The 60,948-nt window shown below is 45.7% G+C and overlaps 1 protein-coding gene, 2 long non-coding RNA genes and 9 other non-coding genes across 13 annotated transcripts; 10 read left to right on the top strand and 2 right to left on the bottom strand.

The window, feature by feature from the left end:
* The first annotated feature begins 738 nt into the window (after positions 1-738).
* On the top strand, positions 739-810 carry trnap-agg. Its single transcript has one exon. It is a non-coding gene; the product is annotated as a tRNA-Pro (tRNA).
* A 263-nt stretch (positions 811-1,073) lies between these two features.
* Positions 1,074-1,145, top strand: trnar-ucg. Its single transcript has one exon. It is a non-coding gene; the product is annotated as a tRNA-Arg (tRNA).
* A 373-nt stretch (positions 1,146-1,518) lies between these two features.
* trnap-ugg lies at positions 1,519-1,590 on the top strand. Its single transcript has one exon. It is a non-coding gene; the product is annotated as a tRNA-Pro (tRNA).
* Positions 1,591-1,971: 381 nt separating this feature from the next.
* Positions 1,972-2,043, top strand: trnap-agg. The gene has a single exon. It is a non-coding gene; the product is annotated as a tRNA-Pro (tRNA).
* A 965-nt stretch (positions 2,044-3,008) lies between these two features.
* Positions 3,009-3,080, top strand: trnap-agg. The gene has a single exon. It is a non-coding gene; the product is annotated as a tRNA-Pro (tRNA).
* Positions 3,081-3,888: 808 nt separating this feature from the next.
* trnap-cgg lies at positions 3,889-3,960 on the top strand. Its single transcript has one exon. It is a non-coding gene; the product is annotated as a tRNA-Pro (tRNA).
* Positions 3,961-4,435: 475 nt separating this feature from the next.
* trnap-ugg lies at positions 4,436-4,507 on the top strand. The gene has a single exon. It is a non-coding gene; the product is annotated as a tRNA-Pro (tRNA).
* A 391-nt stretch (positions 4,508-4,898) lies between these two features.
* Positions 4,899-4,970, top strand: trnap-agg. The gene has a single exon. It is a non-coding gene; the product is annotated as a tRNA-Pro (tRNA).
* An 808-nt stretch (positions 4,971-5,778) lies between these two features.
* Positions 5,779-5,850, top strand: trnap-cgg. Its single transcript has one exon. It is a non-coding gene; the product is annotated as a tRNA-Pro (tRNA).
* Positions 5,851-13,645: 7,795 nt separating this feature from the next.
* Positions 13,646-57,721, bottom strand: nmbr (neuromedin B receptor). 2 transcript variants are annotated; one of them, XM_037086928.1, is made up of 5 exons: positions 57,056-57,721; positions 42,406-42,547; positions 41,208-41,423; positions 24,328-24,566; positions 13,646-22,486 (listed from the first exon to the last, which is right to left on the bottom strand). In XM_037086928.1, the coding sequence occupies exons 1-5, from the start codon at positions 57,481-57,483 to the stop codon at positions 22,324-22,326; spliced, it is 1,188 nt and encodes a 395-aa protein (XP_036942823.1). In that variant the 5' UTR covers positions 57,484-57,721; the 3' UTR covers positions 13,646-22,323. The 2 variants fall into 2 exon arrangements, with proteins under 2 accessions (XP_036942823.1, XP_036942824.1); XM_037086929.1 differs by lacking the exon at positions 57,056-57,721 and adding an exon at positions 54,026-54,271.
* LOC119012817 lies at positions 31,404-34,340 on the bottom strand. Its single transcript, XR_005072605.1, has 3 exons — positions 34,208-34,340; positions 32,555-32,641; positions 31,404-32,421 (listed from the first exon to the last, which is right to left on the bottom strand). It is a non-coding gene; the product is annotated as an uncharacterized LOC119012817 (long non-coding RNA).
* On the top strand, positions 43,665-45,762 carry LOC119012814. Its single transcript, XR_005072602.1, has 3 exons — positions 43,665-44,320; positions 44,536-44,649; positions 45,124-45,762. It is a non-coding gene; the product is annotated as an uncharacterized LOC119012814 (long non-coding RNA).
* Positions 57,722-60,948: the final 3,227 nt, after the last annotated feature.

The following is a 60,948-nucleotide window of genomic DNA, read 5'->3' on the forward strand; positions in this document are numbered from 1 at the left end:
GAACATGTCGCCCGCTCACTGAACTCCTCAGAGTCGTGGTTTGTTTGTCACATGGCCAACATGTGCAGCCTGACAGCCGGGTCACAGCGCCGCTGCGTGGCGTTACTGCTCGCTTCTCATTAGTGCGTCCATGTTAACAGCTTCAACAGCTTCTCGTCAAGCGAAGCTGCTGCGTTACATGATCCAGAGATTCAGAACCTCTTTAAGTGTGGTGAAGTTTGAGCGCCCACATCGACGAGGAGGATGAGTTCCTGTTCTTATTGACCGGCTCGTGGACAGGGACCGCAGGACAGCAACAGTGAGCAGGAAGAATCCCAGAATTGGTTCTGGTTTGATGACATGTTCTGTGTGCTCGATCAGAGTGTGGGTCAGATTTATAGAAAGGCTTGCAAAAGTCAATAAACTGTGTTCATGTCTTTGCTTCATGTGTGGTTTTAGCACCTTCCATCCAATTAACACCTGGCTGCCGTCCATTCACAGGTTGGTCCGCCCCGTCTGCAGAGTGCTCTCAGGTTGTTGTGATGTCCTGGACTCACTGTTGGAGACTCGGTCCACCACTCTCAGTCCGTCCCTGTGGCGCCTCATTTCCTGAAATCGCACTCTTATGAATCAAATATTATATATGAATATAAATAATATATAAAATTTCAAATTGTAAATGGCTCGAATCCTGAAATATTCTTGAACGACTACTCTGCTTATGTGAGGCAGTATAAGCTACAAAGTCTTCACTTACAGGGCTCGTTGATCTAGGGGTATAATTCTTGCTTAGGGTGCGAGAGGTCCTGGGTTCAAATCCCAGACGAGCCCTCGTTCATAGCACAATAGTGAGTAAGTAAACTCTTTCCAGAGCACTGCAGTACATGTTGCCTCCCAAAAGTGTTTCTGCTTGAACACACTCTAAACAAGACTTCTAACTAAAGTACATCAGCTTCAAAGTTAGAGCACAATTACTATACACTCTTATTCTGTGACTGTGCCAATGGCGTCGTTATCAATTTTGGTGATAGCACCTTGTTCATGCTCTCTGTGATTGACTGGAGTCTTTCCCTCTACCAGGAAGCCCTTGCTGTGGCTCGTTGGTCTAGGGGTCTGATTCTCGCTTTCGGAGTGAGAGGTCCCGGGTTCAAATCCCGGACGAGCCCTTAGCCTTGAGTCACAATAGTAAGTAAACTCTTCCCCTCATAAGGCACATCTGCAGTACATGTTACCTCGCAAAAGTGATTGTGCTTGACCACACTCTAAACAAGACTTCTAACTACAGAAGATCAGCTTCAAAGTTAGAGCACAATTGCTATACATGCTTTTTCTGTGACTGTGCCAATGGCATTATGAAATTTCGGTGATAGCACCTTGTTCATTCTCTCGTCCCCACGAGGGAGTTGTAAATGACTGGCAGGGAATACAAGGTATTTACCCTCAATGGGGTCGTTATCAGTCATTGATAAGTGTTTTTTCTCTGTCTGATGTCTCCGTGATTGACTGGAGTCCTTCCCTCTACCAGGCATCCTCTGCTGCGGCTCGTTGGTCTAGGGGTATGATTCTCGCTTTGGGTGCGAGAGGTCCCGGCTTCAAATCCCGGACGAGCCCTGCTTCAAGAGCTGAGAGCGCCTTATGGTCTTTATATGTAGCTTAGCACCAAGCTTGAAAGCTGTGCCAAATGGTGTACTCTCTGTCTGATGTGTCTTTGATTCCCTGGAGTCTTTCCTTCTACCAGGTATCGTTTGCTGTGGCTTGTGGGTCTACGGGTATGATTCTTGCTTTTGGTGCGAGAGGTCCTGTTTTCAAATCCCAGACAAGCACTGGTTCATGAGATAAACAGCTGAGATCACCTGATGGTCTTTATTTGCAGCTTAGCACCAAGACTGGAAGTGTGGTGGCACAGTTGTGCCAACAGGAGGACCCTCCACTTTTCTCTGATGCCTCCGTGATTGACTGGAGTCTTTCCTTCTACCAGGAAGCCTTCGCTGTGGCTCGTTGGTCTAGGGGTATGATTCTCGCTTAGGGTGCGAGAGGTCCCGGGTTCAAATCCCGGACGAGCCCTTCTTCAAAAGCTGAGGGCACCTTATGGTCTTTATATGTAGCTTAGCACCAAGCTTGGAAGCATAGACTCTCAGCCTTGGCACAATAGTAAGTAAGTAGACTCTTCCCCTCACAAGGCACATCTGCAGTACATGTTGCCTCGCAAAAGTGTTTGTGCTTGACCACACTCTAAACAAGACTTCTAACTACAGAAGATCAGCTTCAAAGTTAGAGCACAATTGCTATACGCTCTTTTTCTGTGACTGTGCCAATGGCGTCATTATCAATTTTGGTGATAGCACCTTGTTCATTCTCTCATAAAGCAGCTGATCCACGAGGGAGTTGTAAATATCTGGCAGGGAATACAAGGTATTTACCCTCAATGGGGTCGTTATCAGTCATTGATACCGCCTTGTTCATTTGCTGGACGTTGTTCGGCAGCCGTTGAAGTCGCCTGATGCCGGGTGTAAACGATTGTCGTTAGAGTTGTCAGTGAGGCCAAATTTGAATGTGTAAAGGACTCCCATCCAGAATACACTGATTGATGTCGGACCTGAGGCATAAACCCTCCTGGGTTGAGCCCTGCGTGTGTTTAATGTGTGTTTCAATTTCCCAATATGTAGCTTAGCACCAAGCTTGAAAGCATGGTAGCACAGCTGTGCCAAATGGTGTACTCTCCACTTCTCTCTGTCTGATGTGTCTTTGATTCCCTGGAGTCTTTCCTTCTACCAGGTATCGTTTGCTGTGGCTTGTGGGTCTACGGGTATGATTCTTGCTTTTGGTGCGAGAGGTCCTGTTTTCAAATCCCAGACAAGCACTGGTTCATGAGATAAACAGCTGAGATCACCTGATGGTCTTTATTTGCAGCTTAGCACCAAGACTGGAAGTGTGGTGGCACAGTTGTGCCAACAGGAGGACCCTCCACTTTTCTCTGATGCCTCCGTGATTGACTGGAGTCTTTTCCTCTACCAGGAAGCCTTCGCTGTGGCTCGTTGGTCTAGGGGTATGATTCTCGCTTAGGGTGCGAGAGGTCCCGGGTTCAAATCCCGGACGAGCCCTTCTTCAAAAGCTGAGGGCACCTTATGGTCTTTATATGTAGCTTAGCACCAAGCTTGGAAGCATAGACCCTCAGCCTTGGCACAATAGTAAGTAGACTCTTCCCCTCACAAGGCACATCTGCAGTACATGTTGCCTCGCAAAAGTGTTTGTGCTTGACCACACTCTAAACAAGACTTCTAACTACAGAAGATCAGCTTCAAAGTTAGAGCACAATTGCTATACGCTCTTTTTCTGTGACTGTGCCAATGGCGTCATTATCAATTTCGGTGATAGCACCTTGTTCATTCTCTCGTAAAGCAGCTGATCCACGAGGGAGTTGTAAATATCTGGCAGGGAATACAAGGTATTTACCCTCAATGGGGTCGTTATCAGTCATTGATACCACCTTGTTCATTTGCTCTGCTGGACGTTGTTCGGCAGAAGTTGAAGTTGCCTGATGCCGGGTGTAAACGATTGTCGTTAGAGTTGTCAGTGAGGCCAAATTTGAATTTGTAAACGGCTTCCATCCAGAATATACTGATTGATGTCCTGGACAGAGACAGTGGTGAGGTACTCACTCTTGACCTGAGCCATAGGCCCCCTTGTGTCGATCCACACGTGTATTTAATGCATGTTTCAATTCTCCAATGCGCAAGACTTTGCATTGCTTTCTGCATATGTTCTAATGCTTCTGTTTGAGATAGCAACCTGTGCGGTGTTAATATTTGAATGGGTCCAATGTGCCAAAAGGTGGACCCTCCACTTTTCTCTGTCTGATGTCTCCGTGATTGACTGGAGTCGTTCCCTCTACCAGGCACCCTTTGCTGTGGCTCGTTGGTCTAGGGGTATGATTCTCGCTTCGGGTGCGAGAGGTCCCGGGTTCAAATCCCGGACGAGCCCTGCTTCAACAGCTGAGAGGACCTTATGGTCTTTATATGTAGCTTAGCACCAAGCTTGGAAGCATGGACCCTCCACTTCTCTCTGTCTGATGTGTCTTTGATTCCCTGGAGTCTTTCCTTCTAGCAGGTATCCTTTGCTGTGGCTTGTGGGTCTATGGGTATGATTCTTGCTTTTGGTGCGAGAGGTCCTGGTTTCAAATCCCAGACAAGCACTGGTTCATGAGATAAACAGCTGAGATCACCTGATGGTCTTTATTTGCAGCTTAGCACCAAGACTGAAAGTGTGGTGGCACAGTTGTGCCTCCACTTTTCTCTGATGCCGAGCCCTCAGCCTTGGACGAGCCCTTACTTACAATAGTAAGTAAGTAAACTCTTCTCCTCACATCTGCAGTACATGTTGCCTCCCAAAAGTGTTTTTTCTCTGATGTCTCCGTGATTGACTGGAGTCCTTCCCTCTACCAGGCACCCTTTGCTGTGGCTCGTTGGTCTAGGGGTATGATTCTCGCTTTGGGTGCGAGAGGTCCCGGGTTCAAATCCCGGACGAGCCCTGCTTCAAGAGCTGAGAGCGCCTTATGGTCTTTATATGTAGCTTAGCACCAAGCTTGAAAGCTGTGCCAAATGGTGTACTCTCCACTTCTCTCTGTCTGATGTGTCTTTGATTCCCGGGAGTCTTTCCTTCTACCAGGTATCGTTTGCTGTGGCTTGTGGGTCTACGGGTATGATTCTTGCTTTTGGTGCGAGAGGTCCTGTTTTCAAATCCCAGACAAGCACTGGTTCATGAGATAAACAGCTGAGATCACCTGATGGTCTTTATTTGCAGCTTAGCACCAAGACTGGAAGTGTGGTGGCACAGTTGTGCCAACAGGAGGACCCTCCACTTTTCTCTGATGCCTCCGTGATTGACTGGAGTCTTTCCTTCTACCAGGAAGCCTTCGCTGTGGCTCGTTGGTCTAGGGGTATGATTCTCGCTTAGGGTGCGAGAGGTCCCGGGTTCAAATCCCGGACGAGCCCTTCTTCAAAAGCTGAGGGCACCTTATGGTCTTTATATGTAGCTTAGCACCAAGCTTGGAAGCATAGACCCTCAGCCTTGGCACAATAGTAAGTAGACTCTTCCCCTCACAAGGCACATCTGCAGTACATGTTGCCTCGCAAAAGTGTTTGTGCTTGACCACACTCTAAACAAGACTTCTAACTACAGAAGATCAGCTTCAAAGTTAGAGCACAATTGCTATACGCTCTTTTTCTGTGACTGTGCCAATGGCGTCATTATCAATTTCGGTGATAGCACCTTGTTCATTCTCTCGTAAAGCAGCTGATCCACGAGGGAGTTGTAAATGACTGGCAGGGAATACAAGGTATTTACCCTCAATGGGGTCGTTATCAGTCATTGATACCACCTTGTTCATTTGCTCTGCTGGACGTTGTTCGGCAGAAGTTGAAGTTGCCTGATGCCGGGTGTAAACGATTGTCGTTAGAGTTGTCAGTGAGGCCAAATTTGAATTTGTAAACGGCTTCCATCCAGAATATACTGATTGATGTCTTGGACAGAGACAGTGGTGAGGTACTCACTCTTGACCTGAGCCATAGGCCCCCTTGTGTCGAGCCACACGTGTATTTAATGCATGTTTCAATTCTCCAATGCGCAAGACTTTGCATTGCTTTCTGCATATGTTCTAATGCTTCTGTTTGAGATAGCAACCTGTGCGGTGTTAATATTTGAATGGGTCCAATGTGCCAAAAGGTGGACCCTCCACTTTTCTCTGTCTGATGTCTCCGTGATTGACTGGAGTCGTTCCCTCTACCAGGCACCCTTTGCTGTGGCTCGTTGGTCTAGGGGTATGATTCTCGCTTCGGGTGCGAGAGGTCCCGGGTTCAAATCCCGGACGAGCCCTGGTTCAACAGCTGAGAGGACCACTTTATCGTCTTTATATGCAACTTAGCACCAAGAATGGCAGCACAGCTGTGCCAAATGATGGACCCTCCACTTCTTTGATTCCCTGGAGTCTTTCCCTCTACCAGGAAGCCCTCGCCGTTGCTTGTGGGTCTATGGGTATGATTCTTGCTTTGGGTACGGGAGGTCCTGGTTTCAAATCCCAGACAAGCACTATTTCATGAGATAAACAGCTGAGATCACCTGATGGTCTTTATTTGCAGCTTAGCACCAAGACTGGAAGTAGTTTGGCACCAACCACTTTTCTCTGATGTCTCTGTGATTGACTGGAGTCACAGCTGTGCCAAAAGGTGGACCCTCCACTCTTCTGTGTCTACGGACTACAGGCTCTTTATATGTTCATTCAGGAAAGTATTTATTTTTCCACGAGCAATACTACTTCTCACTCTTCTTCTGTGGTCAGTATAAACGTGTGGGTTACACACAGAGCTGGACTCAGGATGTGGATAGCCTAGCTTAGCATGGTAGCGTGGGAAACCAGTCAGCCTTTCAACGCACTCGCCAGAATAAATGTTGGCATTTTGCATTTCTGCAAACAGCAGATATGTTGAAACTTCTTCAGGTTCAACTTTCAGTTTTTATGTCGAGGCATGATAACGCATTATGTTTTGGCTTCAAAATTCTGGGTTCTGTCGCCACAAACAGCTGCAAACATCACAAATGTTTCAATGTTTCTCTGTTTTGCAGAAATGTAACTGTATTCTGGTGAGTTTCTTATTGCCCTTTATTGTCCCTCATGCTTTATTTCTTTTTCTGCTTCTTTTTTTTTTTTTTCTAAATATCTTGCATCCCTCCTTGTGCACACACTTCCACTTCAGTGTGTGTGAAACATTTTTTTCGTCCTACAGTTAAAAGCCAAGCTGGCCGATAAACTGCGACAGCCGTGCAGCGCTCCGCTCTGCTGAGTGGACGTTAATGGTCTTTCTGTCTCGTCACCTGATACAGTAAACACCAGCAGACAGAGAGGGAGCAGGGAGGATTTCCTCCGACACGCTGATAAAACTGCAGACACGTCTGGGTTTTATGGAAAATAGGGTCATATTTACTGAAGCTGTTGATTCTGGAGTGTAGCAGTCGAGGTGGGTTTTAATAGATGGGATGTTGGTTGGGATGACTGCAAGGTCGACTCAGTGAGGGCTCGGGTCAGAACTCATGAACTGGATTCACATATGAGGAGCAGCAGCTGTGATGGAGACGTGGACCGCAGTCACTTCTCCCTCAGTCAGGTCATCACAGATGTTCAGCTCAGCACGACGCCTCTGCTGAGGATCGCTCTGTCATTCTTCATCACTTTCTTTCCCTGCGTCTTTTTTTCCCCACGTATGAAACATTTTGAATATTCGATGTTGACTGAGACTGAATGTGAAGGAGAACTGGCTGACAGGCAAAACGCCTGCAAGAAAACATAACGTTCACAGGACAAACAGTAAATGACTTTGAATATTTCCAGATTATTCTAGTTTATAGCTCACAACATTCATGCGACAGCAGCATCAACACGTCGTTAACCTAAAACAGCACTTCTGTTGAGGCCTTTACGCTAGTTTAGGAGCCCGAGTCATGAAATGCACCGTGATGACAATCAGCAGGTCCAGAAAGAAATGGACCATGTACAAGTTTTCTCATTGTGTCATATTCACGTAAACAGAGAAAACATCGACCTGCTCTGATGGTCTCAGGCTGCAGCGGGCCGAGGGACTCGTCTTGTTGTTGAGAAGCTGAAGGGAGCTTCAGAATGTCATGTCATGATCCGTAACCGCTTATCCCTTTCCATGGGGTCACGGGGTGTTGCTGCTGGAGCCAATCCCAGCTTTGTCTCAGGGCGAGGGCAGGGTACTCCCTGGATAAGTCGCCAGCTCATCGCAGGGCCCTCACTGATGAGCAATGTGGGGTTCAGTATCTCGCTCAAGGACACTTTGACATGCAGCTCAGCCCTGCCCGGAGCCGGGATTTGAACCAGTGATCTTCCGATCACTAGTCAACCTGCTCTAGCACAGCCGCCCGGAGCTTCAGAATGGATCCAGAGAATCATTTCAACTTCTTACACTTTAAACTCACCAAAATTAAAGAGAACAGTTTTAACTTCAGCTATGATGCATTTCAACAACATAAAAATCTCCACATTAGGACACACAAACATATTCAATTAAATCCAAACGAGCTGCACCAGATCTACAGTCAGCCTCAGGTTCAGACCCACCGCACACACACACACACACACACACACACACACACACACACACACACACACACACACACACACACACACACACACACACACACACACACACACACACACACACACACACACACACACACACCGAGGACTGACCCGGAGGTGAGATTGGAGCTGTGAAGTGAAGAACTGGTGCTGCTGTTGCATTAACCTGCAACACCTCATGAAAGAAGATCAGTCAAACTGTCTCTGACCCCGACACACACACATACACACACACACACACACACACACACGCGCACACACACACACACACACACACACACACACACGCACACATGCGCGCACACACACACACACACACACACAGTGAGCTCTCCCCTGTCACTGTGATTAAGACTCCTTGACTTTTAATCAGTTTAATTAGGCAGCTGAAAAGGCCAGTGTTGGTGGTTTACTGGTCAGATAAATGAGCCGCTCTCGCTCATTAAACCGAAACAACGACAGGTTTAGTTTTCAGAGCTGCAGGAGAACGATTAGTGACTCCGATGTGACTGTTAAATCTCTGCAGTCAGGCTGAAGTCTCACATAATGAAGACAGAAGATGCAGAAACACTGAAGCGTGTGCAGCTCATCACCGTCCCTGCTGCACACACTTCGTTCTGTGTTAAAGAACCATGTGGACTTTTATTCTAAACAGTTGTGTTTCTCACCAACACGACACACAGCGGATCACGCAGGTCGACTGTAACATGAAGATCATACACCGCTTCTCCTCCACAGGCTCTCAGAGCTGAGCAGGAGAACCAGAACGCCGTCATCATTTGGTCTTTTTCCCCCCACAGCTTGTTCTGACCCTCCTGCTGAACTGCTTTATAGTCCTCTGTTTCCCGTCTGGTGTTATAAACACCACTTGAAATGTTTTTCTGACTTATTGAGCCAAAAAGCTTCAGAAAATACGAGTGTGGGTCAATCCACCGCCGCAGTGCCCCGAATCAATAATGTCATCGCCAGTGAATTCATAAACACTTTGGGTGGCCATATGGATGTACACACACACACACACACACACACACACGCACACACACGCACACACACACTCTGCCCGAGAATCTGTGATTTCTCTCACAATGACATGCAAATGTGCTCATAACGGTCTCTTTACTATTGGGGTCCTCTGATGGGAGTCCTGTGGAATGAATCTGAAGATGGACTGTGTGTGTGTGTGTGTGTGTGTGTGTGTGTGTGTGTGTGTGTGCGTGTGTGTGCGTGTGTGTGTGTGTGTGTGTGTGTGTGTGTGTGTGTGCGTGCGTGCGTGTGTGTGTGAGTGGTCCAGGTCAGTAAAGATGACTGAATATGGGAGGATTTAGTTTCTTGAGCTCAGACCTTCAGATGATCATTAGACCAATAAGTGGAATATAAAACAGTAATCAGTGATGCATCAGAGAGTTGAGCTGTGAGCTGAAAAACTATCCAAGCTTCTCTTCTCTTTGAAAGCAGTTTAGAAGAAGTTACTGTGGCTGCTCATGCAGGTACGTCACATTAAAGCCACACTGATGCTGTAACGAAGCTCAGAGAGTGTAAAAGTCTGCGTCACCTCTGTGCGTTGAAAGAGAGGTGAGTAACGGACAGTCATCAGCTGTGGAGGTTTGTGATCCTGAGGATGGATCTGAAGCTTCTCTAGACCTCAGTGTGAGGTCTTCATGGTGATTCCAACACATCCTGTGTGATGGTTTTAACAGTAGTTCATATGACACACAGACAGGTGAGAAACAGGTTGAGTGGTTCAGCAGGACGGTCAGAACAAGCTGTGGAAATGAGACCAAATGATGACGGCGTTCTGGATCTCCTGCAGCCTCCAGAGGTGCTGCTCCTGCCTCGGGATAAATCTGCTGAATTACAAAGTTAAAGGATCTTACAGTTCAAGTCAGTGCCTTTAAATCCTCTCTCTATTCTACCAGCAGTCAAACAGCCAAATATATTTAGAGCACAATCACATGTGACAGGAGGCCAGCTAAATATTCCCCTCTGAGTGTTCAAAGCTCAAAGTTTGATGCAGTCAACAGTTAATTATCAGAACAGTTGGTGATTTGTTTTCTTCCAAATTAACCAACCAATATTTTCTGCTCCGCGAGTCGGATCATCGTTCTCAGGTGGGAGAACGATGGAAGCTGAAGCTGTCGATGCTCGTTCGACGCTGTCACGCCTCTGTGAGTCTGCTGATGTTGCCTCTGGTTACGATTATTGTTGCTCGCAAACACAAAATTTGAAGTCGTTTCAAATCATCCAGGAAACCATGTAAATGCCCCTTTCAGCAAGCGTCTAAAGTCCAGCCCCATTTAATTGTGAGCTGCTCAGGTGTGGAGTGAAGATAGAAAACTCTCGCTCTCTGATATTTGCTTCGGCTGCAGGAGCTGACGCACTGCTGGGCGTCCCGCTGTGGGTATACAAGGGAATGCTTTTGTGGGTGACTGATTGAGCATGACAAAGGTGTGAAGTGAATCAGAACGGTGTGCCGGCCGCTTTACACACACACGATTTTTTTTCCTTTTCACTTCTTGACAGAAATCTCACAGTGCTGCCGAATCTCAGCTCTGAAGGAAGACTTGTTTGTTTTTAAGATAAATCCAACAGGTTTAATAATTATACGTCTCTGAAGATATATTTTATATGCTATGACCGGCTGAATGTTAGCTGGGTGAGTTCATTTCTGCAGAATCACAGATAAGAAAAAACTGAATGTGTGGTTCTGCTGCAGCTGGACGTTTCTGCTCATCTGGTTAGGCAGGAAAACCACTCGGTGAGGGTGAGAAAATATCATGGTCTGACTGAAAATACCTGCTCCAGTCGCCGTCTGTGACAAATGGAGTTTGGTTGGACCTCTTGAGAAAAACAGAAGATTCGTTTCACCAGAAAAATGTCTGGAGAATCCTGGAAAAACACAGAACACAGAAATAATCCCCAGTGGCTGAAAAACAAAAAGAGTGTAATTTTTTGTCTCATTCGTTATTGTTTCCTAAACTCATTTTACAGCCTGTTAGACACAATGGAGGGCGACAGCTGCTGAATAAAAACTAGGATTTTATAATACCACTCACTCGCAAATTGATATTTTTTGGCAATACTTAGATAAAACCCCTGAATAATGAGACTGAAAACAAGCAGAAAACAACATGACGTTAATCTGCCATTAGCATTCTTCTTGGTGCTTTAAGACTGTGGGTAACCTGAACAAATGAAACAGGGAGATTAAAAAGCTAAATATAACCACACACAGAGCTAGAGACAACACTAAACTAAGCTACTCTGTGGAAGACGAGATGAGAAACAGAGAACGATGGACATGGACAGACAGAGTAATCACCCGAGCGCGGTGAAGCTGGACGGCTGATTTAAGCCCCATTCTGCTTCATAACGACTTTGGACGGATCAATAAGGTTTTCCCCCCCCCGCCAGATAATGAACATCATTTTCGACCCAGTGATTCTTAAATGCCCGATCCGAGCGACACCGGAGCGTGGCCGACCCACAGGGAGGTCTTATCCCTCCTAATCTGAAGCAGGAAATGGTTTTCCGCCCACAGACATCACTTTGGTTCAATAGATGAGAGCGCGAGCCGTCAGATTCCAGATTGCTTCATACGTCTGACCCCTCCCCCCTCCACTGCATGTTTCACTTATATCTCTCTCCACCTCACATAACCGCCTGCTCACCAATGAGCCGCTGAGGTGCAGCCACACGTAGGCGTAATCAATGGAATCAGCACAGGAAACAGCTGATCTGCAGTATTTGATCGTACCGCAGTCGTTTCGGACTGATGCAGTCCTCGTCGTCACACCCAACATTAACTCAAAACTGCAGCAAACACTGTGGCACATTTAAGCATTCGCACGAAGTTGTTATGAAGTTGGCAGGACAAAGGAAACTGTGTTAGCTCTGATGGAGCTCAGGATTTATCAGGATGACTGCTGATTTTCTCTCGTAATGCAGAGACATATTTTTAACTAGAAAAACAGTTGCATGTGGTTTGTAAAGGGAACGGGACATCAACACTCTGATTGGTTTGATATTGGTTACACCCAAAACACAACTATGACAAACTGAGAATTTTAATACCACCCCTGTGGGCCTTGAACCTCACTTTGTGCCCATATTATCCACCATTTTACTGGTAAAATAGAGTCTAAATGCAGTTTAAACTCTGCGCCATAGGTTGTTTGACTAATATGTTTGATATATATGGATGATCACGTTTTGTGGATATAAGCAAATGAGGAGCATCTCTCCACATGAAGGCTCATAAAACACACTCACATTCAGTAGAAAGGTAAACTGACTGTGTTCCGGTGTTGACGGATCAATGAAGAAGTATTTCCTCTGGGCCGAACTCGGCTCTGAACACAAATCACAGACTCCCACTGAGAAACACTTTAGTTTTGATCTATCTGTGTACAAATGCGCTGCGTTCTTATCTCAGCTCTTTAGAAGTGCTGATAGTGAGGAGATTAATATAACACATCGCTGTTTGACTCCAATGATAAATACATCGGAGACTGTTTAAATAGGCTGCATCGATCAGAGACAACAGAGAACGAAAAACACATTATCAAATTGTGCCAGGTCTCCACTCCCTCCTCCATTACACAGCAGATCAATAGTGTTGATTAGTGCTGTGTTAATGTAACGCTGCAACATGTTGTCTCCTGCGCTGTAAACAGCAGTGAGAGATTAGTGGAGGTGATTTGTGAGCATGGACCTGCTGCAAAGAATCAAACATTTGGTCTTTAAGAAATACGACTACACGATGAATTACAGATGGATTCGGTCTTTCACTTGTTCTGGAACAACATTTTGTTATATTGCATTTGTTTGTATCAATAAGTAAAGAGCATCATTCTAAGATCAAAGATGTGATAATCAGAAACAGGAACTTCCTCTATGTGTTGCCTGGCAGCAGCTTTACTCCATATATTATATTTATATTATATTTAATCAGATTTCTGATGGTGACGGATTATTGACTAATGCTGAAACGTCACAGTTGGGTTAGATATGAGGGAAGCAGCATTGTTTTGGGTGAATACAGGAACGTTCATGACACAGCTAAGATGTTATTTCAGCTACAATAAAGTGATTGTTGACTGCAGGTTCTTCTCCTCAACCTGACTTCCTCCTTTGCTCCTCTTGTAATTATTACAGCTGCCGGAGGTCGATGCATAAATTCAACGTAAATGTGCGTTGTTTTGAGGGGAAAATGGATTTTGGCTGAATCAAAATATTGATTAGAGCCACTTGAAGTTTTCCATCTGTAGACCACAGATACGTCCAAGGTCGACATTTGCACATAATCTTCATGTTATTCTGCTTATGATCTGGCACTGTGACGAGACAGAAATACAAAACTCAACCTGAACAAACATAAAGTTGCAACATTAAAAAACACTCAGTTTGAACTCACCTGAGGTTTTGCAGAAACGTGCTCTGCTAACGTTCATCCTGGGGGTTGAACCGCTCCTACATCTGTCATATAAACATTTTTAAAGAAGCTGGAAATGATTGTGATGTGATTTGACTTTATTCAGGGCACGTTACAATATGCATTCATGTGGTGGCAACAAGTTCAGACGAGCAACAAGTGTCCGCATGTCCTAACATTAGAAATACATAAATAATACACTGAAGTCAAACATAAACAAGAGTAAACAGAAGTCAAGCAGCGTTATAAAACCAGAAGCCACATTAATTAAAACACAAGCTAGAATTCAACACGATACACTTTCATTAATTAATCAGGCGACATTCTCGTGTTGATGTTCATTCATCATCACGTTCTAATATTTTGCCGTGTCGTTGTACTTCAGTTTCATCTGATGTGTTTCAGACTCATTCATTTTTGTCATTTGTTTGTTTTCATATTAAAACTGTGAGAATAAGCTTCATTAATGCAGCAGCAGGAACTTTTCCAAGTTGTTTTTGTTCTGGTTCCAGTTCTGCCTCCAGAGAACGTTCTTACATGTGCAGGAATTTAATTTGCTTCCTGCACCAAAGAAGAATAAAATAAAACCTGAGCGGTTTTTCCTGTGAGGAACAGAACTTCTTAACCTTTGGTCGCTGCTAATTAAAGTTTTTAATGTGATAATTGAATGTTGGTCCCGTTGGCCCCGGGCCCAGAACCTGCCGGTCCTCCCCTGTTCTAACAGTTTACCTCCATCCACAGCTGTCCAACACTGTTTGGATGAGTAGTTAACAGGGCTGACAGACATTTTCTTAATCGTATTTGTCCAGAGGATATTGGCTCCTGTTTCACGCCAGAAAGGGCTCCTCATTTATTAGACTGCTGAGCCTCCGGAGGTGTGACGGGCCTCATTAAGCTCATCAGTGATGAGACCGTTTAAGAGTCCCAAATGATGCCACGTCCCCCGATTCGTCCTCGCTCAGTTTAAACTGTGGAAACTACCATCGGATGATATTAACACCAGGTTCAGTTCAGCAAATCTTATTACAGTGTCACGCTTTAATCACATTTTAGAGACATAACACGTCATTTCTGCTGCCGAGAGCCTCCAGTCTGGTGCTGATCCAGAACGTCTGGAGTCTCATCAGGTTCTGATCCGCAGCTGTTTACTGACAGGAGCAGAGCTCAGAGACGACTTTTAAACTTTTCTCTTTTCTCTTGTGATCCGGAGCGGACCTCCAGGAGCTGGAGGGGAAATGGACTTTACTTCATGAACGTAACGTTACAGAGAGGAGACAGAGAACCAGAACCAGAACCAGAACCAGAGTCTCTGCTGAGTGCTGACTTCACTCAGAGCTTCACCTGAAGTCAAACACACACCTGGTGTTTCAGGTGAACACACCTTTAAACACACAATCTGAAGCTGTACTCATGTTCAGTTGAGTGTGGGTCTCCAGCTTCTCTCCTCTCTTTCACTCCCTCCTGAAGTTACAGAGACACTAAACGCACCGTGACCTCCAGGAAACTTGTGGATTTCTCTGGTCTGAACTTTGTTGGAAACATTGTTGGATAATCTAAGAACACAGCTCAACAACATAATTTGTTAAAAGACGTCTTCTTTCTGTATTTATTTATACTGGTATCAACAGATCTCTGGTGCAGAACCAAACCGACAGTGTGTGGTCCGTCTCTGAACACTCTGACTTCACGTCTGCAGCTCCACTCAGTTTTGAAAAACACCTCAAATATAGAAATAGTTTCGTGAAACAGCTGCTCTTCATGTTTTTTATCGAACACACAGGAGGAAGTTGGGACTATTTCCATCAGCAGATTAAACACATTTTGAACTCTGTTGAGTATTTATGGCAGCAGGACGTTGTGTGCCAGAATGAGTCAGAATAAACTGTATTTTTTCAAACTGACATCATTTAAAATACAAAGTAAATTGTTGCTGCAGTAATCCACTGATTATTGGGGGGGATTTCTCCTCGTATTATTGTTGAACTTGACGTACATATTCATCTTATAAACTGGCCTCTTTCCCAGATTTTTCTCACTCAACTCACTATACACGTATTTGCAAATCATGACAACAAATACAGACAGAAGATGATGTAAAACAGTAATATAATTTGTGTCCTGGTCTGTTTGTTCCTGCCAGTGTGCTGACCTGAAATGCTTCCTCTGAATGCAGCAGTGGGAAAAGAACTGTTGCCAGCAGGAACAGCTGTCTGCATTAAAACACATTATTAGAGAGTCTGAGGGGAGGGAGGGACACACATGGGGGAGACAGACGGAGGAGCTGATAAAGAAGAGATGGAGGAGACGGATCGAGTCGCTGAGACAAGTAAACGAGGCAGACAGACTAAACAGAAACAGCAAAAACAGTGAAGAAGGGGAATCATGAGGGAGAAGCTGTTATTAATCATCTGCTCACATTTTGTCTAAACAACTGTTCAGAGTGTGAAGTGAACGAGCAGAAACGTATAACTGTTTGTGGAGCGCGATGAAAAGAAAATACTTTTCTCAGCTTGGTGTGCAGCAGCTGTGAAATGAACTCCCAGCTAATCAGACAGGGAAGAAAGGAAGCTACCAATCTATCAAAGGCTAACAAGCTAACTGTTCCCATAAAGATTAGCAAATTTCACCTTGCATAACTCCCATGAGTATGACGGTTTATTTAACAGGGTCGCTCATTGATTTCAAATCACCGGCGTCTGTCCCTCCCCTCCCGTCTGTCAGTCCTATTAACACACAGTGAGGTACGATGTGTCCGACATCAAAAGTCAAAATACAGTGAACGGCATCGACACCACAAATACAGCGAATGATCAAGTTCAGCCCAGCAGACCTGTCACTCAAAGTGGCCACGCCCCCTAATTATCCTTATATTTAACCCCTAAATATCAGTTAACCCTCCATACAGCATGAAGAGACAGGTGACCTGTAGAGACCTGAGGCTGTTTTGTACGAGGCTGTAAACACATTGGCTTCTGCTGTAAAGTCGAGTAGTTTAACATGACGTCTTCTGGGGATCGACTCACTTCTGGTTCTGGTTTGATAAACTGCATTTTTTGGCTGTTCTGCATTCGCTTCATTTGTCAGCGCCGGAGCTGCTCGGTGGTTCACTGTGTTGTACAGAAACAGAAACAGAGACTGTAAGAGAGAAGGAAGGTTTCAGGTTTCCACCACCCGCCCTGTGTTTCCTCATTATTTTGTCACGGCCACAGTTGGTTAGATTGGTGTGATTGGATGCACGGGAGGGAGTGATTATCAGAGAGCGAATTATCGTTTCCAGCACAATAAGTACTGAGCTAATTTTATGCTCAGATGATCCGATCAAATTTTAAAAGCATGCACAGTTCTGCATCTGCAGGATGTCGGTTTGTGGAGGAACGGGACGGATGTTGTTGATGGCGAGGAAAACCTGCGAGATGTTTAAAAACTTAACAGGTAAATGGGCCACACCTGCGAGAACCGATACAGAGGACATTCTGTGCCAGGTAATTATTGTGCATGATGGTTTACTGGACACCCTCACAGATCAGAGTCGTCTTTAATGTTATTAAGATCTCAGATTATCTGTGATCATGACACTGTTGTGACCTCTGGGGTTGGAGCACCTCCCCCCTTCAGACTGAACACTTCCCCCCTCAGGAAATGTTTCAGAGATGTGAGCGGGCGTTCAGCTGTAACGAGTCTAACTCCACAGACAACATTCAATCAACACAGCGTCACAATCAGTGGCTGCCTCTCCCACTAACAAAATGGCAACTGCCGTGATTTGAACACAAAACCAAACACTACATGATTACTGCTATTACACACCACCAAGTGTGGTCCAAGTAAACCCACAAGAACTGAGAAATCCAGCAAAAACAATCACACGTGATTCAAGAAGAACAAGTGAAAACAGGAGTGTTTTATATCGACAACATGGTGCCAATATTCAGTTTCTCTGTTGTCTAACGTGCCACAAAATGTCATTTAAACTTGCAACTTAAACTCGTCAATACTGAGAAATGACACATCCTGGTTTGGTTTCACTTTCACTGTGCGATCAGTCTGCTACAGGCTCGGATCTTTCCTGGATAAGTGAAAGTTGAATTACAGCACAAAGGAAACATGTCTGCCTGTGCACATCCAAACCTGGAGGAGACATTGTCTCCCCGGGTCTGTTTCCCCAGGTAGCACTGGGACAACTGGAATAACTGTGGGAACCTAAAAGAAGCCGCTGATGGCGGAGGCAAAGACGGTGACGAGGGAGGGTAAAAGACACCGAGGAGGAACAGACAGGGATTCACTCAGAAGTCTGTTCCTCTGCTGATATGTCGGCTTCAAAACCACCGTCCTTCCTACTAAAACCTGGCGACTTATTAAAACAACCGGCTGTTTCACTCTGAGATCAGGGTTTCTAGATCAAACTGGGATTCTTGGACAGCAGTCAGGCAGCAGTAGTCATGTTGCTAATAACACTTTAAATCTGTCGATCAGATGTTGAGCGATCCGAGGGAGATAAGGTCTTATTTTAAATCTGACGTCGGTGCTTGGTAAGCGCAGCGGTGTTGGTCCGTGATTGGAACAGCTGGTATCTGACTTCCTGAGCCGTCTGAAAGGTCACAGTGGGAATCTTGGCTTTTCCTTTGCAATACAATTTGCATTCCCTCTGATCCAATTAGCGAGGCTGAGCTGTATTATCACGTGCTATTCTGTTTCATGAGTCAGGCCGCGGCTGCTTGTGGCCACAGTGTGAGTGGTCGTCACTCAGCTGGTTACCTGACGGAGACAGGCTGGAGCTGTGAGCGTGACTACAGTCGCAGCTGTGATGTGGTTGGTAGATTCTGGCTGTAACACTGACTACATGCAGGCGCTGTCTATGTTCTGGGAGTTTGGCTCAGCACCTCGTTAAAGCAACCTGTGGTGTTTAGGTGACACGTCTGTCGTATCTGATAGAAGCAGTCCTGCGTTCTCGTCTGATGTTGGAGGAGCTGTAGAGAGCAGAAACAGATTCCTCCAGCAGAGCAGCTGCAGCTGAACTCACAGCCGGCGGCTGTTCTCTGTCACAGCTCGGCCTTTTGAAAGGAGGAAAGAGCAATAAATGCATCCTGTCAAGTGTCACATCGTCTCTGCTCACTGGTGTGTCTGCACAGTGATTCTGTAAAGCACCAGGTTATCAGAACCGGACTGGACCGACACACTACCTGCTCCGGTGGATCAGGAGATCCTGAAGGAACAGAAGCAGCTCAGAATAAACTCAACTTAAATAATTTAAGGTCCAGCGAAGTTGGACGAGGAGCAAAAAACCTTTAATGATAAATTAGATTGGGTAAAATAAGGAGGCCTTCATTCAGAAGCCAGAAGCAGAGCAGTTGTTTTAACTTACTAATGTAGTTCAGTTGCGTCTGGTACATAACGTAGTTGTGATATCTAGACCTAACAACACTGCCAGTGTGCAGCGGCATGAAGCTACGACGCTGCTACCTCCATTTTGTCCAACAATGATCTGTGTATCTTCGCTGGCAATCGACCTGTTCTGGCATTTTGGAACGAGGATGTGTTACAGCTGATGTCGCGTCATGTTTACTGCTTGTGACGAGCTGTTAAATTCATTCTGAATTAGCATCTGTATTTTTTTCCGTCTGATGTTGTCGTGGTCAGTGAGCGATGGTGGCAAGCTGACAAAAAACATGAAGTAATCCTTTATCCGTGCCTCTGGTATCTTAGCAGCTATTAGAGCATTTATATATGTTTAATCCATAAATGAAGGATTATCTTATTTGCTTTGCTAAGACGAGACTCCTTCTTGAACACTGTGCAGCTCCTGGTGGATTTAAGGACCGAGTCCCCCCAGCAGCTCCCAGAGGACCTGTTGTAACTATCAGGGTGATCAGGAGGTTTCTGACGGGTTCAGTCCCTGCGGTAAATCATGTCAGTGTGTCAGAGTGAATCACTGAACCCTGTCCTCAATTTTAATGAGCCTGTCTCGGTCACGTCTGCGAAATTGGATGAAAAATAAAACTTCATTGTTCCCTCCAGTTAATAACTCGTCAGAAGTTTTGAGGAAGCGACAGCTGCCTCGCCGCCCACAGCTCCACCACTGTTTCCTGCGATCACAGCGACCAGCCAACAGGTTTGTCGAGACGCTCTGACACCCACCTACCTACTGTAATTTCAGCTTCACTTACATCAGATTGTCTGTTTGAAGAGCCGGACGTGACAGCCAGTAATTAAACTGTCCTGTCTCGACCTTTTGTGTGTCACCTCACAGCTTGGTGGGACTCTGTGTGTGCTCACACAGGAACATTTATCATGTGTGTTAATGAGTCTCGAGCATCACTTTCAAACACAGAAATGTGGACATGCCTGTGAACACATCGAACATTTAAAAGAAGAAAAAAAACATCAAACGGAACCAGAAGTACGTCACACCAACATCTTCTTCTGTGGTGGTTTCGAATATACGTGTGTACACAAACAGCCATTAGTTCATGCCAAAGCAGCGACACAAAGCAGCGACACTGATCATACAGGGCCTGTCAGTCTGTGCATCCACCAGGAAACTCCCTTCACAGGTCACACTCTTAACTGACTTGTGTTTGAAACAAACTGTTGCATGTTTTTTCAGAGCTTGGAGGAGTTTTTTGCACTCGGAGCACTCAGTGTTTGAGGTGTGGTGGCCATTCTGTGCTGTGCAGCCGAGAGAGGCATCAAACACGCCAACAGTAGCAGGACTGTTGGTCCAAAACTGACAGTTACTCGTCACAGTTGAGTATAACATCCAGTGTTTCAGTCGGTATTTAAATATAATGATATTTTATCACAATGCCTCCCTGTCTGTTTGATCATGCAACATTTTATTGATGAGATTCCTTCATAGGGCCTTATTTCATCGCTGTAGACCTGCTGAGTCAATGATGCTATATTTTTACTTCTTTTTAAAAGGATGCATTACTCAGAAAGTTAGATTATGCATAATTGATCAGCAAGCCTGCATTCAGTAATTTAATATGTTTCCATGCACACAGTAATGACATGGCAGCAAAAAGCACATTTGAGCAGCAAAATTAAAAGCAGTACTTTTGATAAACTTGTATCCAAACAGGACAGAGGAAACCGAATCAAAGATTTAGCTTGTAAATATTTTTTGGCAGCTCTGATGGAGCTCAGGATTTATCAGGACAGCTGCTTCACTCTAAACTACCTGTGTGATGTTTTCACGTGCACAACAATACAGAAGACTTATTAAAATGAAGTCCTAACTGTTCCTGCCAGCTGGTTGAGAGGTTTAAATACTCAAGTAGGTTCTGCTGCTGTGCTCTGTGTACAAATGCCAGTCGAAATACAACCCTTCAGCACCTTTGCTTCTTAATTAGCACCCAGATTGTGTCCTTTTTAACTAGCCAAAGGAAGTTGCACACACTGTAAATGCACTTTGTGTTGTGGACTTTAGAATATAAACTGGTAGTAATTATAAATTGGGGAAAATCCAGCACATTAATGCTGAGACTGTGATGAATCAAGCTAACAGGCTAAGGGCAGCAACAGTTTACAGTCACTGTTACAGTCATCATTCTTGGTGTGAATGGCCCGTTACAGGCAATGAATCTTCTCCATGCTGATTCACCCTCAGCTGCAGTTGTTCTGGTGTTGGAGTGTCACAGTTCGATGGAGCCATCGGAGCCAAATTTTTTGCTAAAAGCAGAGATATCTCCTGAGCCCACCGGACTGAAATCTGTCCCTGAAAAACAGAGCCAGTGACAAGGCACAACCCTGCTGGAGTCCATTACCCACTGAGAATGTGTTTGACTTCCTGCTGAGAATTTTGACACAACTCTTGCATCATGTTCCATGGACCAGAAGGCTTGTAGCGGTTGCCCCATCACCCTGCGAGTGCACTCACCACACAGAGACTCGATGGGCAATCTCATGCAAAAGAGCAAAAAGAGCTCCCGTTGTTTTCATCATGAACGAGAACAACTTCCACAACAATCTGCTCGAGCCATCGGCTATCAAAGAATCGTACCTGGTGGACACAGAGCAACAGACCAAACATTTACCAAAGAGATTTTCCTCCACACAAGAAGATATTTTGGTTTACAAGGCTTCGGGTAGTTTTTAACGGCTACAAATGCATCCATTCATCTCCAAAGTAGTTGTAGCAAAGAGAGAGAGTGAGAGAGAGAGAGACCATCCCATAACTGGAGAGTCTAACTTTCCATCCTCCAGCAGTTCCATGTGTTTTGTTGAAATGTCCTCGGATGAGCGGTCGATTCACTCGTGTTTCATTCTGTGTCTGGTCCTCCTTATAGAGAGGCAGCAGACAAAATTCAGTGTGGATCAAAACAGTGTTGACAAAACAGCTTTTCAGATCAATCGATGATGAGCATTCTAGCAACTTAGCACAGAGAAACAAGCTTTCACAGCAGACATGCTATCACCATGCTGTCAACACGACCGACCGTCCTCTCAGTGTTGGGCGTTGGACTTGATTTGCAGGTTTGACTTCTACAAACATATTTCATGAATTCTGGCTGTAGAAAAGTGAAGAGTTGGGTTTGTTCTTCCCTTTTGATGTCTGACCTTGTATTTCCAAGAGGTACTTTTTGTTGTTGAGGATGATCAAATTTGATTTGGTACAATCATTCAACCAGTACGAGGTCTGTACAGTTTCCTCTACCATGCACTCCGTCAACACACGGCACCAGAACAACCCCCCGGTCTCACGGCTGCAGGAGTTTGCAGGATGAGGAGGAGCTGAACATTGTGAACACACAACCCCTCGTCACAGAGCAACTTCCTGTCTGCTGGAGTTGCCGTTGGCTGCGGGAGCGATGATGGCCGCAGTGGGCGTGGTCTTCTTGATAGAGGTGAGACGTATGTGGGAGGTGCTGTGCATGTAGCTGGCCTGGCGCTCGGGGCGGGGACCTCGACCACATCGAAGCTGACTGAAGAAGAAGAAGAAGAAGGAGTTAAGTGAGTGCACAAAGTATCTGCAAGGCCTAATTCAACACCTTATTCTGCTGCTGAGTCGACCCCAGTTGTAGTTGATGAAAAGATACCAAGACCAAGATGAAAATAACGGGCGGATTGTTGCAAGATACAGCGCTTGTCATGTTACTGAAAGTTAGACCAGCGTGTAACCTCCGCGACTGATGACAGGAAATATGTTAACTGTTACAAGGTTGATTTAACATTACAGCACTCTGAATGCTGAGTTGGTCATAAGTCAAAAGTCCTTGGTGATTTTGTTTTTGTGACGCTGGAAGTTATTCATTCCCACGAACGACCGGCCTTAATTATTGTTATACTTTTCCCAAATGAATCAACATAATGTTCTGTCTCCATGCTGGTTGTCGGACACATTCAGGATCAGTAATCAGCATTAAATAATAGCATGTATGGAGGCTGTGTCCCAGCTGCTGTGGCCCAAAGGTTGGAGTCCAGTCTGTTGTCCTCTGCTTCAGGTAACATCCACTCCTTCAGCTGTTCTATCTAATAAAGTCATGAGAGAGGCCCAAAAATATATATCTAAAAATCTAACAAGGTCATGAATGTGCACCGACTAGCTGATAAGTTGATTTGTTTTTTTAAATGCATCTTGTAAACTGAATAAATCTGTCTCCGACCACAGAGTAAACAAGTAAAGCGATTCATATCTTTTGGTTTTGGATCGTCGTTGTGACAAAGCAGCAAATTAAAGTCGTCATCTTGAGCTCTGAGAGATTTCAGTGGAGATTTTTCTCACGTTGATGAGCAGTTAAGGACATGATCTGCAGATGATTTGATAAATATGAGAATGTTCTGTCCCCATAGAAAAGGCTGCAGTTAACAAACATCTTACGTTTTAGGTTGCAGGTTTAGAGTTTGTGTGAGGGCGAGGTCCTTGTTGAGTCTATGTATCGTCCTCAAAAGTGAGGGAAATGTGTCTGTGTGTGGGGACTGATTTTATTTTTCCAATAGTCACAATCCCAAGAAACACGCAAATAAAGATTGTTAATGAACAAACAACTAAGCTCACATGAAACTTTACTTTCAGTAATGAGAAATAAATCCACAGACAGGTGATTTACTGCAGCGCTTCATGTTCCAGTCACATTATAATTACTTCCCAGGGGTGCATTTTATTTCCCTGCCTGTTCTCTGCTCAGCACCGGGATTTGCCTGTAAATCTGACCCAAATGAAGCACAAAGCCCGTCCCCGGGTTACCATGTCTTGCTGTGACAGTTGCAGAGTTTGGAGGGATTGTGCCAGAGTTAGTGTGAAGTTTTGAGTTTCCGCCCTGCCGAGGAAGAATAATGATAAGTTTCAGGATGCTCCGTGGAAGTGGGAGCGCTCAAAAAAAGATTTAGAAAAGGACGAGGCCGTGATTACTTCGGTCTGCAGCGGCGTTATGGAGCCCATTTACAGCAGCAAATGAAGTATTCAGCGTCCCACTGAATCTTTTTCTGAGTGCTCACAGTTCAACAAATGTTCAGCCTTCTGGAGAGTTTAGATTAGTCTACAATTGCAGTTTATCGCCGTCTGTGCACTGAATGCAAAACATCAGCAACACCCTGCCAATACTGAGCAGCAGCCTGTCAGCTGTCCTGATCTTATCCTCCAGGCCGCATCGTATCTACTTCTTTCCCTTGTGTAGGCACAATCAGTAGATAAAGAATTGTGCAAGCATTCACTTGCTGCATGTTTTCAATCATTCATATGTTAAGGCCAGTTCACCTTTATCCAGTATTATCAGTGGGTAAGGTTAAGTAGGACTAAAGCACGGCGGGATGCAGAGACTCTGACCTGTTGAAGTGTCGGCGGAAGCTCTCGCTGAGCAGGTAGAGGGCGAAGGGGTTGACGCAGGACGAGGAGAAGCTGAGGACTCTGGCCAGCAGGGTGATGACGAGGTGAGCCAGCGACAGATCCATCTGGTGGTAGTGGAAGGAGCGGTACATGTAGAGGACGTGGTTGGGGAACCAGCACAGGGCGAACAGGCCCACGAACACCAGCACGATCTTGGCCAGACGCTTCCTCGTCTCCATCTGGAGGAGCAGAGATAAAAAGACAGGATGAGAAAAAGAAATCAGCTGGATGGACAGATGAGAGATGACGAGGGAGAGATTCATTCCAACAAACTGACACTCAACAGTGTCATTTCCATGTAATACTCAGGGAGACGCACTGGGAGCAGCTGAAGTGGCCACTACACCTACTGAGAGCTTTGTGTTGATACATGTGGACAATATATAATATAATACATCACCGCTCAGCTCTAACCTGAAGGTTGTATTAAGAACAGCCATCTGGTTACTGATGTTAAATTAATTCATATGCATAAATCAATGAATATTTGAAGCTGCAGGACATTTACATATAAATGATCACATTATTTTTCATCCAGATGAGCGTCAGCCCACAAAATGATGACTGTCTCACAGCGTAGCAGAGCTTTTACATCTGGAGTGTGTGATGAACCCAAAGTGATGGTGCAAAATATGGAACAGTTCACCCCATAACTGAATATGCTGCCCTGCTCCACCCTCGCGTCCCAGTATAGGCACTTATTACATACGACATGTGGTATACATCGACATACTGGGCAGCAAGCATTTTGGCCGTCCTTTTTGTGGCTAGGTCTGTAGATTTAGACAGAAGGCGGTAAATTGGGGGTCTGTTTTGGTCTGCCAGTTTCATGATTTGGAGGGTACACTTATTTCTGCCTCCGTTGCTATAAATCCGAGCCATCGATGTGCCGGCAATTGCATGAGATGGGCGGAGGTGTCGCTGACATGCACTGTTGTGCCCCCCCAACTAAGAACCCAGCTCTAAACTCCAATGGGGTGCAATGTAAAGCTCTTATTCTGAAGACAAATTTGACCTGCTTCACGTCACATCACATGTTTACCTACCCCAGTAGCGGCTTTTTGGAAAAGAAGGAATATTATGCCTCTTTTTTAGAAAGACAAGGCGGCAGTCTGCTGCTGTTTGTGTCTTGACACTGGTTTGTGTGTGAAGGGATCAGGGTTGGGTGTAAGAGATCCAGATTTGGTTCTGTTTGCTTCTTCTCTCCAGTTTGCCAGCAGCTATAAAGACATTAAATGCTCATAAGTCAAGCTACAAATGTCTTCAGGTTTTTTGTTTTTCTTCCACTTCGGCTTCCAAGTCCATCATGCACGATGGACGGCAGCCGGTCCACACGGTTAACAGCAGTTATTTTACACTAATAATCACACACTTGGGTGGGAAAATGTCATCATGCTTGACGAGGCCAAAGGTCCAACTCCCACAGGACCCGCATGCTAAAAGCTTCTTCCTTTATCTCCGGTGATGAAACAGATGGAAACAGAGCGAGGAGGAGGAGGAGGAGAATGGATCAAGAGTCATTTTTTAAACACCAAAAGCGTTACGTGTCCAGCAGACAACAAGGAGTTTGACCTTGTCAGACGGATGCTCACAGATTTCCGGAGACATATGGAAAAGGTCGGTGGTGTCACTCATGCACTCTGCACAGGTCAGCCATGTCTGCACACACACAAATGTCAACAGTGTTCTTCAGAGTGCTTCTCGCTGTACCGCAGACGTCAAACACATCAGACCTGCTGACCTTCAGATGGACTCGCTGCTGATGTCACAGTGATGGAGAGACTTCAGAGGTGACGGAGGTCATTACGCTTTACTTTCTACATGTTTCCAAATCCATTAAAGCTAATGTGCACTTGAGGCTTTCAGCACGGACAGACATGCAGAGAGGAGAAGATGTGTCCATGTTGTTGACAGACTCCCTCAGATGCATCTCAGCTGCATCTGCTTAATATTCTGGTGAAACGTGGCGTCATTGGCAGTGAACTGGAAGGACAGACCGGGTCTGTCAGCAGCAATCAACCGGAGCAGCGTAACAAACTTTTGTCGGCCCACTTGTTCAGAGTTTCAACTGAACTGTGTGAACTGGTGTTGGAAGCTGAAACCGGTAGAACTCTTGTCAGAGACCGTCAGTCCATCCAGGTGTTTGGATCTGAGGACGTGTTGCGTTGACGGTGTGCCGGTGGGTACGTGTGGCCCGTCTGTTGGTTCCTGTGGGAGTTGGACCCTCTGACATCGCTCACCTGCTGCGACGCCATGCACAGCTAATTTGCACACAGTAAGAATATTAGCAGAGTTTGGCGAATCATTTGATTACATTTTGTCTGAGTTAATTTTTTCACAGTGAACGCTTGTTTAATGAATTTGATTCTGCCAAGTGAAGAACAGACGCAGGTTCCAGCTCATGATCAGGAAGTTGAACAGGCGCCCGGCGGCGGCTCACCTTGACTGGAACGCCCGTTAGGGGCGAGAAACAGTAAATAAAAAAGTAAACCAGCAGCAAGCGGTGCTGATGACGGAGCAGAGATTGTCTCCACTCTCCACGCAGCCTGCTGATGATTTGTGTTCACTCTGATTTGCTGCCAGCACTTTGGCAGAGTTTGGAGTTTTTCCCAAGATCCTCTTAGGCACCTGCAGCTTCAGGCCACAACTCATCTGCAAGGCTGGATTATGTGAGCTGTGTGTGTGAATGTGTGTGTGCTTTTTCAGAGGTGTTTCCTTGCATATTTGCAGCTCCGTGTGTGTGTACGCGCTACACCTGCAGCATCTATAGCTGAGAGTATTCAGATGTCTGGAATAGAGTTTCTCCTCAGCTTACTGATGATAAATCTTAAGAGGTCTCCAGCAGAGCTGCTAACTGCTGCTTTTGTCACTGTGCAGGAAGCTTGCAAAGCCACCTGGGAGCTTCGGGCCGCCGACTCCCATTAGAGGCACATCTGAGACGAATCGACACCCGAGGTGACGGAGGTGCAGCGAGCCGGCAAGTCGTCACATTTGTATGACACTCCAGAAAATGCTGAAATCCAGAGGCAACATTTTTCACTTTGTGCATTTGTTATCCTGTCAGGTGAAGATGAAGTATCTCCCATCACGCACTCAATCATGATTCTGCATCTGTTCTGGATCCGTTCCTGTAAACTTCTAGCAGCTGGATCCCACGTCTGAATTTTACCCCCGCCCCCTCGTTTGAGGTGATGTCTCCTCCTATGAAAGGAGGCGACTCGTTAACACCCTCACATCCTCCGTCATTCATGGCGCTTATGTAAACAGATGCAGCTGGACATTTTCAATCTAGCGTCTTCAGCTGTGGTGATTATTATCAGAATGCCGTTTATATGACGGAGCTGCTTTCCTCCCAGTTCATTCACAACTTCAGACGGATGCAAACATCTCTGATGTATTCAGTGGTACAGGTGAACAAAGGTGTGTGTGGAGGGCGAAGTGTACGTTCACGTGTCAGACGGTTACTTTCCGTCTCTCACATCAGAATAAGATAAATTATTCCATGTCCTCTCGCTGCCACAACAACAAGAGACTATCAGGAATTCAACTCGCTTCTTTTGGAGTCAGTAATTAAGTGTAAGAGGACGTTGGCCTGTATTAATGAGCAGATATCTGAGGCGACAGATACGAACCGACAGCTTTTGTTCAGTGTCTGACTCACATGTGGAGCCTACAGCAGCTCAGCAGGTGTAATTCATGACCAGGTTTAGAGCAGTTAACACGAAGACAACATCATGAAGCATTTCATTTAGAACTTCAGAGGAATAATTCTTCTGATTATTGCCGAAAAGATTTTCTCCTTTTTGAAAATTGGCATGAAATATTAATTGTTGGTGGTTCGTGCGGATCCAGACCTTCTGGAGGAATAAACAGCTGGAGTCTCATCAGGTTCTGATCCAGAGACGCTGGCTGACAGGAGCAGAGCTCAGAGAGGACTTTGTTACCTGTGGGATTAAAAAGGTGATTTCTGTTCAGTCCTGTTGATCAGCCTGACTGCAGCAGTGATCCGGAGCTGACCTCCATCGTCAGGTGTTTCTGTTCTGAACTGTTGACTGCTGACTGGAGCTGGAGGGGAAATGAACTTTACTTCATGAATGTAACGTTACTTTAACTGTCGGTGTGCGCCGTTACATGCTAACATTAGCTCATAGCTAACATGCAGTGAAGTTGTCTGGCTGTTTGGGGCGAACAAACAAATAATCCCATGGTGGCTTCGCTGCTGATGAACTCTATCAGTGGCTAATGTTACATTTTAGTCTCGCTCTCGTCTCTCCTGAAGTTAAAGCGATGAAATGAAACGCACCTTGAGGAAACTGTTATATTTCTCTGGTGTGAACACTGTTGAACACAACTCAACAACATGCAGAGAAAAGGTTGAGTTGTTCTTAGACACTTCAATGCAGAAATGTTCTGTTTTATCTGCTTCAACAAGATGTGATTAAACAGTTGGTTTTCACTTTATCACCAAACAACAGTTGTGATAAAGGGACATCAGTTCTGCCAGCTGCAGACGTTGATCTGTAGATGAGAAAAGGCTGATTTCCTTCTGCAGATCAAGAAAAAATCTATTGTGACTGACAAATACATTCCTCAGCTGTGACATGTTAGAAATCTTTTTTTTACTTCAGTATATCTGCGGCAACATGCAGCACACGATGGCATCGAGGTTCAACGGCAGACTGTGTTTGTATAGACAGAGCAGAGTTAGAAATCCAAAAGACGCGCTGAGCTCGATCTTCATCAGTCACAATGAAAATCTAATCTCGCTTTGGTTTCTCCCGATCAGCTTTCTTCCCATCGAGCACACAAATCAAGTTTGAGGTGATGCATCTGGGCTGAGTTTTTCCAGCAATGTCGAGCTTTAAAGGAAAATCGATTGGTTTGTTCGTCTCCTGGCTTGTTGTGAATCACAGCGACAGAATGAGTTATGCAAATTCTTGCTTTAATACTTTGATTTGAATTCAGTCACCATTCTGTGCGCGACTGCTGCAGACAGTCATGCGTTATAAAGGCGCTGAAAGGTAAAGAGTCTGACACACTGTGCTGCAGGGTGACGGTCAGAGCACAGATGGAGGCCACGTTTCAACAGCTTCACAAATGAACGCTTTAAACGTTCTATAAGGAACTTTAACTGGATATAAAATAGCCTCAGTTTAATACTGATGACCATCAGTGCCAAGATTGTTCATTCCTGTATAGTTACAGAGATTCTTATTGCCCGTCGAGTCAGATTCTGAAAGTTAAACTGAACTGAGGAGTCTCACAGTTTGAGGAGCGAAGCTGCTGTTTCTGCCCGCAGCTTCACACAGTGGTGTCGTCTGTCGTCCTAAAGCCTTTAAATCAGTTAGCATGTTAGCACTTCCTGTTCCCTTGTCTCAAAGTCTGTGAGTTTATTGAATGTGGTTTCATTAAATGTGTGAATGAGGTGTGTGTTCACCACCGGCTGCTGCCTTTACCAGGACGCTCCTGTAAAAGAGCTTTTGATCTCAGTGGGACATCCTGACAGTCTGAAGGCAAAACAAGTGACAGCAAACCTCAGTTCAGTAATGTTGATTAGTTATAGCTATAACGATTATTAATCTGTTAGCTGCGTTGTTTCTCTTTCACTCACACACACTAGCAGATCAAGATGTCTAGGCACGAGGTGGTGGTGGTCGTACGCATTTGTCCACAGGGGGCGCCAAAATCAACTCAATCAAAGTTCATCGTAGCCGCATTAATATAAGAATAATTATCAGTGCAGCTTGAAGAAAGCAGGACTGTCAGGTGTCAACAACTCACACACACACACACACACACACACATACACACACAGTCAGTCTGCTCTACACCGTGTGTTGCTCGAGGGGTTTGTCTGCTCTTCCTTTGTGGCGCCGTCATGAATAAACATGAACTCTCGTCATTGTTTTTACATCAGAAGCAGAGAAACAGAAAAGTTCAGCTGCTGCGACGAGTTTTGTGTTTCTTAATGTTTGGTGGTTGTGTGTGTCGTTATTTCTACTATTGTTGCTGTTTCTGTCGTGTCGGTGCTGCTGATGAATGCAAGTGAGACAATACAGCACAAATACAGAATGATAAGCATACATGTACATATATATATATATATATATATATATATATATATATATATATATATATATATATATATATATATATATATAGAGAGAGAGAGAGAGAGAGAGAGAGAGACGACATGTTCTCTGCATTCATTCATTCATAATCTGCCAAAATGACATCAAATATCATCAATAATCCAAACATGTTAACTGTGCGTCCCTGATAATAAACACTGCTCACAGCTGGTGTGGATGTGAGCAACAGCTTTGCACTCTGCTAATATTCACTAATGAGAAACCAGCGCGTCACTCAGACCGACAGCCTCCGATCATCTCTCAACATGCTGATCAGACACAAACTGCAATTCTCATTCTGCTGTAAAACACAAAAACTCTCTCAGCTGAGCTGCTTCAAACATTCATGGAAATGTGGCCGCAAGCTACAAACGAGATGACAGAGCAGGAAGACGAGTTGCAGTCTGATTTACACAGAAGCTGAACTGTTAATTCAACTCATGAGAAACCCTCTCAGCACGGCTTTAAGGGGGAAAGGTTAGTCGATTAACAGTTTGTATTTTACAATGTGTGAATGTCAAGACCTTAAAGTTGTCACTGAATCTCCCTCAGCAGACTGACGATGACACATCTGAGTTATTAACGACGTGTTGAAGTATTAACCTGCAGCGCGGTGATGTCATTAACTGTGCTGGTGTTGTAAAGGACAGCAGAGACTCTCTGAGGACGCACAATTTAATCTCAGCTGTATTTATTACGTGTTTTTTTTTTTCACTTTAATATGAACAAAGAAGTTCAGCGTTAGTGAAACTGTAATTTCAGTTTTCACTGACTCGTAACTTTATTTTCTATCAAGAAAAAAGACACTAAAGTTGTCTCTGCAGAATGAAGCACATGTTCCTGCAGCTGCAACTTTTTATTGAACTCCTGAATGATTCTGCGTCTTGTGTTTTGATCTTACTGGGCAGGATTATATTTCATGTGTTTCTCTCTCAGCATGTTTTCTCTTTGCTCTCGTCAGTTTAGATCACCAGTAAAGAGTATTTCCACATTGTGTTACTGTGCGAGTATTCACAGAGCTCAGATCAGCTCCGGATCGCTGCTGCAGTCAGGTCAATAAACAGGAGTGAAGATCAACCCACTTTCTTAAAGTTCCTCCTAAGTAAACGCTCTGGATCGGAACAGAATCTGATGAGACTCCAGCCGGTCTGCCCGCCTCCTCCTGTGTGTTCCCTCCTTCTCTCTCAGGTGTTCCTGGTCAGGTGATTCAGCCCGGCCCATGTGTAGTGGAGGAGAAGGCGTTCTCTCTTTCAGACCGTCAGAGAGTTTCTTTGTTTAGTGTTTCTTCGAGGATTTTTGTGGATTCGTCTACAAACCAAGCTGAGGCGAATCGTCTCGTGTCAGGTGTGTTTGATGGCAGCACGTCTCTCGATAAACTGAACGTCTGAGTCATTGTTGACGTGGGTTGAAGCAGGAGGCGCTGGATATAAATCAATTTAAAATCAACAGGACATGTTGGATGTTGAACTGATGGAGGGACGCAGACATCTCATCCAGTGCAGCTTCAAACAGAACAGAACAGAACAGTTCTGTGTGTCTGTGAACGCACCGCAGCTCACCTCGTGGACCTCCTCACCTTGATGACATCAGCCTGGGTTTATTACGCTCAAAGATCTCGCCCACTGACTTCATGAAGTCCAGCTCCATGTTTTCTCTGAGCCTCTCTCCCTCTCAGACAAACCTTCCTCCATGTTACTGTCATTAATGAAACAGGGCCACCAGGCTCTGTCCTCGAAGGAAGAAACTCACATGTGGTGCAGGCTTGATGATGATGTAAGCTGGCAGGTGAAGCGAGGAAGTGACGAAGCCTGTTGAGCCGGTCTGTTACGTCCCGGAGGAGCGTCTGTCTCTGAGTGTCTGCAGCCAGTAAAGACTCCACTCTGATCTGCAGTATCATCAGTCACTGTGAAAACATTTTAGATTGTGAGGGGACTTGAATTCTCAGAAGTAGGAGTCTGATCCAGCAAAGTGTTTCGTGAAGTGAGAAGTTATTTCTGTGAACTTTTTTAAGTTTTCTCCGGAGACAGTCGACAAACCTGAGAGCCACAAAGCACCTGAAACCGATCCTGGCTGCTAAACTCCCCTCCACATTTGTGCACTTATTTGTTACACCGAGCTGCAGCCTGTAGAAGGACACATTACATTAGCCTCTGCATACAGCGCACAACAAGTTTATACAGTACAGCTGACTGCAGGTAGCAGCACTTAGCACGTCTTCACGGTTCAAAATGCTGTTGACAATCATTCAATCACAGTCACTCCACCCTCGGAGGACGGCAGAGTAACTAAACGCTGGTCTACAGCTGGTAACAGGAGCCATGAGACCACGTGGGTCATGAATTCATGAATTTGAATCCTCAGCTTCTTTGTCTGCGTGTCACCGACTCTCAGAGCTCTGCTGCACGCCGACAAGACAACAGCTGAGGAGGAGGCGGCGAGTTATCAGGTCGAGATGTCGGACAAGAAAACACAACGTTAGATTGAAACACAAAGTGTGCAGTCTGGAATCTATCAGCTTCATTTGAGTTTTATTCAACAAGCTTCTTCTGACTTGTTTGTGGAAACGTCCTGCCGCGCTGAAAGCAACATATTCTCTGTTCACAAGTATCTGGACACTGTGACCCAATCACCTCCTGGTCCCGGCACTCCCCCGTTCACAGGACCTCACTGTAGGTTCATGAACGGAGCTGAGATGACAAACAGAATGAAATATACTGAACTATACAAGAACGCCTGTTACTGTACTTCAGCTTGAATAGCTTGTCTGTAGGTGTCTGTTCGATGTTAGCAGGGGCGCCATCAGGGATTCTGGGCCCCATGAAAAGAAATCTCATTGGTCCTTGTAGAGGCTGGCAAAAAAATGCCATTTTATATAAAACTGCATTTCAAAGATATTTTTGACTATCATTCCCATATTTATGAAAAGAACAAAAAAAAGAGGCTTTATGGTTGTTGTGATTTAATCTACTGAGAGTTGTGTTGAGTCACACAGTCTGCAGCAGGAATGTTCTCCTCTGTTCGTCCTGCACAGGAAGGTGAGAGTCCCAAACTGCTGACCAAACACTCTGTTGTACTGATAGCTGAATTATATTATACACAGACACATGCTCTTTTTATTTCAGAACTGTTTTTGATACATGAAAAACATTCTAAAAATAAATATGGATTATAGGTTATTTTATATACAGACAGACAGCTGCTGCTGCACCAGAGGCATCTGTTCGACCGACAGGTTTATTTTAATTAAACTCTGCCTTATTGATCACAATGATCTTTAAGTTGGAGTTATTCTCCACCTCAGTTCTTGGCTTTCGTTAACCCTCTGAAAATGATGGTGGATCATCTGGCATTAACATTACTGTCTCCTGAAGGCCGTCACAGGCTCAGTTTTTAAGATTTTAAGAGCCATAAAAATCATAGAAATCATCACAGAAATCTTGAAATTGGAATGAATCCACTGATACCAAACATGTCATGCTAGCTTACTGGGAAAGGAGCTAAATATCGCTCCACAGTTTAACTGAGGTCCGAGACCTCAGTGTGAAATGATGACTTGTAATAATAACTTTCAGTCAGCAGTTAATGAGGATGAGATGAGGATGAGGAACCTGCTGACAGTCTGTACAGCTGCTGACATCATTATTAGCTTGAACTGTTGTTAAACTGTGCTAGCTGTGAACTGTGCTCACCTTTCCTCTGACAGAAATGTGTGAGGAGTTGTCTTCCTCTCCTCACTTTCTGTCCCTTTCTGCCTTTTCCTTTCGGTTAAGTCTTCCTGGTTTTGCTTTCTCGGGTGCAGACATGTTGCCGAGCAGCCTCTCTGCTCATTGAGCTGTTAGGAGACTTCTTCTGCTCCTGCAGCTGCAGGGTGGACTGAACCATTCTGTGTTGTAAAGGGGTGAGAAGGGCCTCAGACAGCCTCCACTGTTTATTTTCATACTGAGTAAAGTCTCTCATCTGATGTATTCGGATCATTTTCAGATAGTTGTGACACTAATTACTTAGAAACTTTAAAAAAATAAAATAAAAACAACACTTTTATTTCAGGCCTTTGGAGGGCCCCGCCCCGCTGGGGCCCTGGTGATCAGTCCCTGTTAGCATGCTAATGCTAGCCAACTCTTCAACTGGTCGTATCAGGACCATCTGAGAATCTCATCTTTTCAAATACAAACTTAGAAAACTAATATTCAGATGATGTACCCACAATAAAAAACCAAAAACATCTCATCTCACCAACGATAGCAGATTATGACTGATGGAGCTGGATGGTTTTATTCAAGCCTGAACACGAGTTCCAGCTGTTTTATCTTAGACGCCTTCAACTAAAAACAGCAGGCACGCTTGTTCTCCAGCTTCAGGACGTCAGCTCAGCTCAGACAGACCTGAAACCTGCTGATCTCAGACGGAGCTCATAAAGTTCTGCTGCTTCAGAAACAAGTTTGTTATGCAGAAGTGGATTCAAATTCACCTCTTCCTGAACAATAAACAAAGAGCAGTTATGGTGTGTGTTTTTTTAAATAAGCAAAAGCTGGAACTGAACCCTGGCCGCCTGGACCAGAACACAGAATCGTCACCACTCCACTATCCTGGACGACAGGACTCAGGGATCTTGTTTGAGACTGATGACAGCTCAGCAACAAGACTAATGGCTCAGACTCAGAGAAAGTTCAGAGCAGAAAGTTATTCGTCCACAGTTTCTGATGCATCAGTCCAGAGAGGAAACTGTGGACTTTGTGCAGATTCTTCCTTCAGTCTAATCTTCTTCATCTCTCTGGTTCTTCACGTTCATCAGCGCTGAAGATGGTCCAGTGGTTAAGGACGCCGACCGGTGATCTGTCGATGAGGGATCGAGTCCAGGAGAAGACGACACCAGGTAGGAGACAAAGTGCGAGTGTGTGTGTGTGTGAGAGGGTCAAACAAACAAAACAAAACTCAAACAATCAAATAAAATCCGTTTGCGTTCATTTCGTTTCGCGTCGCGTCGCGTTGCGTATTTCCGCCGTTCGTCAATTTCAACTGGACTGCTCTTCGAAGGATCCAACAGCAGGTACGTCAAGGGGGATCGAGCTAGCTGGCTTGAATAAAGCCAGCTAGTGAGATGATGTTTTTTCATGGTGGGTTCATCATCTGAATATTAGTTTTCTGAGTTTACATTTAAAAAAGAAGAATTTTCTGCCCTTGAACGAGTTGAGCTGTGAAACAGTCCACAGTTTAATGTCACACATCAGTGATTCAGTGATTCAGCTCTGCAGCTCCGCTGAGGCGTCACAGTTTCCACAAACAAGTCAGAAGAAGCTTGTTGAATTAAACTCAGGTGAAGCTGGCAGATTCCAGACTGCACACGTTGTGTTTCAGTCTAACGTTGTGTGTTGTTGCCCGACGGCTCCACCTGATAACTAATCTCAGTGAGCCGTCCTGCAGGTCCAGATGTTGCTCGCTGCCTCGTCCTCAGCAGCAGACGGTCCAGCTCCGTCTCCGACCGTCCTGCTGCCTGCAGCACTCGCAGCCAAACACTCAGGATCTCAACAGGTTCTGTCGCTCCGGGTGCTTGTGCATCATTTCGTCGAATCCTGCAGCTGTCAGTCAGCTGTCACATGAAATGACTCGAGCCGTTCTGCTGACAGGAACCGCAGTCTGGACCCGGTCAACCTCTCAGACCAGCACCAGGCTGACCGGGCTGCTCCGTGTCTGTGTGTTTGTCGTCCACTTCAAACTATCCAGATCCTTCAACTTTCACAGAAAATGTGTGATTTTGTGATGCTGTTGAGTCTCAGACTGTCAGCGAGGCGTCGGGCTGAATGAAGGATTTCTTTGTGGTTAACTGAAAAACGTTTTAGTAAAATGCTTCAGGAAGGAGCCGGCTGCCGGAGGTGAAGGTAGATGGATTCAGCAGCAGTAATTATTTAAAGTGTTTGACTCGTATCTAAAATCATTTCCACCTCCCGCCTCCTCGCTCAGCTCCTCACCGCTCCGTCCTGCCTTTTGTTGGGCTGAATAAAGTCATTTGATTTAAATGTTACAAGCCAATAACTAACTTCAGTCGGGGCCTCCTGCCAGGTCGATGCCTGGAACGCCTCCCGTCTGATTGATTCTCACAGAAAATGATAGTAAGTGTTTTTTTAATGTGTTTTTCTGTCAGACACCTGAGAAACACCATCAGCTGCTGTCCTGCAGCCGTCAGTCAGCCGTCACATGACATCAGAGTCGAGCTGAGGTGAAGAGACGAGAGCGACTCGAGCGACAGTTACTGTGATTAACTTAACTTTCTGACAATTCCTGATTCAGACGTCTTTATTTTGTCTTGTTTAAAGAAAACTTTTCCAAACTGTTCGCTAGAGAGTCGTGACTCTGTTTGTTCTTAGCTGACGTCACCGTCTCCACATTTCTTTAAGAGCCGCCTGCCAAGACTGTGACACGACTTCTGATTCGTTAAAATCATCTGAATTAAACATGCAAATAAGCCCATTCCCGCCAGCCACAACTCTAAAAGATTTAAATAAACACAATTGAAAAATAATTTTTGCATGCTGACTGCTGATGAAGATCATGTAAAACGTGTCCTGAGTTCATCCTCCAACACCTAAATGCTTTTCCAGATGCAGCTCTGATCGTCTCGACCTCCTCAGCAGCAAACACTCGTTACAGCTCCTTTATGAAACGTTTTGTTCATCACGTCTCATCATCTGCTTGTTTTTTAATTCTGTGGACAGAAATGACTTAATGTTCACGTCTCTGGATGTGTTTCTTAAACTGACACCAGAGACTTTGTGCTGAACTCTTGTTATTATTATTATTGTTATTGTAATTATTATTATTATTATTATTATTATTATTATTATTATTCACTTTATTTGTTTATTTTATTTATTTATCAGATCCTGATGCGATGAACATTTTCAACAGATCTTCACTGAAATGTTTAAGAGAGTGACTGAAAAAGACCCAGTTCACTGGTGTCAGCACAGTTTTAGTGACTAGAATTGGACTAAAATATTAATTTTCTCTGACTAAGATGAAATTAAAATACCAAGTTTTTAGTCATCTAATTAAAAACATCATAAAACCTTCTTTGTATTCATCGATATCACAGTAATGTGGCTGAATTTATTTTTCATCTTTAGTTTCTGTATTAACTGATTTATTTAATTTATTTTTTTAAAGTACATTTCCAACAATTATATTATATTATATATGAAAATGTATAACAACATTGAATTGAATTCACATGTAAAGGGTAGGGATACACACACACACACACACACACACACACACACACACACATATACATAGATATATATATGATTTTATTATAGGGGTTTAAATATATAATGACCCAGTGTGATCAGTACTGACAGCTGTGGTTTGTGTGAGGTCATATAAACCAGGCCACACCTCCTCTGGCCAGGTGTGTTTTCAGTGTTATTAATATGCAAATTGGAGCCATTAGCACCTCCGGACCTCCACATACATCATGGTTCGTTTCCGTCAGTATGTGGCACAGACGAACGTGACGTTCACAGGCTGTAATCTGAGGCTAACTGCCGAACATTAGGGAGGTTTACGGATGTTTACAGGGACGGAAATCCAACTTTCCCTGCAGCGTGTGTTCGCTGTCAGCCGCAGAGTGACGCAGAGTGACGCAGCTCCTGCTGCCGTCTGACTGTTTCCTCTGGTGGGTTCGGTCAAACGGCTGTGATTGGCTTGAAGGCTGTCAATCACTCTGACTTGACCAATGGGTTTTCACGTATGGGGGAGATGATCAGTGTCCTGAGGTGCGCTCCATTTCAGTATGCTGGCACACCGCGAGGGCGGGCACACTGTTTAATACCTCAGGATGGACGCTACCAAGTTTACAGTTGGCAGGGGGGTTCACACATTTATGTTTTCATTACAAACGGAAATAAATTGAAGATAAATAAGAAATAACGAGACAGATCTGTTGACAGGGTTTATAAAAGAGTGCATATTTAACATATTTTCTACTGTATACTACGGGGGACAGATTGCCATTTTCTCAATATTAGGGGGACACGACCCCCCCAGAGAATGTGTGGTTACGCCCATGACCTTCAGCCTCCTGACTTCCTGATGTAGTTCATGTAGTTAAAGAGTATTTGTATGTGTGACTGTGTCTTGTTTTATGAATTAATATTGACGTCTGAAAAGAATGAGTCTTTTCTGAAGGATGGTGTGTGTGTGTGTGTGTGTGTGTGTGTGTGTGTGTGTCCTCTAATCTCTTTCTTATCTGTAGGAACATAATGAATGGGCTCTGCTCTCAGATGAGATGGTAGGCGTGTTTGGTATTGATGTGGGTGTTTGCCAGTTAATTTAGCAATTGGCTTTCCGAACCTCCATCGATGTGAAGATACAGGCGGGCGGCGTCTGAACAGGCTTTTCTCATTTAGAAGGCGCAGATAGCATCGCTCGCCCCGCGGGGAGACAGAGACGGATTTAAGTGTAATGAGATCAATTAGACGACGCGAGATGTGACGAGGCGGTTCAAGACGAGAGGAGGAGGACACGGAGGATGTCGCTGTGTTTGTCGAGGACACAAATCTGCTCACTCTCTCACGTTTTAGTTGTTTCTAATCTAAAACCACATTCATTAATATGACCGACAGCCTCGACTCTGCTGGTGTCAGTCCATCTGACTCACAGTCAGCCGTGTTGGACTGAAGTCAAGTTCCTGATGAAACTAATCATCGTCCAGTTAGAATGAAGACTTTTTATTTGTCACCCGAAGCTGAGCACACTGTGCAGTTTTTGAAATGTTGCTGTTTATTCCAACTCGTATGATGCCAACCGATGCCATAAAGTTGGAAGCACGATGTGTAAAATCATTGCGGCCTTTGTTGGAACTAAGCGACACTGACCAAACCAGGAAAAAGCCTGAAACCAACAGAAGACAAAAAAATGAAGACGAGGGCGTCCACATACATGTGATGAAGCTGATAATCAAGAAACAGCAAATGTTTCCTGCAGGATTAACTGAGCTGGCCGACCATCAGAGTGTGTTTCCTGTTTCATGATGATGATGATGAGGATGATGATGATCCTCCTCCTCTCTCGGCTCTCAGCATCAGGAGCTGATTCACTGTTTGTGAGTCGTGACTCTCCATTAACTCGGGGTTTGTCAGGGTCAACCTGCTGCAGAGTCACACAGGGTTCACGTCCCTGAAACGACTCCCACCTTCAGTATTTATGAGTTTTTAGGCCGACACCTTCTGTTAACGGGCTCCACACGGAGAGAAGAGGAAAGCGAGACAGCGACGACTACGAGTGGTTTATTTTTACACACTGGATCGACGTCTGGAACGCGCCGACGCATTCATGTCTCAAGAATGATTTCTGTTTTGCATCAGCTGCGCGTCACGTTTAAATATCATGTTTTAAATTTAAAGTTGGTTCCAGAAATAACTGACAACTGCTGCTCTTTGCTAGCTAACTTCAACCATAGCTAGCTACTGTGAGCTAATTCGCTCAAGGTTCAGTTAGCCGTGGAGCTAGTGGCCCTAAAGTTCACCTGGACTGGGACCTCAGGTGACGAGGGAGTCGCCTTAGCTTAACCTGACTGAGCTGCCTGAGACTGGAGACGTGTGGACAGACCGGGACTGAACTCTCACACTACAGAGGTGATTTACAGCAGCTCTGACCAGAACTATGACTCGAGAAGACACGTTTGTTTGGACCGAACCAGACCTGACTGTGGAGACAAACCAACACTGGGTTCTTAGAATATTCCCACTTTGTTCTGTCGGAGTTTAGATAAATTATTTGTCAGAAAAGTAGATTTTTGATTTTCGTACTCAACTCATCACAAAGCTTTTGGACACGTTTGGTGAACGAGACTCAAAAATCAACTTGTCTTACAAACTGCACCTTTAAAGTCAGAGTTCCTACATTTTTACCTGAGTATGAATAAAGTGTGTTCCATGATGAGTTAATGAGGCGATTAAACTCGTCTTAGTTCATCATCACGGTTTAATCCAAACCATGAGGTTTTCTGAGGTTCTTGTGCCTAAAACAACCCAGAGCATCAACACGAGAGAGAAATAAAATCATACTTAACACTTATTCTGTTATTTCCACTACGTATAGATTAGTTTTGGAGGAATTAGTGAGTGATAAAGTGAGTTCTTACTCATTTACTTTTTCATTTTTACTTTTTTTAAAATGGAAAAATAAAGCCAGAATATAACAAAGTCAGTGAGTCTGGATTCTGTGATTTCTTCCGATCGATGAACAGCGTGGAAGTTCAGTTTAACGTCGATCGACCAGAACGTGATGCTCTTTACACTCGGCCTCCCGCTCACCTCCCGCTCGACTCCCGCGGCTTCAGAGGTAAATACGGTAGCCGTGAGGGAGGTTCAGAGCAGGACTGTGAGTAATCACTTCACACCGGCTTGATCTTCACAGACGGAGGAGAGGTCAGAGGGAGGAGGGCTGAATTATTAAAGAGCAGCAGCAGCCGGTCGGATCAGCTGATCGATGGTGGAGGGAAAGTTACCGCTACGTCTCTGAGGATTACAACAATTATATCCTGCAACTGTGATGCTGTTAATTCCAGGCGTTTCCTGTTTCCTCTCTGATCGGAGGGTCTGACGATACAGGATGAGCTCGAGGTCTGAAACCTGCAGAGTCTCCTGTTAAAGTGAGAGCAGCTCATCCATCCGTTCGTTCACAGCTCACCTGTCTCTTGGTGTGTTCGCTGAGCTCGCCCGGCATGTCGTGGGCGCTCTTGATGAGCGTGCGGGCGATGTGGTAGTAGTAGACCGAGATGATGGCCAGAGGGACCAGGAAGTAAACCAGGAAGATCATCACTGAGTGGATCTTAGGATGCATCTGATTGGACAGCGGGTAGGGCACGCAGTTCACGAAGGTCACGTTGGTGTTGTCTCTGTGACCCTGAGGAAGAGGAGGAGGAAGGAGGAGGAAGGAAGGAAGGGAGAAGAGGAAGAAAGGAAAGAGAAGGAGGAGGAAGAGGAAGAGGTGGAAAAGGGAGGAAGTGGAGGAAGAAAGGAAGGAGGAGGAAGAGGATAAATAGATAACTTTAATAATCCTGAGGTGGTCGTAGCAGCAGGCACATTCAAAAGTACAAATACAGTCAAAATATGAGAGCAGATATAGAAACAATAAGAAACCATAAAGTACTATATATGATCAAATGTTGAAGTAGTTATAAAATAAAATAAAATGGAGGAGGAGAAAGAGGAAGTGAAGAGGAGGGGAAGGATGAATAAAGGAAAGAAAACATGGAGAAGAGAAGAGAAAGGAAGAGGAAACATGAAGAGAGTAACAAGGGGAGAGAGGAAAAAGGAAAGGAAGTGATGAGAGAAGAGGAAACAAAGACAGGAAATATATAGGAGGAAACAAGTGTTTGAGACAAGGAAAGGAAAGGAGGGAACAATAGAGGAGAGAGGAGACGAGATGAAGGAAAAAGAAACAAGTAGGTGAAACAACGAGAGAGGTGAAGGGTTTAAGGGGGCATGGAGAGGAAGAGAGAGCAAAAAGAAAAGGAAAGAAGAAATAAAAGATTTGAGAAGAGAAGAGAAGAGAAGAGAAGAGAAGAGAAGAGAAGAGGGAGAGGAAGCAAGTGAGGAGGTGAAATGGACATAATGACAGCAGGACAGGAGAGAGGAGAGATAACATCACATCAGTGAAGATCATAAAACAGACTGTGGAGCTGAATGTTCGCAGCTGTCGATCATAAATCTGACTCTGGATCAGTTTATCGCCGCTTGTCTGCTGGGTGACGAGCCATCAGCCGGACGTGATGGACGACAGAGGTCAGGTGGTCAGGTGAGACGTGTCACAGCGTGGGCAGGTGAGACCTGAGTGATGTGTGATCAGGTGTAGTAGGAGAGCTGCAGCGTCAGTTGTGTTTTACCTGCATGGAGACGACTTGAGAGAAAATGGCCTCCGGGACGGCCAGCAGGACGGACAGCAGCCAGATAGAGACCGCCTTCAGACACGTCCAGAACACGGCGCTGGACGTCTGGATGTCCATCGGGTTGACGATGGCCTTGTACCTGAGGGACACGGAGAGAGAGACGACCTTTAAACAGAAGAACTCAGCAGGAGACATGTTTCCATGTAGTGATAATCTGAAGTACGTGACGCGTGACGCGGTGGGAGGACGCTGAACGCTGCGAGGCTGCGTAGAGTCATCAAGACTTTACAGACTCTGAGGAGAAAACAAGATGAAACACTGTCTGCTGGACAAACAGCCTGATGATGTCAGACACCAGCCACACTAACAGCTAACCTGTTTGTTTTATTATTGATCTGCTGAAGTTTCATCTCATTTATATTTGATACTATATTCCGAACTGACAAACACTGATCTCTGATCTGTTTCACATCTCATGTTCTCTCTTCTCTATCGTTTCCTCCTGTCCTTTCCTTGTCTCCACCACTTGTTTCCTCCTCCTCTTCCTCCTCCTCGTCGTCATCTTGTATCTCTTTATGTTTGATGTCCAGGAGAGGAGAGATGGAGGAGAACCTGGGTTCTTCTGTCCCGGGTCGTCAGCCTGCTGGTGTTTGAGCCCTGACAGGATGTTGAACTGTTGAAGTGACTCCGGCTGCCTTCACCAACACAACTTGTATCTTTCCATCAGGATTTACTGACTCGTGTTCTGTCAGATTACAGTTTGATTCCTCGTCCTTCAACATGATCCAGAGCGAGACGAGCCGGGTCACAGCGAGGTCGGATCAGTCCGGGTTCACTCCGTCACACAGCTCTCACCTGTAAATCTCACCACACTGCCGATCTCACTGCATGATTTATTGATGAGTGGGTTCATTGATTATTTATGTCAAGTAAGAGCTGAATGTTTTGCATTTTGTCCCCCGGCGGTGCGGTTCGGTTCATGAAGTCCAGACTGAGGCGGTGATGCAGGTGTTTGTCAGGTGGTGGTGGAGCAGATGTTGGACAGCATGTACGAACAGAAGTTCATCCACTATTTTTTTTTTCTTTTTTTAATGATTCTGCCAACCACAGTTATGTTTAAATTCATGGAAATGTATGTAAAATCATCTTAAAACTTCTCTCCCAGTCCAAAACAAGCAGATCCAGAGCTGTTGTCGAAACATTTGGAGCGCTGGCGTCACTTTGAGAGGTTAGAGGCTGATTTTTTAGTTTCAACACACTGAATTATTTATTTCCTTTTCTCACCCGAATGTAAAACTCAGCCTGCGGATGAGCTGTGACTGCCTCCATCACATCACGTCGTCTGACATCGTTCAAGGTTAAATTTAATTACGTTATTGATGAAAATGGCACCAAACACATGTTTGTTCAGCTGCCTGTCAGCGTTACGACCTGAGAGTGACACGGGACAAAACTCATAATAATGCTTCTTTATTTCCTTCTTCACACTAACTGTGTGCAGATAAAACAGTCAGAGACAAGAGCTACGCTTCAAACAATATATTCACAGGTTTCAGTTCTCATTGGCTACATGATGCATCAATCATCCAGAGGCCGGCGTGTGAGTGGCTCAGACGAGAGGTGGGCGGGAACGTAGAGCGGCTCTCCTGTCTATCAGACCATTCATTGGCTGTTTCAGGCCACAGGGCGGGCATGGAAGCTCCTCATTGGTCAAATGAGCTGTCAATCAATAGGTCAGAGGTTGGCAGCCATCTTAGATGACTTTGGTTCTGTACTGAAGCACAGACGTCCCATCTGACCCTCATGAGGACTTGTTCATTAGGAAAACAAGGAGACGGTGGCGTGACACCGAGCCCAGCGAGGCTTCTCTCTGTGACCTCCTCTGACCCGAACCAGCTGGTAAAAAAAAAAGGTGACCCTTCAAATTATCCAGTTACAGAAACATATTAACGATGATTCTCCTGGTGACTGGTTTGTATCCACACAGGAAGAACTGGAACCAGTGAAACAAATGGATTTAATTAAAATCAGAGAACCTGATTATCTGAAATGTCCTCGTTCGCTGCAGCATCAAGATTCGCCTCGAGTGGAACTGAGACTAAACTTCAATGTGACTTTTGTTTTCAGAATGAAGACTAAACGCCCTGAACAGCAACACAGCAATCAGCAGCAGCAGTAATCTGCAGGATGACCTTCTGAGACCGACCCGGAGGGAGCTGCATTATTTACTTCACTCCCAGGGTCGGTACCATCCGTCTGCATCGGTCCACATCCAGACAGATCACTGCGTCTGCACCGTTATTCACTGAAACAGGATCCTAGATAGAATATAACAGATCTATTAATTCAACTCGGTCTCAAGTACAGTTTGATAGAAATGCTGTTGGACTTTTGATCCTCTCGTTCCGACTATACTCAGTTTATAGATTTGATAGATGATGAAGACGTGGCGGATGTAAGTTAGTCTTTATGATTTAATTTGTGCCTTCATGTATCAGCTGGATAATACCTCACTTCATACAGTCCTGAGTGTGTGTGTGTGTGTGTGTGTGATACGATATGATTGGATGGTGATGAATACAGTTCAGGAACACAAAGGCAGACCTTGAACAGAAGCGTCACCTTCTGCAGTAGAAGCCTTCTGTTCATCACACCTGCTGGATCCACGTCGGCTCCAATGTTTTCTAAACCTTCGTATTTTTCTTCCTTTTCAAGCGAAAGGTCGCAGCGACGGCTTCACATCCATTCAGCCACACAGGCCGGGGGCAGGAAGCTGCTGAGCACATGCACAGCTTTTCATCCACAGAAACACTGAAGACTCATCAGGACTCGGTGGAGGTGCTCATACATTAATCACAGGGTCGGTTTCAGGAAGTATCCTTCAGCAACACGTGGCTTTGTGTAGAGGGTTAACTCATGATCGGATGTGAAATCGATGCATCACTCATCTGGAGGCTGGTGTGTGATTGGCTCAGGAGAGAGTGTAACTAGTCTCCACGATCACTCATTTGCTGCTGCAGGCTGTAGGGCGGGCGTAGAAGCTCCTCAATGAGCTGTCAGTCAAACGGCTGCCATGTCAGGACCTCCGGAGTGGAGAGACGATGGAGTCCACTTCCACTTCACCACAGAATGCTGTGCTGTGGACCACCAGAACTTTCACAAATCAATGATGAACTCACATGTGCAGGAGACTTGAGAGAAAGAGCTTTTCAAAAGTCAGTGTTCAGCTCTCAGTACTTTATCTGGTCCTGTTTGTTCTTTCAAACCTCTGAATGCTTCAAAATAAAAGCTTTTAAATGACTAAATAACAGGGGCTTTTATTGTGAAGAAGTTACAGGAAATGAAAGGTGTTTGTAACGGGGTTAGCGGAGCCACGTTGTTAGCGGTGATTCTGTGATAGTACTGCAGTGATCGAGCCGAGAGTGGTGTTGGATTAAGACACACCTTCAAGCTGTGGTGGACATGCAAAAGCCCGGCTGCAGCGTCTCAGACTGAGTAGAACCGGGCCGCCAGACGTGATGGAAACACAGCACATGTTGCTGAGTGGATCAAGTGGACATTTGGGAATAAGAGCAGTGAGTTTATGTGGTTTTGGTGAGGAGTTCAGGACTACATGTTTGTTTCTCGGGTGAACTGCTCCTTTAAACCCTCTCAGGACTACGTCCCTCTCAGACTGGGGGAAAGTGGATAAACACTGTCGGGCCTCGAGCCGCTCAAACTGCAGCAGGGGGGCGAAGTTACGTCGTCTTCATGAGCTGCACACGGCGCTCGCACGGTCCCGTCCACCGACATCAACATCTGTTACCATAGCAACCAACCTGGTGAAAAATAGTCCCCATTTTGTTGAAGGAAGGTTTTGTTGCCGGGTCCATTATGGCAGCTCTGAATGCTGACAACACTGTCGGTGTGGCAAGTCGGTAATTTCCTGACTGTGATGTGAGCCGGAGGACGGTGAGTCAGACGCAGAGACGAGTCCAGGTGGAGCTGCTGTGTCATGAATACTCAGATGATCCTGGTTTCAGAGGAGCTGCTCTCTGAACAGGACCGCCTCGTAAAAATTTAGTTTTTGAATGAAGCAACACATCGATTGCTCGACGGCTCCTTCTGGCCCCTCTCTCAGTTTCATGACGTTTTCTAAATCCTCCTCTCTTCAGTTCCTCTCTCCTCTCTCCTCTCTCCTCTCCTCCCCTCTCCTCTTTCCTCTCCTCTCTCCTCTCCTCTCTCCTCTCTCCTCTCCTCTCCTCTCTCCTCTCCTCCCCTCTCCTCTTTCCTCTCCTCTCTCCTCTCCTCTCTCCTCTCTCCTCTCCTCTCTCCTCTCCTCTCTCCTCTCTCCTCTCCTCTCCTCTCCTCCTCTCCTCTCTCCTCTCCTCCCCTCTCCTCTTTCCTCTCCTCTCTCCTCTCCTCTCCTCTCCTCTCTCCTCTCCTCCTCTCTTCTCTCTCCTCTCCTCCCCTCTCCTCTCTCCTCTCCTCTCCTCTCTCCTCTCCTCTCTCCTCTCTCCTCTCCTCCCCTCTCCTCTTTCCTCTCCTCTCCTCTCCTGCGACCACACTGACCTCTCACAACAAGCCGTCCTCTGCTATTAAAACCTTTTTGTCAGGTGGTTTTGAGACTTCACCCCAAAAACCGGATGCATATTTTTTTCCTCTCCAGAACTCCTGCTGTTCAACACTTCAGTGGCAGGAAGCTGAAAGAAAAATTGATTTCACCAACAAAGCTGGTGAGAGGTCTTTTCTTCCTGTCCACCTCAGTTTGATTCCTCGTCTCTGCGACACAAACCCTGCGTCCTCCGGGCCGGCAGGAATACTCTGTTCCCTCTGTTGTCAGGATGACGTGACCTCTGATCCCTGGTTTCTGCACTGGCTGCTCAGTGATGTTGCTGATGTCGCAGTCAATCTCTCAACAAGACATCACAAAAGCCAAAATAGATCGGGCTGACAGCAGGACGGCGCTGCCTTCTGATGAGGTGCTGGTGGTGACAGCAGACAGGAGCCATCAGTGTCGCACGTTGACCACATTTACAGAGAATCAGCAGAATCTGTTGTCACAGTGAGATCATGAGGATCATTAGGAGTTTTTATAGCAGAAGAAGAGCGTGGAGGCGTTTGTAGCCACGTCGCCAATCAGGCTCCTGAAGAACACGGAGGTCAAGAGGAGGGACTGGGACTGAGCTGCAGGAGGGTCGCCATCGTATCCACAACACACCGATGGAACAGGTGCCCACCTGAAGACTGATGAAGTGCTTCCTCCTCCCCCTCTCAGGACAGCAGACACCAGGTGAGTCCTCAGCTGCTGACTGGCATTTGTCTTCTGTTCTGCTTCAGACGCCTGAAGGCAGGAAGACGAGAGAGAGTCTGCCTCCCGTCAGAAGACGTTCAGCTCACAGGACGATGTTCACAACTCAGTGTGTTTGATTAAAATCCTCTCTGATTGTTTTAATCAGTGGACCGTTACGGACTAAAGGATATAAATGATGAAAGAATGGACTCTAATGAGACTCTCTTTCCTTATTCTTCAGTTCATCTGGTTTCTGTTAAATGAAGCAAACGACTGAATCACAAACTAATCGAGCCACGTATCACATCTGTTAACATTCATATTGTCATGAGCCTCTGTGAGCTAACGTTAGCTTGAGGCTGGTGAGCCTGACCGGGTGGAGACAGATCATCTTCAGAAAGGCGTCATATTGCTGTGTCGCTGCTCCATGTACGTACTCAACAGCACTGTTAGCATCTTCAGTTGATGTTAAGTCACATAATTCACCATCACTTACTTGATAAATCTGTTCCTGCTGCACTTTGTCACATTCTGGTCAGGTTTTCATGACACCGTGTGAGCGTCAGAACAGGTTGATGTCAGTCTGAAAGTCCACCTGAAGTTAAAACCACCTGGAGGCCGACGTCCTGCGGCCGTCCTGCTGCGCTCAGCTCTGCTGTTTGTGGACACAATCGGCTGAAAAGTGTGTTTGTGCACTTCAACTTGACAGGAAGCGGTCGGGCTCCAGGAGCCACTCCAATCTTTATGCTAATTTAGCCTCGTTATGCTCGTCAAGGACCTTCAGGCGAGTTAGGAGCCGTTATGGGCTCGTTAGTGGCCTTTAGTCTCGTTAAGGGCTCATTAGAGGCCATCAGGGTCAGACACAGAGCCCGCAGCTGTGTGCTGAGGAAATGAGTTTCCCGTTAACAAGCTGATATTACAGCGATTCAGTCGCATGATGACGGAGGCGGGACCAGGAGACGCAGCGCTGCCTTCCAGCTCCCGCATCACTCGAGGACCCAAAGCTCAGGAACTAAAAACACTCGAGCATTTAGCCTGAAGTCAGTTCATGTTCCAGTGAGTCTGACGGAAATATTGTGACGTTATTATAAAGACTCAGCGGTACAGGAGGGACAGACTGTGATGATTGTTTCATCCCTGAAGCTTCAGCCTGTCTCAGACATCTGAACGCTCTGAGGAGGCGACACGTTTGTTTCCTTTGGCTCCTTCTCAAGTTGAATTCTTACACATTTGAGACTCTGCTTTTATTTCTGACGACTGGCAACACGTTCAAAAATGATTTTCAATACATGTACGATAAATACTGTAAGTCAGCAGGTTGAGCTCGGCCCACAGGTGATTACCCACCTGATGCACAGAGTCTGCAGGGAGACTCTTAATCCAAAGTGCTGCCTGCTGCAGTTCATCTGATCACAACGCTGCAAATAAATCAGGGCCGAGAACGAGCCGGCGACTCGCTGTGCTCCATCCAAACACCACAGCTGGTGTGTACGAGTGTGGAGCAGTTAGCTAATAAATCAACGAGACATCGTGATGAATGATGATATTCACAGCCAGATGGTGGAATTCAAAACAAATGTGACTGGATGGATCCTGCTGGACGCAGCGACGTGTCGAGCTGCTCCGTTTAAACAAAGAGGCTGTTTTCTGTTTATTCTGACATTTAGCAGCTCATCTGAAGTGAAGAGCGTTTGTCCAGATCCAGTCCAGATCTCTGCAACAACATTAAACTCTGATTATATCATTATATCATTATTTGAGACTAAACCTGATCGTGGCCGCAACAACAGGGACTTTAATCCAAACCACAATGTTTTCTGAGCCTGAACAGTAGAAAAACGCGCTGTGACCAGAGAGTTCAAATCTCATCTGTGGTTTTGCAGATATGTACTTGCTAACATCATTCTAGAGATTTGGTTGAGAACATTACAGGTGTGGTCACGTGTATCTCAACGAAGGAAAGTGACACACCAAGTTTCTGAGTTGTCCCTGAACGCAGCCTGAGGTCTGTATTTCTCTCAGCTCAGGTTTTTATTACATTTTTATCTTGGTACAAACTCTCAGCTGCCAGTGAAGTGGATCACTGTCAGGCACAGCGGTGCTTGAAGCTAAATGCTAACATCAGCATGCTAACATGTGAGCATGTGTTAATGCTGTTTGTATTCTGACGTCAATGCTAACATGGAGCAGGAAAGTCTGACATATTTTCTCCATGAGCTTCGTTTGTGAAAGAAGCGTCTGTAAAAGTGTCGATCAGGAAGTGACTCATTTGGTCCGATAACATTTGGAAAGTCAACAAGAGCTGCACCATTTTTAATTTAATGCTGTGTGCTGATTTTTCTATTATTTTAATTAGTCTATTCAAGTTAGCCAGAAGTCTTCAGTGTGCAGGCGACACAACACTGAAGATCTGAGTAGATTTATCACCAGGAAGTCGATCTTATTTGGCTTCATGCACCACTGAGCAGTGAACGAGGCTCCATCTCTGATGCCTGAACTAACAAATACAGCTGAGGATCATGGGAAAGAAATCCGATTTTTGTGGTATTTGGTCATAAACTGATGAATCAGACGAAATAAATATAAAGCCAGAGGACGAGCAACGTGCTAACAGTTCATCCTCTGAGGAACATGACCTCAGTGTGTCTGATCACATTTGCCAGATTTCTTATGTTAAACTCATTTGAACACAGTCAGTGAACACAGGCCACTCCCACTCATGTTACGGTGGACTGCAGCTGAAAGCTAACAGCTACAAACAGTGTTCAGCTCTGACCTCCTCCTCTCCTCTCTCTCTCTCCGTCTCACCCTTACTTTAACAGTCTCTCGCCCCCCAGCGCCACTGCAGTCACCTCATCTTTAGCTGCAGTGAATACATGCAGAGCATCTCTGCTGGCTGCACAAAGCGTCCACATGCCGATAAATACGTACACACTTTACATCAAGTGTCGGATGACTTCCTGTTTAGACGTGGACGGTCCGCGTGGCGCTGACTGACCCGTCTGCATGCTTCTTTCCATTCAGCAGCAGTGAGACGCGGTCTGAATCTGTAAACACACACCGACTGGACTTCAGATCCGCTCGACATGTTGCAGAACCAAACAGGAAAGATTTGTTCTGTCATCATGCTCCTGAAAGGCGTGACGCATCAATTGGGACTAATGGATGAGTCAGACTTTCATTCAGGGTGACTCGAGTCCTGACGTTACTTAACTTCATTTACCTAAACAGACAGACCTGTGTAGAGGGAAGTAACTGTGAAACTGTCTGCACACACAGTTCAGTGTACAGTCAGTCTGCCTCTGCTCTCTTAATAATACAGAACACAACCATACACACTGTTCCAACATGACAGAGTCTGGCTGAGACCGCAGAGTGAACCTGCAGAACACAGTTCCTGAGATCCCCGTCAACACACTCTCAGCCTGACAGTCACAGTGCCTCTCAAAACCATCAGGAAGATAAAAGCCAGTGCTAAGTGGTGAATGAAGCGACTGGCTGAGAATAATGTGGAGTTCAGTGATCTGGTGTGACTGTGATCACGACCAGGTTTAGTTTGAAGCACAAACACGATAAATTGACGCACGACACAGACCAGCTGACGGCCAACTAACTCCAGAGGAAGTAACTCTGAGGTGGCCTGAGACATCACTCATTACCCACCTACAGTCCTGTACTGAGACAGCTCAACAACCGTTCACACCTGGACTCACCTGGCCACATCAAGGCTGGATGGGTCAGCGACACAAGTGGCCCTAACAACTCTGAACCTTGGGAGTCCTTAACGGCCCTCACTCCCACATCATGTAAGGACACTCCCACATCATGTAAGGACACTCCCACGTCATGTAAAGACACTCCCACATCATGTAAGGACAGTCCCACATCATGTATGGACACTCCCACATCATGTAAGGACACTCCCACGTCATGTAAGGACACTCCCACATCATGTAAGGACACTCCCACATCATGTAAGGACACTCCCACATCATGTATGGACACTCCCACATCATGTAAGGACACTCCCACATCATGTAAGGACACTCCCATGTCATGTAAGGACACTCCCACATCATGTAAGGACACTCCCACATCATGTATGGACACTCCCACATCATGTAAGGACACTCCCACCTCACGTAAGGACAATCCCATGTCATGTAAGGACACTCCCACATCATGTAAGGACACTCCCACCTCACGTAAGGACAATCCCACATCATGTAAGGACACTCCCACTTCATGTTAGGACACTCCCACACATGGTTTGAATCAACTCCACTCCAGTCAGTCAGAGCTGAAGAATCCTGTTGGACAAGAGGTGAAACGTCTTCAACAAACTGAAATGAGTCTAGTTTCCTACGATAGAACACCTCGGAGTACTTTATTACTGTAACGCTTGACTTTTGTAGTGCGTCACCTGAACACAGCTGAGAGCAGCACCTTCATGAACACGGCGCCACTGCAGGTGTCCACAAACGTCTCATCAGGTGGGAGAACTATGAAGCTCGAGGTCGTTGGTTCAGGAAGTTAATAACACAATTTAATAATGTTTCATAACTAACTTATTAGAACAAATATCAACTCTGTTTCCAGCTGGTGGAGTGAAAATCTTACAAAAGTACCAAGACAAAGTAAAAGAGTTCAGCAGTAAACTGATGAGTGGACAGTGCACGCAGCAGATGATCTTCTGCCACACCAACACATCCTGATTGAACTTTCCACCTCTGATCAGACTTTATAACCTTATTAGAAGTTATTTGAAAAGCACATTTCCTCCACGCTCCCCGCAGTGTTATCTGTGTGTTGTTGGATGTTTACTGGTGTCTCTGGTTTACCAGCAGTGAGGACCAATCAGATTCCACCTCAGCAGCCCGAGGCAGATCTGACTGTCAGCTCCGGTTTACGTCCTGAACTCAACCAGACTCCGGCCTGTTCTTGTTTCCTCTCCTCTGCTGCTGAGACGGAGCTGACCTTGGTGTCTAAGTCTTCCTCAGAACTCGCTGCTTACATCGACGAGGCGTGTCGGAGCGACTGCTCAATCTTTCATACAGAATTAAGCTGTTAATTGCTAATTACAGGAGCGTTTCATGCATCATCAGAGTGTCTTACTGCTGAGGAAGGATCAGCTCCTCTCCACCGTACAGACACCAGCTGATCACTGGTCAGCGGTGATGACACGATGAGCAGACAGGAAGTAACATCTGCAGAAGTCACACACACACACACACACTGAAGACCTCTGTGCATCTTAAGAGTTGGTCGAGTGTCAGCTGGTGAGTTGTTTCCATCTGCAGATCCTGAGTCAGCCTCTGTGACGCTGACAGCACAAATTAAAAAGTGGTTCTGGTTTAAAGTGCCGGCTCGGCTTCACCTGATGACGGACGGACAGCACAGACCTACAGCCCGGCGCCGGTCCGTAGAGTGATCCTGATCCTGTGTTTCTGTCAGGATTGATCAGCGAACAGAACTTCACCTTCACAGAGACGTTAAGTTTAAAACACATCAGCTGATTCAGTTTGTCTCAGAATTCATTCATCAGCCTGGAGATTCAACACGAAGATGTAAACATCGTCTCATGTTCATTACACAGTCAGATGAATCTCTCAGACAAGAACTATGATAAAAAACACAAAAATACATCAAAATTTAACGATTCAAACCAAAACTAAATCCAGGCAGATGCAGGTGAAGTTTCGTACTGACATTTAGTGATTGGGTTTAGAGAACTAAGACAATTAAGGTTGAGATCAAATTACGCCGATGATTAATGTCTCTCCGCCTCCACACACACACACACACACATGCACACACACTTCCTGCTGCAGCATCAAGGCGTTGTTGCTTCTGCAGGACATTAGCTGGTGCAGGATCGTCCATCATGGACGTCCTTCCTGTCCTGTCGCACTTTCAATCACGCTGTCTGAAATACAACACTAACATGATCCTGGACCTGCTGCTCCACCTGCTGCTCCACCTGCTGGAGGGAAGATCGCTGCTCTCTGCCTCATTCATGTTGCCTCTCTGCCTCCTGCCGCCCGTCTGTCATTCATATATTCACTCAGCCTCCGTCAGGCTGAAGCTCAGAGATCAGCAGCAGTCGAGCCGCTGACACTGAGTTTCATTTCAAACTCATTCTTCTTTGTTTCTTTGATTCGATTTCTCCTCCGTGTTTATTTTTCAGTTTCATCATCCTGTCATCATCTATTCTTGCTCGTCATCTCTTCTGCATTGTAATAAATACAGTATGATGGCACACACACACACACACACACACACACACACACACACACACACACACACACACACACACACACACGCACACACACTGCAGCGACTCACCCTAACAGAATACATGTGAGCTCAGTTCGGTCCTGCTGAACGTTTTGGGTTGGATTTTCTGTTTCTGTGTCGTCACAGCGCTCTGCTTCATGTTCAGGCACAAAACCTGCTCGGTGAAGGTTAGAAAACACCTGGATTTAAGTCTGATCAGCACAGAAACAGCTAGAAGTCTAGAAGTGGAAGTGTTCCTCCTGAAGACAGAAGTGGACACACGAGCGTGAAGGATGAGAATGTGAACAGCCTGGTGTCGTGTGCTCGTGTGTGAGAGGAGATTCCTGCGCTGCCGTCTGCCAACACTAATGTTTGGATTGGTTTAATATTTGATTGAGGACCACGAGGTTTGTTCTGTGTCGCATCTGTTATCAGTATTTCACCTGTTAATAAATACCTAAATCCATCTCAAACCTCAGTCTGCCTGCCGTCGTCTCCCGGACGTGACGCTCGTCTTCTGTTTCTGCTGCTCCGCTTCACTCAGACCAGAATGAACTTCATCTAATGCGAATCAATGCTGCGCCGCAAATCAGCTTAATAATGCAGCAGAGAACATGTCGGGTTCCAGTAAATCACACATTCATTACACAGTCATTTGCTTCATGTGTGTCTGCTGCACCACTGTGACTGAATATCTCCTCCTCATCAGGCGGCCTCCAGTTTCTCCTCACAGGAGACAAACGTGCGTTAGGTTTCATCTCTGAGCTCCTCCGCAAACGACTGAAAACAGCTGCAGTTCAGTTCATCTTCACCATCACAGTCGACGCTCAGAGTCCTGCTGAGAGCACCGAGACGAGACGGCCAAGGAATCCTACAGATGATATCAGGAGATTAAAACCCTGAGAGCTGCAGGAGACCTGAACACACCTGCAGACGCCCGACGAGGGAGACAGATTCATCTTCCTTTACAAAGAAGCTGAGGAGTCAAAGTCCTCACATCGTTTCCTCCACGAGAAGTTCACATACTTCTGTACAAACAGACTCTGGTAGAAGTAGAAGTGTTGATACAGCTTCTTTACTGCAGTAAAGTAAAAGAGTACAGCCTCTCTGTCAAACAGACACATGTTGGGTTGGTAAAGCGTCCCGAGCAGCAACAAAGAGAGAAAATCAGAAACTCTCTGCAGATACGAGACACTAACACGCCTTTTCTCCACATTCCAGCCTCCACATTCTATATATATATATATATATATATATATATATATATATATATATATATACAAATAGCTCAAATATCGGAATACTTATAACCCAATACCTCGATATGAATATTGATGTGAACCAGTGAGACTTGTGATCATCAGTAGTGTAGATAATATAATATAATATAATATAATATAATATAATATAATATAATATAATATAATATAATATAATATAATATAATGAATCCCAGCTCCCCTGGGGTGGAACTGAGCTACATGTCCAAGTACCCTTGAGCAAGATGCTGAACACCACAATTGCTCCTGTTGTGCGGTTGGCAGCTCGTGTGGCGGCCCCCGCCATCAGCAAGGCTCTGCCATGAGCTGGCGACTCATCCAGAGTGTTCCTGACCTCAGAGAGACACTGGGACGGTCCAGAAACACATGTGGGAACATCCCTGCAACCCTCACGGAATAAGTGGAAGAAAATGACATGACATTACATAATGTAATATAATATCATATCATATCATATCATATCATATCATATCATATCATATCATATCATATCATATCATATCATCTAACAGGCCTTTACAACACGTCACATCAGCATGTAACGTAATATCAGGTCATGTTCTCTGTATTGTTGTAATTAATAATGAGTTAATTAAGCTTTAATTAATAACTATTTCACTGGAAACAAACAATGAAACGCTTTAAAATCTATTGATAAGCAGCTGATGTCAGGATTTTAGAGGCCGGCTGCTCATCCTGAGTATCAGAACTCCAGCCGAGTCCATTTTCCTACAACTGGCCGCCCAGAACCTCTCGGTACCACTGATCCAACATCAGCTCACATCTGTACAACCTGCAGCAGGTTCAGCTTCACTCTGATGATCTGATGCTGCTTCTTCTCACACAGCAACGCTGAGGAATCTGAATCTGCACAGTAACTAGTAACTAAATAACTGTAGTGGAGAGGAAGTGTGGAGTTCTCCAGGACACGAGCAGGAACAGAACTGGGAGTCAGAAACATGAGTTCTGCTGGCTCAGGGTCCAGTCCACCTCCTGCAAAGACTTCCCTCATGAAGACAGAGGAGCAGAGTGTTTGTTGGTGGAGGCTCCCTGCAGCACACAGAGAGGAGGAGGAGGAGGTGCAGGAGGAGCAGGAGGAGGAGGAGGAGCAGGAGGAGGAGAAGGAGCAGGAGGAGGTGCAGGAGGAGGTGGAGGAGGAGCAGGAGGAGGAGGAGGAGGAGGAGCAGGAGGAGGTGCAGGTGCAGGAGGAGCAGGAGGAGGTGCAGGTGCAGGAGGAGGAGGAGGAGGAGGAGCAGGTGGAGATGCAGGTGCAGGAGGAGGAGCAGGAGGAGATGCAGGTGCAGGAGGAGCAGGAGGAGGTGCAGGTGCAGGAGGAGGAGGAGGAGGAGGAAGTGCAGGTGCAGGAGGAGGTGCAGGTGCAGGAGGAGGTGCAGGTGCAGGAGGAGGTGCAGGTGCGATCAGGCTGCAGAATCACACTACAGATGTGAGCAGTGACGGAGGAAGTTTGCACATCTGGAGCAGACATGTGAGCAGTGTGAGTGAACGTGGAGCGCAGAGCTTCTCTCTGCTTCTGTGTTGCTGCTCCGGGTTTTAATCAGTGACAGATTTATATGTGAACACAGGCAGCGGAAGGTGGAATATATGAAAATACCGGATTAGCTCAGATTAGAGGTGAAGCTGTTTTAAGGATTCATGTGGTGCAACAGTAAGAACACCGCGGGGGTCTGAGACACTGGAGGAGGGAGCGGATGGAGCAGAAACATGACAGATGAACACTTCACAATACAATCAGCTCATAATGATCAAACTGCGGGTGAACAGTCCTCTGAGCTCTGCTGGTCCGGGATCAGGTCCTTACCTGTCCGCGCTGAGCGCCGTGAGCGTGAACACGGACACGCCGACCGAGGTGAGCTGGATGGCGGGGATGAGTTTGCACGCCGCCTCGCCGAACACCCACTCCTCGGAGAAGTACCGGAAGGCGTCCACCGGCACGCAGGTGACCAGCAGCAGCAGGTCTCCCGCCGCCAGGCTGGAGATGAAGATGTTGGGCACGCTCCGCATGGCGCTGTTGGTGATGAAGATCTTCACCAGGGTGATGTTGCCCAACAGACCCACGGTGATGATCACGATGTACACCGAAGTCATGACGCAGCGCACGACGAAGTGCACCGTCTCCGCTCCGTCCGAGGACGCCCACCAGCCGGGCTCCTCGGTGGAGTTGGGGCTGAGAGCCTCCGGGTCTCCGGGCAGCGCTGCGGGAACGTTGGCAAGGAACTCGTCGTCCATCGCCGCGGGAGCAGCAGGAGTTTATCCACAGAGGAGCGATCCGGCGCGGGCGCGCAGCGGGAGGCTCCGCGCGTAAAGACGCAAAGGAAGCGGAGCCGTTTAGTCCGAAAACAGCCTGCTGGGAGAAGAGAAAGTTTTACTGACTGCTGGATCTGACTGACTGAGAGCCGAGAGACTGACTGACTGTCTGACTGACTGTCTGACTGACTGTCTGACTGACTGACTGACTGGAGGCTGAGCGGCGACTGACGCTGCTGAACACAGAAAGGCTCGACTGACACTGGTAACATGGACTCTCTCTCTCTCTCTCTCTCTCAGTGTGTGTGAGGGAGAGAGAGAGGGGGGGAGGAGTAACAAGAGGATAGATAGATAGATAGATAGATAGATAGATAGATAGATAGATAGATAGATAGATAGATAGATAGATAGATAGATAGATAGATAGATAGATAGATAGATAGATAGAAGAGGAGGAGAAACCAGGAGAAGGACAAAACAAAGTGCAGCTGATGGTTTGTTCGGATCTCCCTGAGTGTGTGTTGAAGTCCACTTCCTGGTTCGGGCTCTGTCGAGTTTCCCTGTTCCTGCCCAGGTCTCTGCTGTCATGGTGACATCACTCTGATATCGTCCCCTTGGTGTCCTGTTGATAACCAGCTTTACCTGAAGTTAGCTTCGTTAGCTACGTGTTCTGTAACTGCTTCAGGTCTAGAACTGTCCCGTGTGATCATCATGTGACCTGGAGGCCATCTTGTGTCCAAACACACAGTGGTCAGTAGTCCACATCTTGCCGGCTGCAGGTGGGTTCAGGTGTGACGAGCTGCTCCTGCAGAGGTTAGCATAGCCGCTTTAGCATCAGAGCAGGCTAGCTGGTTAGCATGCTATTTTCCATAGATATCTACCTCAGTACACAGACTTCACATCCCGTTGATGATTTTATTTAATTGCAGCGACATTATTTCCTCCGAGCTGTTTGACCCTGACGAGTGATCGCTGGCAGGAAGGTGATGAGTTCCTCGATCGGAGGGAACACTGGTCTCTCTTGTTGTCGAGATGTGATTTCTTCAGCTGAAGGCTGAGATGCATTTTCAAGATCTGTGTACAGCCTCCTCTCCTGTGAGCGGCCGCAGCAGCTGCAGGTTGGCGATGGCAGAGATTGAACTCACATCCAGGAGAGGAAATAAAGAAAAGCACTGATGGTCTTATCTGCTGCTAACACCTGCACGTTGTTTCTTTCAGGCGGTTGGTTCGCTATGTGTGGATTAATGCAGCGTATCATTAAATGTCCAGCTTTCCTCCGACACTACAGGAGGACATCCTCTAATCCTGTGAGCTGCAGCCGATCAGAGCAACAACAAGGAGACAAAATGTGACCAGATATCAGAAATGTGCTGAACTCTGATTTCTGAAAACACAGAACTTGTTTTGAGTCGACTCTGTGAAAGTGTTTCAGCTCCGACCTCCATCATCAGACTCATGAATGAACTTAATGAAAACAACAGAGGGAACAGCAGCAGGTTCAGGGATGAAGTCACACAAACTGCTCTGAGGTCAGTGACACAGACCTGCTTCGTAGTGACTCACCTCAGGTAGCTTCAGCAGGATGACACAGGTGTTCACCCTGTAATCACAATCAGTTCTGATTCATGAGGTTTTATAGCTGCACTTGGATTTTTCTGCTCGGTTTGAAGATCAGCGTCGTCGTCTGGAGCTCGTGATTCTGGTGCATCATTGAGCACAAACGGCCGAGTGTGTCTCCGTCACAGATGGCAGAGCGACGAATCCACGCCAGCCCGAATCTGATCGGGAAGTTCTTGACCCGATCAGGCCTGGTTTATCAGAAGGAGATTAGATTATTAGATCAGGATTATTAGAAATGTTTTTTTCCTGCAGCTTCTTCAAATTAACAGTAGCAAACTTTAAACCCAGAAAACATTAATGATGTTAAAACACCTGAACGTGACTGAGCGGCTGTCCGACGCTCCTTCAGCTCCTCCCATCGTACGAGATGAACGTGTCATTTCACATCGACAGAGGATGTTCATCAGCTGACGTTCACATCAGGAGGAGGAGGAGGAGGTGTTACTACAGACAACATGGCTGCCAAACAGCTGAGTGCAGTTTACTGAAGCCCCGAGAGTCGCGTGAGTCTCTGTCTTTATTTCTAGTGCCACATGTCTCTTGTGTCCCTCCGGGCTGCCGTAGCAGTGTTGGAGACATTTCCAGATGTTATATCTCACAAGATTGTGGTGACAAAAACAGGATTTTAATCCAAACCAAGACGTTTTCCAACACTAACCGGATTGTTCCTCCGTCTGAGCCCGACCAGAACACAATCGCAGCGTTCAGGTCAACATGTCTGTTGTTAAACTCTGTCGACATTTACTGTGGTGATTCTGTTGGAGATGATTGTTGATGGAGACTCATCAGACGTATTTAATGTATGTTGAAGCCATAAACCACGTTGATGTCACTGCGCTGTTGATCAGGAAATCTGGTTCTGGTGTCTCGTCTCTGGTTCTGCTGGACCTCTCTGGACCTCTGGAGCTCAGTTTGTTTGTTAGAGTCATCATCATCATCATCATCATCATCATCATCATCATCATCATCAATCAACTCGTCTGGTGTTTGACGTTCATTAAAGGAGCAGTCTGTCTAAAAGGACAACACACTTCCTACTGTTTCACTGTGTTTACATGTGGCGGACCCTGCCACCTGTCCAGCTGAGAGTGAGACGTTTGTATTATGACCTCATTGATGTTGTAAATATGACACAGTGCTCCTTTAAAGGAGTGAAAATGTCTTGTTAGATGAATTCCTGAGTATTTTGTACGTTGTTCCCTGTTTCTAATGTGTTCAGTGAATTTAATGATACCTCCTTTTATTTATCGTGCTCATTTATTCATTTTGTTTTGAGGCTGTCTTTGTTTTTTGCTGGCTTGTCAGTGGCTGTTTTCTAACGCGGTTACTGACGGTGCGGCAGTGGGGTGGAGTGTTTGTAATATGAGATGTAAAACATCCTCGTCAGTTCTTATGTAACGGGCCGCCTCGTGACCGGGCTTTTGTAGAGACGAAGCGTTAATGTTGAGAAAAAAGCAGCAGAACATTTAATGAAGAGTAAAATAACAACAGCGACATCAGGACGAGGCTCAGGTTCACTGTTCTGAGACCATAAATCCAACAGAATCACATCATCCCCCAGAGAGCGGGTCGGCCCGGAGCGGAGCGTTCGTCTGTACAGTTCTGAGTGTTTATGGCCCGTTTGGTTTTGAAATGAACCCGTGACCTGAGACCCAACAGAGGAACCACCAGAACCAACTGACGTTCTCTGGACTCATATTGATTTAAGTGTTTTCATTGGTCTGAACCATCACGGAAAAACATATTGTGTTTGGTTCGTTCAGGTTCACACGGGTCAGGTCCAACTGAACCGTGGTTTGGAAGCAGAGTGAAATTTGGAGAGCAGTT

The sequence above is a fragment of the Acanthopagrus latus genome, chromosome 22, assembly GCF_904848185.1.
Source record: "Acanthopagrus latus isolate v.2019 chromosome 22, fAcaLat1.1, whole genome shotgun sequence".
NCBI lineage: Eukaryota > Metazoa > Chordata > Actinopteri > Spariformes > Sparidae > Acanthopagrus > Acanthopagrus latus.

Bases quoted from the DNA above. Each gene is read 5' to 3' on its own strand.
- nmbr (XM_037086928.1), bottom strand. From the start codon at position 57,483: ATGGACGACGAGTTCCTTGCCAACGTTCCCGCAGCGCTGCCCGGAGAC. The intron at 41,424-42,405 runs GTAAAACACAAC...CCTCTTCCTCAG, and splicing joins CTCAAGTCGTCTCCATGCAG to GGTCACAGAGACAACACCAA. The intron at 24,567-41,207 runs GTGAGCTGTGAA...CTGCTCCTCCAG, and splicing joins GCGAACACACCAAGAGACAG to ATGGAGACGAGGAAGCGTCT.